Source organism: Lathyrus oleraceus, chromosome 4 (genome assembly GCF_024323335.1).
Source record: "Lathyrus oleraceus cultivar Zhongwan6 chromosome 4, CAAS_Psat_ZW6_1.0, whole genome shotgun sequence".
Taxonomy (NCBI): domain Eukaryota; kingdom Viridiplantae; phylum Streptophyta; class Magnoliopsida; order Fabales; family Fabaceae; genus Lathyrus; species Lathyrus oleraceus.
The window spans coordinates 435,234,361-435,306,449 of record NC_066582.1 but is presented as its reverse complement, the minus strand read 5'-3'; the positions used below and the strand labels follow the sequence as shown (position 1 = coordinate 435,306,449).

General features: G+C 39.2%; 1 long non-coding RNA gene and 1 pseudogene across 1 annotated transcript; both read left to right on the top strand.

Moving 5' to 3' along the window:
- Positions 1 to 20,258: 20,258 nt before the first annotated feature.
- LOC127137846 (uncharacterized) lies at positions 20,259 to 25,581 on the top strand (annotated as a pseudogene).
- Positions 25,582 to 33,036: 7,455 nt separating this feature from the next.
- On the top strand, positions 33,037 to 56,784 carry LOC127075922 (uncharacterized). Its single transcript, XR_007786702.1, has 3 exons — positions 33,037 to 33,186; positions 56,012 to 56,519; positions 56,637 to 56,784. It is a non-coding gene; the product is annotated as an uncharacterized LOC127075922 (long non-coding RNA).
- The last annotated feature ends 15,305 nt before the right edge of the window (positions 56,785 to 72,089 follow it).

The following is a 72,089-nucleotide window of genomic DNA, read 5'->3' as shown; positions in this document are numbered from 1 at the left end:
ATAAAACATTTAATTAAAACGTTCTGTATTTTAAAACGAAAAACAGAGTTGCTGTTGGGAGGCGTTAACCGGTTAACCTATACCGTTAACCGGTTAACGGACTGAATTTTTCAAAAAATAGAAAAAAAACAGCAGCTCCGTTAGGAAGAATCGGGAAAAAATATTTTCAAAATTTTTGCACAAAGTGTTAGCACTTATCAATACGCAACTTTCGATTTAAAAATATTTTAAAAAGGATAATATTTGGACATGCGAAAGTAAGAAAAACGGAAAACGGCGAAAAAGAAGTGCTAGCATGCATAACATAAAAATTGAAAGTAAGCACATTTTTAGCAACTATACCACATAACAAGTAATTTGAAGACAAGGTTAGATGTCACCTTCATTGAGAATACCGAGTTCTCGCCGAATTTTGAAGAATTGCTCTTTAGCCAATGGTTTTGTGAATATGTCAGCGAGTTGGTTATGTGTATCCACGAACGTAACATCTACATCTCCGTTAAGCACGTGATCTCGGAGGAAATGATGTCGGATATCTATGTGCTTCGTCCTTGAATGCATGACCGGGTTCTTTGTGATGTTGATGGCACTTGTGTTATCGCATCGAAGAGGAATGCAGCCGAGGTCTATACCAAAATCCAGAAGTTGTTGCTTGAGCCATAAAATTTGTGCACAACAACTGCCTGCTGCAATGTACTCTGCTTCGGCCGTGCTAAGTGCGACACATGCTTGCTGTAACACCCCGATAATAATAAAATAATTATTTAAAGTGAGTTAATAATATATTTATTAATTTAATTAAATAATTGGAAATTTTATTATTATTATTATTGAAAAATATATAAGTTGGAATAAGGAAAAAGGGTTTCAGGATTGGTAAAGAGTTTTCACGTGAAACAGAGAAGCGGCTGAAAGGTGAAAGGTGGAGAAAAGGCAAAGAGGAAGAGCTAGAGAGCAAAGGTTGAAGAACGGAAAAGCTTGAAGCTCAAAGAATTGTCGGATTATCTCAGGTAAGGGGGGGTTTATCGTCGTTTAATGGGTATTATAGATTAACATGTAATGGGTAGTGATAAACCGTGGAATTGACCCTAATTGGGATTTAGAATGCTGAGAAAATTGTGATGATTAAGTTGTATGAAAACTGAAATTGAATCGATAATTGTATGTGTCGTGATTTTCCGATAATGTAGCTTTTTACGGAATTGGAATCGGAGGTCCGGAAGTCCTCCAACGGCGGAAAATGCGGAGAATTCTGCATTCTGCCTTGTGTTAGCGCAGGGACTGCTGTTTTGCCTGCGTTAACCGGTTAACCCAGGGTGTTAACCGGTTAACACTGTTATATTTTGTAAAAAATGTGCTGTTTTGCCTGCGTTAACCGGTTAACCCGGGGCGTTAACCGGTTAACACTGTTGCAGAGTGGGAAAATTGATATTTTTAATGTTGTGAACATAATTGGTGAATTGCCTAGGTTGGTATGTGACATAGTAGGGATTGAGTTATGTTATGAAGTAATATTGTAGTAAATTTTGATGAGTGATTCTGTTGGGTTATGTTATGAAGTGTTGATATAAATATGTGGATAAGTTGTGTTAAAGTTGTTGAAAATACTGAGTTGTAGGCTTGATGAGCCAAAGTTGATTATAAGTTGATTATGTTGAAAACTTTGTTGTGTTGCTATTAAGATTATGTTGTCGAAAGTTTAAAGTCGTGTATGCCATGTACATTTCATATGCATTAAGTCGGAGCTTTGCTCACACCACGTTGGCCTGGATTGGCAAAAAGTCGGAGCTTTGCTCACACCACGTTGGCCTGGATTGGCAAAAATCGGAGCTTTGCTCACACCACGTTGGCCTGGATTGGCAAAATTTTAAGTTGAAAGTTGAAGGCTTATGCCTTGATGCCCACTAAAATGGCAATGATTTTAAGTTGGGAGTTTTACTCCGAATGGTACCACATGCATGAAGAGTCGAGTCTCATTTGAGTTGCATTTTATGTTGTTATTGAGTTGCATTGTTTGTCGTTATTGAGTTGCATTTTACGTTGTTATTGAGTATGATATTTGAGTTGATGTGCCGTTACTAAATGCATGATATGATTAGGGTGATTAACGTGTAAATTTACTTAACATAACATGATAAATTATAATGTTTGTTATATCGATTGAGGAACTCACCCTTACAACTATTTTTCAGGTAATGAGCAGTGAGTGAGTAGAAGCTAGTGCCTGGAGTCTAGTGTAGTCTACGTAGTGGGTCGTGCTCTGATAGATGTAACATCAGGACGGGATGTTTTAATTGTTTATTGTTGATTGTTGAACCTTTTTACCTGTAAAACGTTATATGTTTAAATGGTTGGTTGATTCTATCCGCTGCGAATTTTGCAAAAATGTTGTTTTGATTAAATAAAGAGCATGACAGTTATTATGGTGCGAAATGTTGTGTGACACCCTTGGTGCATGATTACTCTGATATATATATATTTGTTGTTGTTATTAAATATTTGGGGTATTTTAGAAGGGTGTTACATTAGTGGTATCAGAGCAGGTCGGTCTGTCCGGCCAGTTGTCGTGTCGTACTGTCTAACAATTGTGTAATTGTTACTAGTCTAACTTTTAAGTTGTGTTGTAGTGATAAGTTGAAATGGCTGGAAGGAATGACGCTGCAATGGCTGCCGCAATGCAAGCAATGGCACAAGCTGTGCAGAACTTGCCAAATGCTGGTGGAGATGCTGGATCACGTAGCTTGGCGACTTTTCAGAGAGAGAATCCGCCGGTGTTTAAAGGGAAGCATGGTCCAGATGCAGCCTTGGGATGGTTGAAAGAGATTGAGAGAATCTTCCGTGTTATGGATTGCACTCCAGCTCAGAAGGTTCGGTATGGTACTCACATGCTAGCAGTCGAAGCTGATGACTGGTGGCTAGAGACTCACGAGAGGTTGACCGTGGCAGGTGAAGCCATTACTTGGGATGTATTCCGTAGGGAATTCATGAGAAAGTATTATCCGGAAGATGTCCGTGGTAAGAAGGAAATTGAGTTCCTTGAGCTGAAGCAAGGAAGCATGTCTGTCACTGATTATGCTGCGAAATTTGTGGAGCTGTCCAAATTTTATCCTCATTACACTGGTGCTGATGCTGAATTTTCAAAGTGCATCAAGTTTGAAAACGGACTGCGCTCTGAAATTAAGAAGGCTGTTGGGTATCAGAAGATACGCATTTTTACTGAATTGGTTGATAGCTGCAGGATATTTGAAGAAGACAATAATGCTCATTACAAGATTGTCAGTGACCGCAGAGGCAAGCAACATCAAAATCGTGGCAAGCCGTATGATGCTCCAGCTGGAAAAGGGAAGCAAAGAGCTGCTCCGACTCAGAGGGCTAGTGGGGGAGGTGCTCCTGCTGGTATAGTTTGCTTCAAATGTGGTCAGGCTGGTCATAAGAGTAATGTATGCACTGCTGAAGTAAAGAGGTGTTTTCGCTGTGGTAAGATTGGTCATGCAATAGCTGATTGCAAGCACAAGGAAGTGATTTGTTTTAATTGTGGCGAAGAAGGGCATATTGGAAGTCAGTGTCAGAAGCCAAAGAAATCTCAGACGGGGAGGGTGTTCGCATTGACCGGAACTCAAACCTCCAGTGAGGACAGACTTATCCGAGGTACGTGTTATATTAATGGCTTTCCTCTTGTAGCTATTATTGACACAGGTGCGACTCATTCCTTTATATCTTTGGATTGTGCTGTGAAATTTAAGTTAGAGATATCTGAGATGCTTGGTAGTATGGTAATTGATACTCCTGCGAAGGGTTCAGTGACTACTACTTCGGTTTGTTTAAACTGTCCTTTGAGTATTTTTGGTAGAGACTTTGGGATGGACCTAGTGTGTCTTCCACTAGCGCAGATTGATGTTATTCTGGGTATGAACTGGTTGGTGTTTAACCGAGTTTCTATCAATTGTTTTGATAAGACTGTGGTCTTTCCTGAGAGTGAGGAAGGAAAGAGTTTGTTTCTATCAGCAAGGCAAGTGAATGAAGAAGTAGCTGATGGGGCAGAGTTGTTTATGCTGTTAGCGACTTTGGAGGCTAAAGATAAACTGGTGATTGGCGATCTAGCCGTGGTGTGTGATTTTCCTGATGTGTTTCCGGAAGAGGTGAATGAATTGCCGCCAGAGCGTGAAGTTGAGTTTTCGATTGATTTGGTACCTGGTACTAGACCGATATCGATGGCTCCGTACCGTATGTCTGCTGTTGAGTTAACTGAATTGAAGAGTCAGTTGGAAGATCTGTTGGATAAGAAATTTATTCGTCCGAGTGTGTCACCGTGGGGTGCACCAGTGCTATTGGTTAAGAAGAAAGAAGGTACTATGAGGTTGTGTGTGGACTACAGGCAACTGAATAAAGTGACGATCAAGAATCGGTATCCTCTGCCGAGGATTGATGATTTGATGGATCAGTTGGTTGGTGCAAGTGTGTTCAGCAAAATAGATTTGAGATCTGGGTATCATCAGATCCGTGTGAAAACCGAGGATATTCAGAAGACTGCTTTCAGAACAAGGTATGGACATTATGAGTATTCTGTAATGCCTTTTGGTGTGACTAATGCGCCTGGAGTATTTATGGAGTATATGAATAGGATTTTCCATCCGTACCTAGACAAGTTTGTGGTGGTGTTTATTGATGACATTTTGGTGTATTCGAAATCTGAAGAAGAGCATGCTGAGCAGTTGAGAGTGGTTTTAGAAGTTCTACGAGAAAAGAAGTTATTTGCTAAACTCTCTAAGTGTGAATTTTGGTTAGAGGAGGTTAGTTTTCTTGGTCATGTGATTTCAAAAGGTGGCGTTGCTGTTGATCCTTCTAAGATCGAAGCGGTGTCTAAGTGGGAAGCTCCGAAGTCTGTTGCTGAGATTCGAAGTTTCCTTGGATTGGCTGGTTATTATAGGAAGTTCATTGAGGGATTTTCTAAGTTGGCGTTACCGTTGACGATGTTGACTAGAAAGGGGCAAGCATTTGTTTGGGACTCAAAATGTGAAGAAGGTTTCCAAGAGTTAAAGAGAAGGTTGACTACTGCTCCTATTCTGATATTACCGAGTTCGTCAGAATCATTTGAAGTTTACTGTGATGCTTCATTGTTGGGTTTGGGTGGCGTGTTGATGCAGAATAAGCAGATTATAGCTTATGCTTCAAGACAGCTGAGGGTTCATGAGAGGAACTATCCGACGCATGATTTAGAGTTGGCAGCTGTGGTATTTGTTCTGAAGTTATGGAGGCATTACTTGTATGGGTCAAGATTTGAGGTTTTCAGTGACCATAAAAGTTTAAAGTATTTGTTTGATCAGAAAGAGCTGAATATGAGACAGAGAAGATGGTTAGAGTTTCTGAAGGATTATGACTTTGGTTTGAATTACCATCCGGGTAAAGCAAACGTAGTGGCTGATGCATTGAGTCGGAAATCATTACATGTGTCTATGCTAATGGTTAAGGAATTGGATTTAATTGAGCAGTTTAGAGACTTGAGTTTGGTGTGTGAGAGTACTCACAATAGTGTTAAATTGGGAATGTTGAAGTTGACAAGTGGTATTCTGGATGAGATCAGAGAGGGTCAGAAATCTGATATGCTTTTGGTTGATAAGTTGACTCTGGTGAATCAGGGTCGAAGTGGTGAGTTCAGAGTTGATGAAAATGGTATTTTGAAATTTGGTAGTCGGGTGTGTATTCCGGATGTTGCCGAACTTAAGAAGAGTATTCTTGAAGAAGGACATCGTAGTGGCCTGAGTATTCATCTTGGAGCTACTAAGATGTATCATGATTTGAAGAAGTTATTTTGGTGGCCGGGAATGAAGAGAGAAATTGCGAGTTTTGTTTATTCCTGTTTGACTTGTCAGAAGTCAAAGATTGAGCATCAGAAGCCGTCTGGGCTAATGCAACCGTTGGCTATTCCAGAGTGGAAGTGGGATAGTATCAGTATGGATTTTGTTTCTGGTTTGCCGAGGACAAATAAGAATTTTGAAGCCATTTGGGTGATTGTTGATAGATTGACGAAATCGGCTCATTTCATTCCGATCAGAATGGATTATCCGTTAGAGAGACTAGCCGAGTTGTATATTGAGAAGATTGTAAGTTTGCATGGTATTCCGTCGAGTATTGTTTCAGACAGAGATCCTAGATTTACATCGAAATTCTGGGAAGGTTTGCAGAAAGCTTTGGGAACTAAACTTAGATTGAGCTCTGCATATCACCCGCAGACTGATGGCCAGACTGAGAGGACGATTCAGTCATTGGAGGATCTTTTGAGAGCTTGCGTTTTGGAAAAGGGAGGTGCTTGGGATTGTTATTTACCTTTGATTGAGTTTACCTACAACAATAGTTTTCATTCGAGCATTGGTATGGCACCGTTTGAAGCTTTGTATGGTAGGAGATGTCGGACACCTTTGTGTTGGTATGAGTCCGGTGAGAGTGCTGTGGTTGGACCGGAGATTGTTCAACAGACTACAGAAAAGATTAAGATGATTCAGGAGAAGATGAGAATTGCTCAAAGTCGTCAGAAGAGTTATCATGATAGGAGGAGGAAATCACTTGAGTTCCGAGAGGGAGATCACGTGTTTCTTCGTGTTACTCCGATAACTGGGGTTGGTCGAGCTTTGAAGTCAAAGAAGTTGACACCTCGATTTATTGGTCCTTATCAGATTTTGGAGAGGATAGGAGAGGTAGCCTATCGTATCGCTTTACCGCCGTCACTTGCGAATTTGCATGAGGTTTTTCATGTGTCTCAGTTGAGGAGGTACATTCATGATCCGTCGCATGTGATCCAAGTAGATGATGTACAGGTGAGGGATAACCTGACTGTTGAAATATCGCCTATGAGGATCGAGGATCGAGAGTTGAAGCAGTTGCGGGGTAAAGAGATTGCCTTGGTGAAGGTAGCTTGGGGAGGACCAGCAGGTGGCAATGTGACTTGGGAACTGGAGAGTAAGATGAAGGAGTCTTATCCGGAGTTATTCGCTTGAGGTATGTTTTCGAGGATGAAAACTCTTTTAGTGGGGGAGAGTTGTAACACCCCGATAATAATAAAATAATTATTTAAAGTGAGTTAATAATATATTTATTAATTTAATTAAATAATTGGAAATTTTATTATTATTATTATTGAAAAATATATAAGTTGGAATAAGGAAAAAGGGTTTCAGGATTGGTAAAGAGTTTTCACGTGAAACAGAGAAGCGGCTGAAAGGTGAAAGGTGGAGAAAAGGCAAAGAGGAAGAGCTAGAGAGCAAAGGTTGAAGAACGGAAAAGCTTGAAGCTCAAAGAATTGTCGGATTATCTCAGGTAAGGGGGGGTTTATCGTCGTTTAATGGGTATTATAGATTAACATGTAATGGGTAGTGATAAACCGTGGAATTGACCCTAATTGGGATTTAGAATGCTGAGAAAATTGTGATGATTAAGTTGTATGAAAACTGAAATTGAATCGATAATTGTATGTGTCGTGATTTTCCGATAATGTAGCTTTTTACGGAATTGGAATCGGAGGTCCGGAAGTCCTCCAACGGCGGAAAATGCGGAGAATTCTGCATTCTGCCTTGTGTTAGCGCAGGGACTGCTGTTTTGCCTGCGTTAACCGGTTAACCCAGGGTGTTAACCGGTTAACACTGTTATATTTTGTAAAAAATGTGCTGTTTTGCCTGCGTTAACCGGTTAACCCGGGGCGTTAACCGGTTAACACTGTTGCAGAGTGGGAAAATTGATATTTTTAATGTTGTGAACATAATTGGTGAATTGCCTAGGTTGGTATGTGACATAGTAGGGATTGAGTTATGTTATGAAGTAATATTGTAGTAAATTTTGATGAGTGATTCTGTTGGGTTATGTTATGAAGTGTTGATATAAATATGTGGATAAGTTGTGTTAAAGTTGTTGAAAATACTGAGTTGTAGGCTTGATGAGCCAAAGTTGATTATAAGTTGATTATGTTGAAAACTTTGTTGTGTTGCTATTAAGATTATGTTGTCGAAAGTTTAAAGTCGTGTATGCCATGTACATTTCATATGCATTAAGTCGGAGCTTTGCTCACACCACGTTGGCCTGGATTGGCAAAAAGTCGGAGCTTTGCTCACACCACGTTGGCCTGGATTGGCAAAAATCGGAGCTTTGCTCACACCACGTTGGCCTGGATTGGCAAAATTTTAAGTTGAAAGTTGAAGGCTTATGCCTTGATGCCCACTAAAATGGCAATGATTTTAAGTTGGGAGTTTTACTCCGAATGGTACCACATGCATGAAGAGTCGAGTCTCATTTGAGTTGCATTTTATGTTGTTATTGAGTTGCATTGTTTGTCGTTATTGAGTTGCATTTTACGTTGTTATTGAGTATGATATTTGAGTTGATGTGCCGTTACTAAATGCATGATATGATTAGGGTGATTAACGTGTAAATTTACTTAACATAACATGATAAATTATAATGTTTGTTATATCAATTGAGGAACTCACCCTTACAACTATTTTTCAGGTAATGAGCAGTGAGTGAGTAGAAGCTAGTGCCTGGAGTCTAGTGTAGTCTACGTAGTGGGTCGTGCTCTGATAGATGTAACATCAGGACGGGATGTTTTAATTGTTTATTGTTGATTGTTGAACCTTTTTACCTGTAAAACGTTATATGTTTAAATGGTTGGTTGATTCTATCCGCTGCGAATTTTGCAAAAATGTTGTTTTGATTAAATAAAGAGCATGACAGTTATTATGGTGCGAAATGTTGTGTGACACCCTTGGTGCATGATTACTCTGATATATATATATTTGTTGTTGTTATTAAATATTTGGGGTATTTTAGAAGGGTGTTACACTTGCTTCTTGCATGCCCACGATACTAGTGCATTCCCGAGAATATGACAGGTACCACTTGTGCTTTTTCTATCGGTCTTACAGCCTGCATAGTCAGCATCAGAATAACCAATCAAGGAACATGTACTACCTTTTGGATACCATAGTCCGACGTTCGTTGATCCTTTGAGATATTTCATAATCCTCTTCATGGCGGTGAGATGCGATTCCTTCGGGTTTGCTTGAAAGCGTGCACACAAACATACACTAAACATAATGTCAGGACGGCTTGCCGTCAAATATAGTAATGAACCAATCATACCTCGATATTTTGTAATATCTATTGACATTCCGGATTCATCTTGATCGACGTACGTTCCGGATCCCATAGGAGTGGACATCACTTTGCAACTATCCATATCAAATCTTTTCAATAATTCCTTGCAATACTTGGATTGGTTGATGAAGATGCCATCCTTGGTTTGCTTGATTTGTAGTCCAAGAAAATAGTTCAATTTTCCCATCATGGACATCTCGAATTCTCCTTGCATCATGGTTGAAAATTCTTCGCAAAGATCTTTATTTGTTGAACCGAAGATGATGTCGTCGACATAGACTTGAGCCAATAAGGTGTTACCCTTGATCTTCTTTATGAACAAAGTCTTGTCAACCTTTCCTTTTACAAAACCCTTTTCACATAGAAAGTTGCTGAGGCGGTCATACCACGCTCTCGGTGCTTGCTTTAAACCATATAGTGCTTTCTTCAACTTGTAAACATGTGAGGGGTTCTTGAAGTCTTCAAAACCCGGAGGTTGTTTGACGTAGACTTCTTCATTGATATAGCCATTTAGGAAAGCGCTTTTGACATCCATCTGAAACAATTGAAAGTTCATAGAACAAGCAAAAGCAAGTAATAATCGAATTGCTTCTAACCTTGCTACCGGAGCGAACGTCTCATCAAAATCAATTCCTTCTTGTTGGTTGTATCCTTGTGCGACCAATCTTGCTTTGTTACGAACTATGATCCCATTCTCATCAAGTTTGTTCTTGAAGACCCATCTTGTTCCAATGATGTGCTTGTTGTCCGGTCTTGGTACAAGACTCCAAACTTGATTTCTTTCGAATTGGTTGAGTTCTTCTTGCATTGCCACTATCCATTGATCGTCGCCTAAGGCTTCATCGACTTTGGTTGGTTCTATTTGAGACACAAAAGCCATGTTGAGACAAGCATCTTTGAGATTTAGTCGTGTTGCAACGCCTTGGCTAATATCACCAATAACTTTATCGATTGGGTGATCTCTATGAGTTTTCCATTCTTTCGGTAGATCATGATGTTCTTCAATGATTGGTGAGCCATCTCCTTGTGGAATGGATTGAACATTTGAAAGTTCCTTTTGTGATACATCTGTTATATCATCATCGTCATCAACAACAAGGTTATCCTCTTTCGAGGGGTTAGTTTCATCAAAACATACATGCGTTGATTCTTCAATAGTAAGAGTTCTTTTATTGAAAATTCTAAAAGCCTTACTAGAAAGGGAGTAGCCAAGGAAGATACCTTCGTCGGATTTCTCATCAAACTTACCAAGATTGTCCTTTCCATTGTTGAGGACAAAACATTTGCACCCAAAGATGTGAAAGAAAGATATATTGGGCTTCCTTCCTTTGAAAAGCTCATACGGAGTCTTTTTGAGAATCGGCCGAATGTTGACACGGTTGCTAACAAAGCATGCTGTGCTAACTGCGTCCGCCCAAAAATATTTAGGAAGGTTGGAGTCGCTGAGCATCGTTCTTGCGAGTTCCACCAAGGATCTGTTCTTTCTCTCTACGACACCGTTTTGTTGTGGTGTTCGTGGTGCGGAGAAGTTGTGGGAAATTCCGTGCTTTTCGCAGAATTCTTCAAAAAATGTATTTTGAAATTCTCCCCCGTGGTCACTTCTAATGGAGATTATTGAAAGAGACTTCTCATTCTGAATTTGTTTTGCATATTTTTTGAAAGCCTTGAAAGCATCGCTTTTCTGCACAAGAAACAAAGTCCACGTATATCTAGAGAAATCATCAACAATTACCAACCCGTAAACATTACCTCCGAAACTTTTTGTTCTTGATGGACCGAAGAGATCCATGTGCAAGAGTTGAAGTGGCCTCGACGAAGACACAACATTTTTGGATTTGAAAGTCGTCTTGGTTTGCTTTCCCTTTTGGCATGCGTCACACATCTTATCCTTGATGAACTTAATCTTTGGAAGACCAATGACAAGATCATGCTTTATTAATTTGTTCATGTGCTCCATGTGTATATGAGCGAATCTTTTATGCCATAGCCAAGCCTCGTTGTTGTTTGTCATTAGGCATTTTACCTTTAAGGAAGAATCATCAAAAGAAGTCATAAAAATGTTATTAACCCTTTTACCTTTTAGCAAGATGTCATGGGTGACTTCATGCTCTATCACACATTCATCTTTTGTGAAATTGATTCGGAACCCTTTGTCACACAATTGACTTATACTTAGTAAATTGTGCTTTAGGCCTTCAACATAGAGGACATCTTCGATGATGGTAGCAGGAGGTGCTCCAATGGTTCCTACTCCAAGGATTTTCCCTTTGGTGTCATCACCGTATGTAACATATCCTTTGGCCTTTAAAGATAGATGTGAAAATTTGTCGATGTCGCCCGTCATATGCTTTGAACAACCGCTATCAAGATACCATTGATTAGAGGTTGTCTTCAAGCATACCTACAAAACAAAATCAAGTTTTGTTAGGTACCCAAATTGCTTTGGGTCCTTGGTAGTTAGTACCCTTTTTAACCCACACATAATGCCATGTTGGAACGCTAAAGTTTCGCACATAACACGCATTAGGTGTGTGCCCTTTGATTCCACAATAAAAGCAAGTTGGTTGAAAATTACTTCTATATCTAGGAACATAATTCTTCTTCTTAGTAATCATTTTCTTTTTATGACTTTGATGCATAATTTTATAATTGTTTACTTTCTCTTTTGCAACTTGTTCACTTGCTTTAACAAAAATGGTCTTATTTGTGCTTGGTTTAGAAAACTTAGAATATCCTAATCCACTTTTGTCATTAGAATACCTTTGGTGTTTAAGAATTTCTTCCAACCCAATTTGACCTTTTTCATATCTTTCTAAAACTCTTTTAAGTTGAACAATTTGAAAAGATAAAGATTCACAATTCTTACATGCAAGACTTTGTTTTTCATCCATCAACTTTTGTTTTCCACTTTCAATATATTTTTCCAAAGCAGAATTTTTTTCTTCTAAGGATGAAATTTGTTTCTTTTGGGATGAAATACTTTTATACAATGTCTTGCATTCTTTTAAGAGTTCATTTATAACATCTTGTGCGTCATTGTCATAAACTGAAAAATTGCTACTAACCTCATCGATTTCTTCATCGGAGTGATGTGAAGCCATAAGAGCCATGTTCGCACATTCATCGCTTTCCGATTCCGAAGATGAACTGATCTCATTATCGTCCCAAGCGACGTAAGCCCTTTTGTTTTTGAATTCCTTCTTGCCTTTGAATCCTCCTTTCTTTGCAAGTTTTGGGCAGTCCGGCTTTATGTGACCTTGCTGTCCACATTCATAACATGTAACGTCTTGCATTGATGTGGATGCTTCCTTTTTCCTGAAATGGTTATTCTTTTTAGGATAAGAGGAATTTTTATTTTTATTAAAAAACTTACCAAGCTTCTTTACAAGAAGCATAAAGTTCTCATCTTCGGATGTCTCATCATCTTTGTCCCTTTTTGAATCAACCTTCAGGGCAATTCCCTTGGACTTCTTTTCTTGACTTTCGTGCTTCTCGAGCCTTCCAAGTTCCAATTCGTGTTCTTGAAGTTTTCCAAATAGAGACGCGGATGTCATCGTTGAGAGACTCTTCTTTTCCGAAATAGCGGTCACTTTTGGTTGCCATTCTCTTGTCAAGGATCTTAGGACTTTCAGGTTGAGATCATCATTAGTGAAAGTTTTACCCAGAGCGATCAAGTGATTTGTTAGATGGACGAATCTCTTTTGTAAGGCAACTATAGATTCACCGGGCTGCATGCGGAACATTTCATATTCTTGACTTAGGGTGTTTAGCCTCGATCTCTTCACTTCGGTGGTTCCTTCATGTGTTTCAACCAAGGTGTCCCAAATCTCCTTTGCCGATTTACATTGAGATATACGGAAGAACTCGTCCATACTGAGAGCGCTTTGGAGTATGTTGATTGCCTTCTTCTCATTCAGAATCCTTTTCTTATCATCTTCGTCATAAGTGTTTTTCAACTTTGGGGTACCAACTCCATTCACCACATTCACCGGTTTGTGTGGACCTTCTTCAACTGCTTCCCATATACCTTCTCCTTGGGCCTCAAGATGTGCCTTCATTCTTATTTTCCAGAAATCGAAATATTCTCCGGAGAAGAGTGGGGGCTTGTTGCTACTTCCACCATCTTTGAAAACCGGATTTATGCTTGCGGAAGCCATGCTGGATCTCTAGGAACAAGTTACCTATAACTTGCTCTGATGCCAAATGTAAGTTGTAGATGCGCCTAAGAGGGGGGGTGAATTAGGTGGTAAAAAAATTCTTCGATCTAGATTCCGGTTTTTGGTTATTTTTGATTAAGTGCGGAAAATAAAAATGCGGAAAGTAAACGACACCGGAAATTATAGTGGTTCCCTTCACAATCCGAAGGTACATCCACTCCCCTTTCACACGAAAGAGAATTCACTATAGTTAGAAATGGTACAGCCTATTCACACAACCGGTGATGCCTACTATCTAACCTATAGACAAACAAGTGTATGAAGAACAATCCTCTTCAACACCGACCCTTGTGTCCAACAATCCTGGATCACAAGTCAATACAGAAATAATTCTATGAATAATTTTAACAAAGATGTAGTGTTATCAATCTTCTCTTGATTGATCTTCTCCTTAGATAAATAAGCCACTCAAAAGATAATATGCAAGTGTTCAACAAAAGAATGAGATGAAAATTTTATTAAGAACACTTTCAAAAATATTTGTGGAAAAATATGAGAGAGTGATTTATTTGAAGTTTGTATGAAAATTCTTGGAGGTGAAAATTCATTTTGAAAATTCAATAATTTATATTGCCAAAAATACCTTTTCAAAGAGGTATCATTTCCCTCATGAACATTGATGAAAAGATATAATTTTTCAAAGCCATTTTTGCTGTAACGAACAGTGTTAACCGATTAACCATATGGGTTAACCGGTTAACGCATGCAAACGTTAACAAAGAATTTGAAAATTGGGGCGGTTAACCGGTTAACCCATATGGTTAACCGGTTAACACTGTTGAAATGCAGAAAAATACTTGAAAATAAATGTGTCTTGCATTTCAAGGTGTTAACAAATGGTTATGTTGAAAGATGCAAATGCAGATCATAATTGTTGAACACTTGTATACTAATCTAAGAGTGAGTTAGATATACCTAAGAAGTGAATCAACAATCTTGCCAAATGGTGTCTTGAAAATGAAGCTTGATCAAAAATGCATATGCGGCTTTGGATACTTGATGCTTGAGATAACTTTGTAGCTCTTCTCTTTTTGCATTGATGCAAGTTGTCTTCATCAAAATACTTCTTGGATTGAAGCTTGCTTCTACATAATCAACTTTTTTCACTTATTCATAGTCCTCCATTTTGCAATTGTGAAAGTGGAAAAGAAAAATGCATTAACAAAAAGAAAGAAGGTGTACCACCACCAACAACGATCCTACGAATATTCACGATTTTCATTTTTTTCATTTCATCCGGTTACAGCAACAACCAAAAACACCGCTGAACTTCCAACATCACCGCTCATACATCCAACGGCCAACCTTCGCGATTGAACTGCCTTCACAGAAACTTCTTGAAGGTACGTGAAATTCTAACTTCTACCTATGACTTCTTTGCTTTATGTGTTTCAAAAGCAACACTGGAATTTTCGTTAGGATTCGTTCATATTTGTATAATCAACTTTTTTCACTTATTTATAGTTCTCCATTCTGCAATTGTGAAAGTGGAAAAGAAAAGTGCATTAACAAAAAGAAAGAAGGTTCAAAGTTTATGGTGTGAGATTTGTCATATTAGCACTTTTTCAAAAGTTATGATGTTCATATATTTAGGTACTCATGTTAATTATGATGTTTATAATTATGATGTTTTTAATAGTTCCTAATTTATAAACTCTATATTATATTAATTAAAAAGCATTAAGAAATTAGTACCACTTTGTATGTTCATATATTTAGGTACTCATGTACCAGTTATTTTTAATAACCACGTTTTACTAATTAGTACCTTCGGACAAATTATTTAAAATACCTTTCACATAATTATTTGGACGGGACAAACATATAGAAGTTATTTTAATAATAAATTAATAATTAAGAGAGACAAAATTTCATATGAGTACCTTCGGACAAAAGACCACATATATATTTAGGTAACGACCTAAACAAAATGCAACGGACAGAATCCACAACTGATTTAGCGGGGTGTGATGTTCACAACTTAAATTGATTTAATGGACTGACATACTATAATAATTTAATTATTAATTAATTATTAAAATAATTAGTTGAACGAAATTTTAATTAATAAATTGGTGGAAATTTTGGGTAACATAATATTTTATTGGTTAAAAGAAAACAATATTAACGTATTTTGGGTAACATACAAAGTGTAATGCTTATTTTAATATATTTTCATAATTTGAATAATAAAATCATCTTATTCACTGCAACACTTATTTTAACGTATTTTAGATAAAGTGTAATACAATAATATATTACATAATTATTACATAAGTGATATATTTAATGTATTTTAACTGGGTTAGATTAAGTAGAAATAATTTAATTAAGAAAATGATTTTGAATGCGCAAATTCAATATTATATGATGCAAAAACGGAAATGAAATCTCACTAAAAAATGTATCAACATTTATGTACGTCATGCAACATTTATGTAGGTTATTTGCGGAAATTGTAACACCCATTTTTCTACCCCAAAATATTTAACATATAATCAGAGTAAATAAGCACACATATAAACAAAAGGGCGTCACATCGACGTTTTCAAAAACTAAAAGCTTTCAAAAACCAACAATACACCTGGTCATTTAAAATAACACATCTCAATTATCATGAATATTCAAGCATATGCGTTCGCAGCGGAAAATAAAGAATACTCATGTATTTCATAAAATGATCTATGTCTCATACCATGATCATCTCAAGATAACATAACTCAAGTAATAACATACTGCATCTCCAATGAGATATGAGTTCGATACTACCAATCTACCCAGTGTTACATGACCAGAGCATTGACTCATTACCTAATCGTCAAACTAAAATACGGAAACTCTCCAGCTAATCTTGAGTGAGCTACCATCCTCTTACTTCAGTGATACTACTCTGGAGTATCTGCATGATACTCATGTAAAGGTAACATTCAAACAGAAAGGGTGAGAATTCAAATCATTATGAAATAGCATAATAAGGCACAATGATTAAATCAACAATTAAAGGAATTCATCACACCTTGGATAATCATGTCAATAATATTAACCAACATTTATTTCACACGTTTCAAACATACATTAACACTCAAGAAGTTAATACTAAAATTCAATGCAATATTCTCAAATATACACATAATCACAATTATCACATAATCATATATTTCACCAAGTTAAGTATCCAAACATCACCAAATTCAATTACCATATCTCATACATACATCACAATCACAACCATGCAAACATTCAACTATCACCTGACTCTAATGTGACTCAATGCAAGACATGTGACTCTATGCATGTGGTACCATCTACTACCTCGCCTATTTCCATTAAGGATCAACGAGTGCTCATCTACCTCGCCTATTTCCAATTAAGGATCAACGAGTGCTACATCTACCTCACCTGTTTCCAATTAGGATCAATGAATGCTACATCTACCTCACCTATTTCCAATTAAGGATCAATGAGTGCTCATGTGAACCCACAGTTTCACCACTTCCACAATGAAGTCGACCATGCTATGAATGAATGCACACATACCAACACATATGCAATTAAGACCATCTCTACCATCTTAACATTCCACATATCACCATAACTCAACTCTATGAATTATCCACCAATGGTACATATACACATTCATAACAACATATCATCCACAATTACATATACACATTCATAACAATATATCATTCACAATCCACCAATGGTACATATACACATTCATAACAATATATCATTCACAATCCACCAATGGTACATATACACATTCATAACAATATATCATTCACAATCCACCAATGATACATATACACATTCATAACAACATATCATCCACAAATCCACCAATGACATATATACACATTCATAACAATATATCATTCATAATTATGCATCACACCATTCATCATGCAATAACCAATTCACGTTACCACATGAATAATATCAACAAATAACAACAACTCATCAACATCTTAACATCATCGACATAACAACATAATTATCACGCAATCATATTACAACAATGCAACGATTCATCAACCAAACGTATAACCAAATATATTTATCAATATAGTAGGCATGTGAATATTATTAAAACATATTAACAATCAATACCATGTTTTAGGTATGAGCATTAGCTTTCTAACGCTTCAAACGCCACCAAAATCAGACTTACGAGTTAAAAGTTATGATCAAAACCATGCACGAAGGCATTACTAAAAGTTGTTGTTTATTAAATTTTCCAACATAATTTTCATCTTCTTCAACCCCCAGAACGTCCATGAAATGATCTCCAAAATTATTTTATTCCTGAAACAAAATTATAGGCATCTGTTTCAGCTATCCAACGCTTCGAACGACACTCGATTTGGACTTACGGATCAAAAGTTATGACCAAAACGATTTCGACAATAAAACATAAAAACAGGCCGCGAGTGTGACGGACAGCATGCAGAATTTTCCGCGGTTTTCATCGTTGGAGGACTTTCGGACCTCCGATTTCAATTCCATAAAAAACCAAACGTTCAGAAAATTATAACTCACACAATACTCCAAATATATAACGTTAATTTGCAGTTTTAACACAATCAATCACCACAATCAAGCATAATCATCAAAACCTAACAATCCTAAAATCATGCAAATTAGGGATTTTAACCTAAACATACATCTATCCATTGACCCAATCATACTAACCCATAATAATAAGGATTCCCCCCTTACCTCTTCAATTTGATGGAAACCCTAGCTTCTCTTTACTTTTCCTCTCCTCTTTCTCTATTGCCTTCAATGTTCAAATGAATTCTAATTCTCACTCTCCTCACCTCTTACTATTTATATTAGTATTCTAGTTGGGCTTAAATCATTATATCCATCTAATTTAATTGCTAGGCCCAATAAAACCTAATATTTAAATGTCTCTATTTAATTCAAATAAATTAAACTAACACCATATATCCACTAAGTTAATTAATTCAATTATTCATGATATCTCCTATCAACTAAATAATTAATTAATACACCAATTCAATTAATATAATCAATTATTATACTACCTTACAACCGATTAATTACTTAACACTCCAAATAATTAAATATAATATAATAATAATAATATACGAACTAATTACTAAAATTGGGCTGTTACCGAAATCAACAACATATTTAAATTTATAGTATACTTGAAATTATGTGGTGTTCTTATAAAAACCCTCAAAGTTTAATGCAGAAACATGAAAAAGATGCATGACTTAATTGAAGTTACTGAAATAATTTAAAGTTTCTAGAAAAGTAACCAAAAGAGATAAAAAGAAATTTAAAAATGTAAGGGAATAGAAAGTGTTAGAGAGAAGAAAAGTATCACTCCCGTTTTTTTTTCATTGCATTTTGACTTTGTTCTCTCTTATAGAATACCATTTTTTTTTAATTTTAATTTTGAGATAAATTATTTATCAAGTTAAATTAGTATATAGTATGAAAATATTTCAAGTTAAATTAGTATATAGTATGAAAATATATCAAGTGAATAATATATCAAGTTATTCATGCTTATTTTTTTAATTTTCATATAATTTTTATTAAGCATATAAGCATTTTTTATAAGCATAATATAATGATTATATCAGGTTATTTTCATATAAACATATATTATTCTATATACTATTTTTTACTGTGCCAATAGTATATAGAATACCATATCAAGTTATAAAAATAGTATATAGAATACCATATCAAGTTATGTTTATGTTTATTAATAATTTGATTATATGTTTATATAATTTTTTATAACATAATATAATGATATAACTTAATAAAATAGTATATAGAATAATATAATGATTATATGTTATTCATGCTTTTTTTTTTCATAATTTTTTTTATTTTTATTTTATGTTTTTGTAGAGGATTCGGTATAGTTTCCAGTTGACAATTACATTAATAAAATGGAAAATAATACCCGTCAAATATCAAGTCAACAACAGAGGTCAAGAAGGTCCGAAAATGAAAGGAAGAGGAGACAAAATATAAGCAACGAGCAGAGAGAAAACAATTTGTCGAGACGACGTGAAAATTATAGGCGGCGAAAAGAGCAAGAGAAACAAGCTCAAACATCTCGCCCTATAAACAGTCAGTCGAGAGTTTCATTTCAAAATTTTACAAATATGACTTTTCCAAGATCACACTTTCAAGGAACTCATGACAGTGAAGCCGGTCCGAGTAGAATTACACATGTTAATGATGTTGCACTTGGTTGGTGATTATCAATATATATATTATATATTACATTTCATAATTTTGTTCGCTTTCGTCATATCTTATTTTATGTATTTAAACCCGCAGATCGTAATTGCACATCACCTAATCAACGAAACAACACGAGTCAATCCGATACAGGTATAAGTGATATAGTTCTAAGTATGCGAGTATTAATTTTTACAAATGTATATATATATATATATATATATATATATATTAATTATTATTTTTGTATCAGATGATATGGATGTTGATGAAGCTTCGGAGGATGCAGTAATATCATATGTTAACATGGACGCCAGAGAAAATGGTGCATTATCACGTCTCCCTCAAGGTATGTTCGTAAAAATTTTGCTTCAAATAAATGTAGCATTTGCTCATGTGACATAAAATTTAAAATCATGCAATATTAAAATATAATAATTGAAGCATCTTGCATACATTTTTTATTTGTACTTTAGATTTTAGATAATATTTAGTAATCAATATCAAACTCCTGCCTGTAGAATCAGGACATGCTTTTCGAGCAAAGCACAATATTGCTCGAATTTCATCAATAATATGATTATGGCAAAATTCCGGTTGCCTCATCCATTTACCTGTAGACACTGCAATGCAAGATTGTTTCATCATGAATCACGTGACATGTGTTGTAATGGTGGAAAGGTATCATTCTCACGAGTTGATGCTCCTATAGAATTGCAACAATTATTTTTGGATGGTTCAGCTGAAGGAAAACATTTTAGGCAACATATTAGAAGTTATAACCATGTGCTTTCATTCACTTCAATTGGTGTTCATGTTGATGAGAATATTCTTGCATCTGGTCGTGGTATATACACATTTCGTGCTCAAGGTGCTTTTTACCATAAGATAGGAGGTTTCTATCCAATGAGGGTGTCAGGCCGCGTTTCTTACAACTATACATCTACGACACCGATAATGAGCTACATAATAGAATGCAGGAAAATCCACAGCTGCACCAAAATGTAGTTCACAAATTACAAAAAATGCTCCATCAGTTTAATCCTTTTGTAATTAGGTTCAAGCAACTTTCAATACTTCCAAATATCAGTGAATATAGCCTCATACTTAAGGAGCGTCCAAGTAATCACCATCAATACAATCTTCCAACTGCTGAACAAGTTGCGGCAATTATTGTTGGATGTGATGCATATTCTATGGATTATGGAAGGGATATTAATGTCATTCGTTGTGATGGAAATCTCAAGAAAGTTCAAGAGACAAAGGGATATTATGATCCTTTGCAATACCCTGTATTGTTTCCATTTGGGACGCATGGTTGGGACATCAACACAACAAATTGCAATGGACGAAGAGTGTCATGTCGAGCATATTACAGCTACATGCTTCAGGTAAATTTGGATTATTTTTAGTAGATAATCTACTTAGCTAAGTGTTGTTTAAAAAACTTTACATTCAACACCGACATTTTATTCAATCAACTGTAGATTCGCCCAAATGATCAATCAATGTTGTTAAATGCGGGTCGACTGTTGCAACAATATGTTGTAGACAATTATGTCAAGATTGAATCAGGGAGATTAAGGTGGATTAAAGAGCACCAAAGTGATATACATTCTGAATTGTACCAAGGTTTACATGATGCTTTGCATGTTGGTGAAACTAATGCAGGTACAAATTCATATAGCATAAATATACAGTTTTAGATTAATAATTAGTTGTACTTTTAATGCTAATAATTCATATATTCTAATACTAATGCATTTCATGAATCATCGTAGAGAACATTGGAAAAAGAACAATATTGCCATCATCATTTATTGGCGGTCGTCGAGACATGACACAACGTTATGAAGATGGCATGGCTATTGTTCTTAATGGCGGTAAACCAAATATTTTTCTAACAATGACATGCAATCCTTTTTGGAGTGAGATAACATCAGAACTTTTGCCTTTTCAAACACCACAAGATCGTCCAGATTTGCTAACAAGAATATTTCGTTCGAAATTTGAGAAATTGAAGGATGCTGTTATTAATAAAGGAGTCTTGGGTAAAGTTAAAAGCTACATGTATGTCACTGAATTTCAAAAACGAGGACTGCCGCATGTGCATATGTTGTTGGTCTTAGAAAGTAACGATAAGTTGCGTGACCCAAAAGATTATGATAGTATGGTAAGAGCAGAAATACCTAAATTAGAATGTGAACCACAGTTGCATGAGGCTGTTGTAAGACATATGATCAACGGACCTTGCGGCATACTCAACCGAAAGTCTCCATGTATGAAAGACGGACATTGTAAAAAAAGGTATCCCAAATAATTCTTGGATGAAACACGTCAAGGCACTGACTCATATCCCGAGTATAGGAGAAGGTTTGATGAGTATGTATCGTTAGGTAGAGATAGGTCTGTCGATAATATATGGGTGGTTCCTTATAACCCTTGGTTACTGTTAAAGTATGATTGTCACATCAATGTAGAGATTTGCAGTAGCATTAAAAGTATCAAGTATCTATATAAATATGTGTACAAGGGCCCTGATCGTGTGGCTATGGAGGTTCATAAAGGATCATACATGGATGAAGTTCAGCAATATGTTGATGCAAGATGGATTTGTGCTCCCGAGGCATTATGGAAAATATTTTGATTCACTCTTTACCGATTATATCCTTCGGTTGAAAGATTACATATCCACTTGCCGAATCGCCATCAAGTGCGCTTTTATGATCATCAGCAAATTGCAGATGTGTTAAATAATGAACGCAACTCCAAAATAATGCTCACACAATTCTTTGCATTGAATCGACAAGATCCACAAGCAAGAAACTATCTGTATAGAGAGACTCCAGAGCATTATTGTTGGAACAAGCGGGGTATGGAATGGCATCGTAGGCGATCAACAAGGAAAGTTATCGGGAGAATCTATACGGTATCACCTTCGGAGGGAGATAAGTTTTACTTGCGACTGTTGTTATCGCATGTCACAGGTCCAACCAGTTGGGAATATCTTCTTACAAATAACGGCATAACTTTCAGTACATTCAAAAAATCAGCCGAGGTTAGGGGATTTCTAGAGACTGATCATAGTATTCGTGATTGTTTGGTTGAGGCTACGAGTCTCCGAATGCCATATGCTTTACGAAGATTATTCGTGACGATTTTAATATTTTGTGAACCTACTGATGTTAGAGGCCTTTGGAATGAGTTTTTTACACATATGGTAGAGGATTATCAAACAGCTAACAATGTTGTGGAATCAGACTTAACTAATATGTTGTTGAAGGACTTGAATGAACTCTTAAACCTGCACGGTAAAAAGATTGATGATTATGATCTCCCATCTTTACCCCCTAATACAATAGACAGAGGTGCAATTCCAAGTATCATACAAGAGGAGTTAGCGATCGATATCCCCAATGAAGATATTGAATCTATTGCTAAGTTAAATAATGATCAAATGATTGCATTCAACACCATTATGAATGTAATTATTCAAAAACACAGTGGGGTATTTTTTGTTGATGGTCCAGGAGGAACAGGTAAAACATTCCTTTATAGAACATTAATGGCAAGTTTAAGAAGTAGAGGAGAAATTGTCTTAGCAACTGCATCATCTGGTATAGCTGCAACATTGTTACCCGGTGGTAGGACTGCACAGTCTCGATTTAAGATCCCTATTGATATTCAACCGAGTTCCATTTGTGGTATTGAAAAGCAAAAGGATCTTGCAAATCTCACTAGAGTTTCTGCCGCAATAATTTGGGATGAAGCACCAATGACAAACAAAAATTGTTTGGAAGCCTTAGATCGATCATTACAAGACATTTGTAGCAACAATGCTCCATTTGGTGGAAAAGTTCTGATCATGGGGGGGGGGGGGGGGGTTCGTCAAGTTCTTCCTGTTGTAAGAAAAGGTACTAAGGCACAAATGATTTCAGTGTGTATTGTTCAGTCTCATTTATGGAATCATACCAAGATTTTGCATTTGCGTCAAAATATGCGATCATTGCATGATCAAGAGTTTGCAGAATTTCTTATTCGCATTGGTGATGGTGTTGAACCTACCAAACCGGATGACATGGTGAGGTTACCTTTACATATTGCAATCCCATGGGAAGGTGAACATTCCATACAAGTACTTATCCAACATATTTTTCCTAATTTAGAATTTCATGGTTGGGATGCCCCATATATGGTACAAAGAGCTATTTTGACACCAACAAATGATGATGTCCAGAAATTGAATGATATGATTATCGATCAGTTTCTAGGAGAAGAACATAATTTGTTATCGTTTGACGAGGTTGAAGGAGATAATCATAATTTATACCAGCAAGAATTCTTAAACTCAATTGCATAAGGTAGTTTACCACCACATATTCTAAAGATAAAAAGGGTGCACCATTGATGTTGTTACGAAATCTAGATCCTAGATATGGATTGTGTAATGGGACCCGGTTATTATGTCGTGGTTTATTTATGAATATGTTGGATGTGGAAATCCTGACAGGAAGCAATGCAAGAAAACGTGCTTTTTTGCCTAGAATTAAAATAAAAACATCTGCAAGTCATGGTCTTCCTTTTGTCCTTAGTAGAAAGCAGTTTCATGCGCGGCTAAGTTTTGCAATTACAATAAATAAATCACAAGGACAAACCATTCCAAATGTTGGAATATATCTTCCACGACATGTTTTTAGTCATGGACAATTATATGTGGCTTTATCCAGGGGTGTTTCACAGACTACAACAAGAGTTTTAACCAGGGAAGGAAAATTGAAAGGAGAAGATGGTGACTACACAAAAAATGTAGTCTACAAACAAATTCTTTTATCGCACCCGCATGTATTTATTAAGTACATTAAAAAAATTGCTCACACGTTGATTCCCATTTTGGTTACACGACATACCATGCTTATATTGTATTATTTATATCATAGATAGATAATAACTAAATATAATTTTCTTTTGCTTTAATATACAGCCGAACTAGAACACGATGAAATCTTTCAATTATGTAAGGAGTTGAGACGAAAGAATGTTGAAAGTTGCTTCAACATGAAAGTAAGTTATACTTAATCATTTATTTTATGATTTTATGTTAGATATAAATGGGGTGATAGTTATTCTCACTATTCTTATGCAATAAATTTTAGATAACAGACTTTGAAGATAAATGGAACACATGGAAGGATGAACAAAGTATTTCATCCATCGGCAAACTCGACAATAAGGTGTATTTATCTTTTCTGTAATACGTATAAAAAAATTCTTGCACTTTCATCACTCTTTCAGTAACATTTTTATCATCCTCATTGAAACAGGTCAAACGTTTGAAAATTTACTCCATCGGTTGGAGCTCCACAGTGATAACTGATAAAACACAACTTTGGAAAATGGTGAAAAGAGAAATAATATCTCAAAGGATGGAGAGGTTTTTTATTTAATTCATTTAAGAATATATTTACTCTAGATTATTTTTGAATGCATGAATTTAACTGCTATTTGTGGTTTATGTAAATAAAACCATATATATTTACTAAGTCCATTGTTTTTCTTATTTACCAGAAATCCAGGTAATTCAGAAACAAGTCATAATTGTTGTTCTACCAAATCTAAACTAAAACAAAGTATCTCCATTCTCCAGGTATTATTTGTGTCGCAATAAACCATATTATATTCAAACGAGTCATATGTTCTGAATGTATTTCTTTTATAATATGACATTTCGTCATGTATTTGTAGTTTTTTAAATCTCAAGAGCGCATTGATAAAGGGATGTACGAAGAATTGATTCGAATCTTTATAAGGTAAGCAAAAGCTATATTACACAACTTACTATTAATTTTACTATCTTTTTCTCTAAAAAAATTCTAATTTAAGAGTCTTAAATTTTTTCTTTATTACGGAAAACAATTGCAGGGAAAAAGAAAATACTTCGAATAGAGATTTCATGTTCGGCATTTCTCTTAAAGAACGTCATTGATTACACAGTATCAATAGTATTTTGCATGCTTCGATATAATTTTGAATATCTTTGTTTACCATTTTCAAATTGTAATAATATTATTTTTAATACGACCTACAATAGAAACCTCATAAAAAGAAAAACTGACACTTATTTTTCTCTGCTGTGCGCATTAAAAAAAACGGGCAGACGGGCACGGGAGTGCCCGTCTGAACGCTAGTATATATATGTGTGTGTGTGTGTGTATATATATATATATATATATATATATATATATATATATATATATATATATATATATATATATATATATATATATATATATATATATATATATATATATATATATAAGCAAAAGCTATATTACACAACTTACTATTAATTTTACTATCTTTTTCTCTAAAAAAAATCTAATTTAAGAGTCTTAAATTTTTTCTTTATTACGGAAAACAATTGCAAGGAAAAAGAAAATACTTCGAATAGAGATTTCATGTTCGGCATTTCTCTTAAAGAACGTCATTGATTACACAGTATCAATAGTATTTTGCATGCTTCGATATAATTTTGAATATCTTTGTTTACCATTTTCAAATTGTAATAATATTATTTTTAATACGACCTACAATAGAAACCTCATAAAAAGAAAAACTGACACTTATATTTCTCTGCTAGTATATATATATATATATATATATATATATATATATATATATATATATATATATATATATATATATATATATATATATATATATATATATATATATATATATATATATATATATATATATGTGTGTGTGTGTGTGTGTGTGTGTGTGTGTAAATATGTGAATTCCTGAAGGTCGAGCATTTGCAAATCGAGTATATATATATATATATATATATATATATATATATATATATATATATGTGTGTGTGTGTGTGTGTGTGTGTGTGTGTGTGTGTGTGTGTGTGTGTGTGTGTGTGTGTGTGTGTGTGTGTGTGTGTGTGTGTGTGTGTGTGTGTGTGTGTGAATATGTGAATTCCTGAAGGTCGAGCATTTGCAAATCGAGTATAGGGAAGCGAGTAAGTCGGGCAAACATAAACTTTACACAGGTTGGAATCCGGTCAGGGATTCATATGATCGCAAAGCAAGCACATCGGAACTAGTCTGGTAATAAACTCTGACAGGAGAACAAGTCGGCCCCGATCTTATGATCGGTGTCAGGAAACCATATAAGCAGTCACAATGGATGGTTATGAAATGCTTCCTCAACAGAGTTGCCAGCTGAAGCTAGCGGAAATATACCCGAACGCATCGCATGTTCGAACATACAACAGAGTCGCCATCAAACTTTATTTATTTTCGAACGAAATGAAAAACATCGATAAAATCCGAGGGAAAGAGATAATTGGGTAAGGAAGTCAGATATGTTAGGGGAATGTATTAGCACCCCTTACATTCGTTGTATTCAACGAGAATCGTTTTGATTGTTCTTGCTCGGATGAGTGTGATATCTAAGGATTACTCGCTAAAAGAATAAAGGGAAAAGAAAGGAATAGATAAAGTGCCCAGTGAGGATTATGGCCTTCATGCCTACGTATCCTTATAGTGTAATAAGGAATTCAGAGCTCTGTAGTTCATAAAACTAATGGTGGGAGATGAAAGAAGAGTTATGGTCTGAACCAAATGATTATATTGTTTAACTCCAAAAAGGGGTGAGATCTGAACCCAATAGTAAAGGTGACATTAATCAATATGTAGTATAGCCTGAAGCATTAACCACTATATGGTATGGCCGAAAAACAAAGAGAATTAAGTATTCGGTATCAGGGAAAACATCTCTTGGTTCACAAGCAGATACTAGATTGAGCTCAAAGAAATAATGTGTATTTTGCTCAAAGAGAAAGGTATATCACATGAAGTGAATGAAGGTAGAAGATATTGAATGAATATGTTTGAATGTTGAATCATGGAGATGAATGGAGTGATAGAAAAAGAATAAATAAATATGTTCGCGGAGGATTCGAACCCTCGTGTCTACGTATTCTCATCGTGCAATGAGAAGGTCAGAGCTCTATAGTTCGTGGAACTAATGTGGAACAAGGAAAGATAGAGATTGGATTGTCAAGAGGCAAAGCAAATTGCTTAAAAAGTAAGTGTATGGCATTAACCAATGATCTTAATCAACCACAATGAATTTGTGAAAGCATGGCCTTAACCAAAGATGCTACTAGAGTTTGAGACTCTATAAGGTAGAAAAAGATATTTTCCAAGGTTTGCAACCCCACAAGGAAGAATGAGATAATCAGAGTTTGTAACTCCATAGGGAAAAATATATGAATGCCATAGTCCGTAACTCTACAAGGGAAAAAAGCAGATTGCCAGAGTCTATAACTCTACAAGGGCAAGGTGTATAGGTGTGCCATAGTCTGTAACTATACAAGGTAGAAGGAATTGAATGCTAGAGTCTGTAACTCAATAAGGGAAAAGGAAAATGATGCCAAAGTTTGTAACCGTGTAGGCAAGATGGAAATAGGTCAAAGTCTATAACTTACAGGAAAATGCTTGTTTGTCAAAGTCTGTAACTGTGTAGGCTGTCATACCACAAAATTCACCATATAGGTCACTAACTCTAACCATTTGCATCCTTATGGTCATTCATTTCACTTGCATAACCAAGGTCCAATACAAAAGGACAGGTATCATGGATTCCAAGCTTTATGCTTGCACCTAATGAGAACCAGGGTTTCTCTTCAACTTGAGGTGGCTTAACAATCAAACCCTTATTGGAGGTAGTTCTTTATGGTTTTTTATGTGCTTATCATTGATGATTCAACTTTGGCTTCTTGATGAAACAAAACCCTAATTTGGGATCCTCACTTGATCATGGTGCCCATAAACCCTAATTATGTCCAACGCCCTTGTGTCGACCCATAACCCTAGTTTCATCTGATTCTTCATCATCCATTATGCTCGATGCATTTGCTTGGTTAAGATTCATCACATGGTCTCTTGTTCATTGACATTCATGTTGTTGTCTTGGGTATGATTTCATAACCTCACATGTGCATCTTGTGTTTGCTTGGACCATTGATTTAAGTCTAAGTACATGACTCCACAACTTTCATCTGCTTCCATTCATCCATGGCATTTCATCTGATCATTTCTTGATACCCAGTCCAAGTTCATGTCTTGCTTAGCCTACTTCATATGGTTATTTCAAGTGCCTAGTCCATGTCTTGCTTGGTTTCATATGGTCAATGTTACTCAAGTCCATTTCATGACATTTTCAATGCTTATCATTTGTCCATCAAAGTTTGCTAAAGCCTAGTATGATTCAATCCAAGTTTGGGTCATGTCCATTGGTTCATGATTAGTGGTTCATTCAAGTCATATCCTTGTTCATCAGGCATGTTCAATTCATGTTCAAGTCATGGTGTTAGTCTTGTTCATATGACATTCATTCTAGTTCATCAAATCATCCATGTCTATCCAATTAATGTCCATAGTTCATTTATAATCCATGTTCATATTAATTCATTCAAGTTCATAGCAAATTCATTCATTTCAAGCATCAAGTCATACAAGATCATTCAAAGTGTCAATTTCATTAGTATAAATCTAATTCCATTCATCATAAACCATCAAATTATAAAGAAACGATCATTTTCTACATAAGTTGACTTTTGGACAACTGTTGATTTTTTGGTCAACCAGATGACCAAAGTCAACTCACCCATTTTCACATCCCAAACCCTAATCCCTATTTCCGTTCCTCCATAATCCATCTTTGGTTCATTATGATTCATATTGAAACCATAATTCCATGTTTCTTTTTTCTTTTAACCATGCCCATTTTAACCAACTTTAACCCTGAACCATTCTCCATTTTTTAAACCATTGGCCATTTTTAAACCTTGATTCAACATCCACTTTCCAAATTCATGAACTATTTCTATGAGAAAACTAAATGAATTTACATACACTTTGTAAGCCATGCCATACAATTTTAATTACAATTACACCATTCAAAATCACAATCACTAATTCAATATATCATTCATTCAATTTCCAAATACATTTACATGTCACATATCATTCATTTTCAAATACATCACATTTCAAGTACCATTCTTACTACATTTCACAATATTTTCATAAATAGGCAAATTTTATTCATTCAAAACCATAATTTATTCACATTTCCATCATTCAATTCCAATTACATCCAATTATAACCATAAACCCTACATAGTCTACTTCAAATTACAACATGAGCAATGCATTCCAAAACATGACAAGTCCAAATACATTTTCAATCCTAGTAAGCCATGAGAAATACATTCAGAAAAAAATCCAATAAGTCTATAGCAAACCCAAGTTAGCTCAAAACAGTCCCAAAACAGTCCAAGCTTCATAGCTCCAATTCAATGGTCCATAGCTTCAAAAGCACATCCTAGAAATGGCATTAACCTGCAAAATAGAATGGTTGAGTGTTCTCCAAAGAATGACTTAATCAATTAAAACTCATCACTAACATTTGACTAACCATTGACTAACTTCTTAATTAGTGTTGTTTTATTTTCAAATCATTTACTTTATGCAATTTAAATTTCAGTACCTTTATCATCCATTGTCATTTACATTTCATGCAACTTGTTTATGTTTCAAATCTTTTTCACTTTGCTCATTTGAGTCATATCTTGTGATTGTATATATAGTTAGTTTGTCTTTGTTTTTATTTGTGGTCTTAGGACCTTAAAACACCTAATAACAACAAAAACCCTAAAAAAATATGGTTGGAATGTTGGGACTAAATATGGATTATTGGACTTATAACTAGGCAACATTTCCTGTGCTAAAGGACTTGGACAATACCAACATCTGAGATTGAGTTATCTCTGTTTGTGCCTTCATCTGATGCAAGACCTTGGATCCCTTTGATTCATCTGCTACTATGTCTCTAGGCTTAATCGTTGATGTTAATACTATTTATGTCTAATGATTGTTTTGAGTTGGTCAAGGAATATTTCATCTGCTACATTGGAAGATGTGGAAGTCTGCTAGCTATTGGAATGCTTACTTGGATATTATGGCTATCTTTATTTGACGTCTTGGTATTCATATGATGCTTGGATATTGCTCATTTATTATTGCTTGTTGATTGTCAAAGTCCAAAGTAAAATGAGTTTCTATATGACATTCTTGTCTATTGGATTGCATCCCATTGGTCAGATGTTCTCAACTCTTAACTATTAACTTTTGTCTAAGGTAGTCTCTTCATCTCCTCCCACTTCTTAAATTTCAAAATCTCTCCCTCTTTACAAAAACTTTCTTTTCTTGTGATTTCAAACTTAGCCATGTTTTAATGATTAGAAACTTTGGCCTTATGCCATTGAATTTTTAAAACATTTTCTTAAATCAAACTTGTAAATGAACTTAACCATATTGATTTTAATTTCAAAATGACAAAAAGAACTAACAACCCCATTAAAATATTTGGCCATTTTTGTGCCTTTCTATGTTAACTTTTTGTTAAAATCAATTCACCAACTTCTTTGAAAATTTTACCACGAACTACGGGGTTTTGATCCCTCATTTTTATGTTGGTACTGTCGCTACGCAAAAAATACAGAGTCGCCATCGGTTTTTATTCATTCCAAAGGAAAGGGAAAATATCGAGAAAACCCCAAAGTATGGTCGTCGCAACCACGAACAGGTTCGGAAGTCGGTTATGCAAGGGGAAGGTATTAACACCCCTCACATCCATGGTACTCCATGGGAACCATCTAGGATGTTTGCGCTTACGTGTGTCTTATTTATCGAATGCTTGCTTGTTAAGGTTTGCAGAGTGGAGGTAGATTTTAAATTAGTGTGCTCGCCAAGGATTGGGTCCTCGTGCTTACGTATGCCCACTTGTTGAAGTGAGAAATCAGAACCTTCGTAGTTCGTGGGTTTGAAATTGTTTGGTTTGTTTTGTTGATTTTATTACCTTGAAGAAGGGTTTTCGATTGTGTCGCCCTAAGGCTTCAAACAAAAGGTTTGAATGAGTTGAGTTGTTTTTTAGGTTTTGAAGAAAGTGTTATTGATCTCGAATCGCACTAAAGACTATGGATAAAGGTGAATACCCCAAACGATCAAGCCAAACGTCTTGTGTTCGAAGCATTCAAAATGAGTGTAGGAAAGCTCCAGTCTCATCCCTTCTTTATTGCTTAAGGCTCGTGACATACGATCCTAATCGCCATTTGTTGTGGTTTTGAGTTTGATTTGGAAAAGACTGCTTGGCGTTGGATCAAGGGTTTGTTTATTGTTTTTGATTTGAAAAAGAGACCGCTTGACGTTGGATCAAGGGTTTGATTATCGATTTTGAATGGGTGAACGTTTCTAATGCCTAAGGAGTAGCTAACAAGCAATAAAAGAAAACAAGTAAATGCGTACATCGGAAAGGAGAGGGGGGTACATGTAAAGTACAATGGAGTGCAGGAAATAAAAGGTCACATTGTCAGGTAGCCCAAGAGAAAGCCATGTGTGTGCAATTGTATCCTAAACTAGAAAGCACATAAAAGATTACAATTTGTCTTGAATCTTGAATGCTCCTTCCATGTTCGGGTCATATTTGTCCAATGTCCTTTGCAAAGGTCCTAACAACAATCTCTAAGTCCATTCCCATGTCCATTACATGTTTGAGAATTATCCTTTTTTTTATTTTTAAAGTCTTATCCATTTTTAGTCATTTTTTTTAGATGAGATGAATGAAGAATGTACAATGATGTAGCAAAAATAAAATTGCATAAGGTAAATGGCAAAAATTAAATGTTAGGAGCGGAAATTAAAAGTTAGAAGTTAGAATGCGGAAATTAAAAGTTAGAAGTTAATTGTTAGATGTTAGATCAAAGTAGAAAATATTCAAGAAACCAATTATTAAAATATCAAGTCTCTAAACCAATCAATTCTAAAATCAACATTAAATGAAAATTATAAAATTCAAAACAATTACTAAATGAAATTTTGAAATTAAAATAATTATCAAATTCTAAAATATTAACAAATTATATTCTAAAAAATTCAACAATTAACAAAATTAACATTTTAAAATATTAACAAACAATTCTAAAATCATTCTAACATATTAAAATTCTAACACTAGACAATTATCAAATTAATACATCAATTAAACTATTATACCAAAATTAATCTAATGAATTACTTAAACCTAAGAGTAAACCAAATGACTAATTAAACCTAACTAATTAACTACTTAAAACTTTCCAGATTGGGCCTAAATTGGAATGAGAGGGGAAATTCCAAACAAAAAGGGGGTGCATCCCATAGAGGGAGTGTGAAAATACTGAAGGATCGGGCCTATGGCCCAACCTAACCAAAGCTGCCTCAACGGGATGTATATCCCTTACCTTATATTTCTGTGAACAAAACCTCTTCGATGGAAATGCTAGCGCGTACCTAATGACTTCGTCGCGCCGGAGCTCATCGCCAGCGACGACGGAGCTCTCAATCACCTTGCACTCACCTCGCTATTACCGTCTCAAACTCTCAATTCCCAATTTTATACAAGCTCACACGAATCGAATCAAAACCTCTCACGAATATTAAGGAAAAGATTAGATCTCCATACAGAGGAGGTTACGATATCAGAACCGATATGATAGAAACAAGCTTGATTGAAGGATTCTTACTTACCTTCGAAGGCAACGATGCATAAATGAAGGAGATGATGAGCGTGAACTCGAGCATGAAACTTATTCTGAATCTCTTTGTTCTCCTCTTCCTACTTTTGGCTCTACTGTTATGTTTTCGTTGCTTCCATTGAATTCTCCGTCGGGTTTGCAGGTTAGTTGGAAGCGCTGCACTTCAATACGGACTACAGCGAGAGATTTAGTTATGTCATGATTGTTGCGGAACGATTGGGGCGGTGCGACGATTCGTTCATGGATTGAATCACGGTGGAAACGGTGGTTGGTTGAAGGTCTTGATCGTGGAGGTTTAGCAGGTTGAAGAAGAAGGAGGCGGAAGAGTTCGTTATTGGCGGCAGTTTGGGAGGAGAGTTGTTACGGTTATGGTGGTTCTCGGAGAAGGAGAAGCAGAAGATTCTTGAGAGAAAAAAAACTCCTTTCGATCGATGTGAACCACGTATTTATACTCTTTCTTTTTTTTGTGTTTCCAATTTCTATTTCGTTGCCGTTCAGGATTTTGGTTGCCGTTTATGTTGGTTGCATCTCACTTTCTCTTGTTGTCGTTTGCCTTCAGTTTTCGTTTGGATGGTGTAAAGCTTAAGTTGCAGCTCGCATACAAACAATGCAGTCGTTTTCGTTGGCTCGGCGTAGCAACTCATTGTCGCAACCTGAAAAATGGAATGCGAAAAAAAACAACCGGCGAAGAAAGACAGGAGAGTCGCCACCGTGTGTTATTTATCCCAAAGGAGGGAAAGGAAACGCTCGAAGTAAACCTGGAAAAAGGAAAGGACAAGACAGAGTCTCGCAACCAAATCTTGGGTTCGGGAGTCGATTATGCGAAGGGAAGGTATTAGCACCCCTACGCATCCGTAGTACTCTACAGGATCCACTTTTGTAGTTCTTGTCTAGAGGGTGTGGGTTTATCTAATGTGTTATTTACTAAAAAAAGGGGGTCAAAAGAAAATGACTCGCACGGATGTCGCATCCACTGCATACGTATCTCATTTGAATATGAGAATCAGAGTCTTCGTAGCTCGGCTACCTAGGGGTTAAGGGTAATTGTGCTCGCTAAGACATCGCGTCTTATGCCTACGTATCTCATCTGGAATGAGAATCAGAGCAAGCCGTAGTTCGGCTAACTACGGGGTTATGGATTGGGTTTTGGACGAACGACGTTACTACGCAATCTACCGGATGCTCGACCTTTGGAGCCTTACTCGCCTGTAGTAGAAGGAGTTAACGTGTTCTTAGGAGAAGAAAAATCAATGAGTTGGTAGGGTTAGGGATGCTCATGCAAAAAGGCAGTCCTTGACGAAGGAACCTGTAAAAAAATAAACACACAAAAACATTGCCTCCTATCGAGGTCTTCCAGCTAGAAAAGCAGTAAAATGCGGGAAAAATGTAAAAGTACCACGCGGATAAAGATCCGAAGTAACAACAATTAACGGAACAAGGAAACCCTGAGATCCTCCCAAGCTAACACCATCAAAGAAAGTGAGTCAGTACATGTAATCGGAATGAAACCTCCAGGTGGTATCCCACAAATAAAGTGGAACACCAGGCAAGTTATCCCTGCAAAAGTCATCTAAGCCTTCACAAAAACTCAACAAAAGGGTTAGTGAAACATGATAAGCATTTTTTTCATGGATAACAGTATGGTTTCAGAAACCTCAAACCCTGTGGCATACACTTCATCCATCATACCTCAAACATTCAGAGTATTCAACTTCAAAGCACAAAGGTAATGGGAATAAGGGCAAACTTGATTGGAGAGCTTGATTGAAATTGAGTTGCACCCGTGAGGTTTACAAAACAATCTTTAGGGTTTATGTGAGGCAGAGGTGATTCTGTGCAGTTGAGTTCCCTTCAGGGTTTGGAGGCTGCTCTGAGTTCTCTGTCAGGTTTCTCTCCAGGTTTTGTCCAGGGTTTTGTTCCAAGGAAACCTCAGAGTGTTTTGCTTCTCTTCCTTTTTCTGTCTGTTCTCCCTCTTTTATAACCTGATTTTCATGGCTTTGTGGGCTCAAATGAGAGAGGTCCAAGTCCAAGATTTTTCTATTATATTTTATTTATTTAATTAATTTTATTTTTTTTCGTTTTTTTTCTTCGTTTTTTTTTTTTTTTTTTTTTTATTTTAAAATAAAGTTTCTTGGATCTGATTCTGATTGACATGATGAAATGTAATGTATCTAATGTTAAATGACCTAAAAAAATGAATGCGTGAATAAGGAGGGCAAATTTTGGGGTGTTACACTCATTTGCGTGAGTTTGCCGTTGTGGCTTCGTTTTGGACTGTTGTACTAGCTTACTGCAGTTGCGTTTTCGTGTTTTGGATTGTGTTTGCATCTTTTGGAGCTATGTAGCAGGTTATACCGTTGGTTCACGTTTGTACTCGAGATTAATTCGCGTTTCGCAGGTGATTAGCCGCTTACGGACTTGGCTTCACCTGCCTTGCGCTCATGAGGCTTGTTATAGTGGTTGTGTTGGCTTGTGGCGTGTGGACTCTTGCAGATTGAAAATATCTCGCGTGCTTGGAGGTTTGTTTGGCATGCAACTTGGAGTTTGGCTTAAGTTTTCGTGTTGTAGCTTAAGTAGCGCTTCTGTTTATGCTTATGTAGCTTACACGCGTACGACAACTTGGCTTGTGCCCATAGCAGCTAGGAGTGTTGCCTTTTATTTTGTTGCAATATCTTTCTTATTCTGCAATTTGGACTCACACTGGGCCATGGATATATTCTTTATTAAAATGGATTGGATATTAACAATGGATTTAACTCAAAATGGATAATGACTAGATGGTTAAAATGGATTTTGGATAATTGGATTTTAATTGGTGAATGGATATCGAAAATGGATATTCAAATTGGATTATGGTTTTGGTTAATGAATGGATTGTTATTTTGGATTTGAATTTGGATATTTGGTTAATCGATTTGAACTTGAAAAAAAGATTAATGATTCCTGGAGTTAATCAAAACTCAAGAAAATTAATTCTAACCTCAAGAATCAATTTTGAATTAAAATCAATTTGGAAAAGGGGTACGACACCATGATAAAATGATGAATGTATATGCAACGGCTAGATAAATCCAACTGACGCGGCTTGTAAATCGGGTTGAACCATGGTTGAATGAAATGACTAAACAAAATGCACCAGTGCACCAAGAAACTCATGAATTCAAGTCACATGTCGCCTTGTGTCAAACCATGCTTATTCAGATGAAATGAATGGATGCAAATGTTTATGGTTAGTGACCTATATGATTATGTGAAGGGTAAGGCGAATTTTGGGGTATGACAGATGCCCTTATTTAATCTTCTCGGACCTGAATGTATGGATACCAACGACTTCCAAACAATCAAGGTAGGAGATGATTAAATACTTGAATAATAGGAAATTTTCCCGCCCTGAACAAATGGAAAGCAGTGTGAAGATAGGCCACAAGGAGGTCTTCTTCACTGGGATATATGGGAGAACAAACATGTCTTTGCGTAGGGCAGCTGTTGGGAATAGGAATGTCATTTGGTGAATGGATATGTGAGGGGTTATATATGCATGAAGTATGCAGTATGCTAATGCAATATGATTGATTATTTTTTTATTTTATCTCTACTAACAAGTTTTTTGTTTTGAAGGCACCGAGACATAATTTTCCGTTGGGGGATATCTCCTTGGTAATTGTAACTTTTTTTGGAATGGTTTGCCAGGCGAATCCTAGGATTTGGGTTGGCGGATGACCTTACTGAGACGACAGTAGGTAAATTGGGAAGTAAGTAGTGGGTTGTCAGCTCTGAGGTTGGGGACAGAAGCAAAAGCAACACTGATTGTTGGGGATCGAAACATTCTGATCTCAATACTGCGACTAGGGTAAAGCTGGACCTTCTCAACTCTATGGTTGGAAACCAATTGTGATTAACATCGATTCTGAGACTGGAGAAAGGATAGGCGTCAACCCCGAGGTTGATTATATTGGGATTGACATCGACCCTAAGGTCAGGAATAAAGGTAGTAGGCCTCAACTCGGAGGTTGGGTTTGCAGTTATCAACTCTGAGGTTGGAGAATAAGAAAATGATACAACAACTCGAAAGTTGGGGAAAAGGTGGCCATTCCGCTCTGAGACTGGGGATAAAAGGTAGCCGTCAACTCTAAGGTTGGAAAAAGGCAGTCGCTCAACTCTGAGGCTGAAGAAAGATAACTATTCAGCTATGAGGTCGGGGAATAAAGAGACATACAACTCTGAGGTTGGGGGTAACACGATACATTCACTCTGAAGTGTAAAAAAGGTAGATACTCAACTCTGAGGCCGAAAAAGAATGGTAATCGTCAACTCTAAGGTTAGAAAAAGTGGGGTCTAAGCTCTGAGGCTAGAAAGAGATACACCAACTCCGAAGTTGGAAAGATGTAGTTGCTAAACTCTGAGGCTGGGAGCGAAAAATGGTAAACGTTAATTTCGAGGTTGGAAACAAGTAGATGCTCAACTCCGAGGTTGGGAGAATAACTGGTAAACAAAAAATCTGATAACAACTCTGAGGCTGGAAAAGGAATAACAACTCTGAGGTCAGGATAAGGAAAGGCAACATACAACTTTGAGGTTAGTGTAATACGATAAGCAACGACAACTCTGAGGTTGAAAAGGGGGCTACAACACTGCGGTCGGAAAAGGGGTAGCAACACTACGATTGGAAAAGGGGCTACAACACTGCGGTTGGAAAAAGGTACTGCAACACTGCGGTTGGGAAAAGGGACGACAACACTGTGGTTGGAAAAGGAGACTACAACACTGCGGTTGGAAAAGGGGCGACAACACTGCGGCTGCAAATAAGAAAGGTTACCATCAACTATGGGGCTGGGATAAGGAGAGGTGAATATAAAACTCTGAGGTTCGTTAATGAGAAAAGTAACAACAACTCTGAGGCTGGAAAAGGGATAACAACACTGAGGCTGGAAAAGGGGGACAACACTGAGGTTAGACATGAAAGGGATAGACGATAACTCTGAGGTTGGGAATAAGAGAAATAGACAACAACTCTGAGGCTGGAAAGAAGGAAGAAGCAACAACTCTGAGGTTGGAGTAGGAACTGACATCAACTCTGAGATTGGGTATAAGATAGTCTCTCAACTCTGGGGTTAGAGGTAATAGCATCTAAAACTGAGTAAAGGGTGATTATCTGCAGCTTTGCGGTTGGGGAAGAGGTATCAACACCGACGGGTATCAAAAAAAGTGAGACACTGACGATTACTGCTTGATTGGTCTTTCAAATTTGAGAGATAGGGGTTTTGCCAATGAGAATTGGACTTTGCAAGATGTTTGCCAAACAAGGTCTGGGCTTTGGCATGCTATGTCAATTGGGCACTTTGCTGTAGATACGAAAACCTCAGGGGGTCCCACAGGCACAACGACGGGGATGAAGTTTTTGAAATATGGCTGCCCTTCCAGGGACTCACCAAACCTATATTGGGTATTTTGAAACAAGTCAAAATGCAAAGTCTTGACAGAGATAACCCTTCTCGGGCGAAAGGCGACAAGGGGGAGACGTGATTTCGTGCACCAAGCAACGAAATAAACTCACGAAAGGAGAGTTATCTCAATGAAATCATCTCCATGAAGGAGGCAACAGGCTTACGACAGGTAAGCAAAAAGGGAATGACTTCGAACAATCCTGTCGGGGTTGCCGACTAGGAGGTTTACAAAGGTAAAAAAGGTCATTTATTTGCTATTGTGTAATGCCAACAGGGTGGATTATGGAAAGATGCCAATAAAAATGGGAAGCTGAATAGTGCCAAGAGAGCTTTAGGCTTGATTCTTCCTTGTTAGAGAGATTTGTGATATGCTGGATGATATGTATGAATGAAATGATATGAATTATGCATGACAAATTGATGCAATGATATAAGGATCTACGGATGCCCCAATCTTGGGTAAAATGCAATGAATGTTGCAGAAGTTTTTGCTTGGGTTGCAAGGCTTTTGGTTTATGGAAGGTGGGTTCCGTCTCGCATGACTTCCCGACATCTGACCTCTACTGTTGCTGGAGAATGAATCTAACGTAGACCTGCGGATGCCCCGGGCTGGATCCGGAAATGCCTTCCCAGGTAGGGAGGGAACCTTCATATCTTAGGACCGTCTTGCCCCGATCTGTTGGGTATCTGCAAGGATTGCCCTAATCGCAGGTTAAGAAGCAACTTCGTCGTGGATTATCTCATTCGGGTCTGCCCAAGTGTCTTGGAACTACATTCCTCTGATTAACCATTTCAGGGAGATTGACTTCTTGTGCTTGTCATACGGTGAACTAACTTAGGGTGTTTTGCTTTTTATCGCAATGTCGCGGATAGCAAGAGTCGCCACCGACTTTTCTTTTATCCAATAAGGAAAGGTGGAAAAGAACAGGAAAGACCTCAATAGATTTTGGGTTCGGGAGGTACATTATACAAAGGGAGGGTATTAGCACCCTTTGTATCCATGGTTATCCATGGGCTCTTAATTGCTGGATCACTTATATTTTGTCTGAAAAAGTGTTCGTGAATTGTTAAAAAATGTTTCGAAAAGAGAGTTTAACTTTGTAATGATTCTCGTATGAATGTATACAAAGTATTTATCTCGCTTGATTTTGAAAACGGTTTAGAAAAATGTAACTTGGTAATGATTCTAGTATGAACGTATACCAAGTGGTGATTTTCTAGGATTTGCAAAGTGTGAGGGGTGGAAAATGTTTTAGGTTATGATCCAGCAATTGAGAGTTATACCTTCCTAAGGTCGTTATGAACGTTTCCTATCCTTATGAGGGTAAAACTGTCCTTACTATTGAGAAGTAAGTAATTTTACCCTCTGGATGTTTAAGGGTCATCGTAGGGTCATCGATAGGTCATTGAAGGCAACAGTTGTGAGGATACCGTAGCATTCGGAGGGACGATCATCATTTAACCGTAGGCTACACCGAAGGGTCATCGAGGGACGAAATCATATATTCGAGGGCAACATCCGAGGGACTATGATTTATTTTATGATGATTTAATCGAAGGGCCATTGCTAAGTTTATCCCCACATTCGCGGGACATGACCGGGGTACCGTAATATCGTAAGGCAAAAGAGAGGTCCGAGATCACTTATTTAAAGGCAAAGTTTTACAATTAATTAAATAGCCGTAATCAGTTAGGTAATTAGGTCCACATTAAATCGATGAAAACAATACATTAAAAATCAAGCTTGGTAGCTCAAGATGAATCTCCACATTAAAATTAAGTCATTCAAAAGCCATCTCCGTAAGGGGTATCCCACACCTAAAGCGGCAGGCCTAGCCGGCTGTTTCTTCGGAAGTATGCTAGCCTTTACACCATTCAACACACGGGTTAGAGCATTGAGATAAAGTATGATTTGACACTTGCACCATAAAATAAACATAACTGTCATGAACTCAGGCCAAGTGATGCAGAACTATAATAAATCATGATCAGATAAACATAAAGTAGAACAGCAAAGAGACAAAGCAACCACTGTCCCGTTCGCCTCTGCTTCGCCTAGCGAAGGCTCAGCGAATGCTCGCTACAGGCTCGCTTAGCGATGTGCTAGCGAGCGGCCACGGGTTTGGAGTTTGACAGCAGCATGACTTCCGAAAACCTGGACTTTTATGGCATTTGATTACAGGCATAGCATAGACAATTATACAGGATATTCAGGCATACTTATATGAAATCATATTACACATCCGGAAATTTAATCATGATGCCTTGCATGTGCGAAGATGATCGATTAAAAGCATAAAGCATTAGTGATACGCAAACCTGTTAATAACTGAACTTGGTATCGGATGGAGTTGGGCGGCGATAACTTTGGTGCGGAAGAGCGGCCTTCAGGGTTTCTCTACTCGAAATCCTCTAAGTTGAGCTCCAGGGTTTCTGTGCCAGGCTTTCCGTCTGTCTTCCTCTGTGTGTTCCTCTCTGTTTTTCCTCCCGTTTTTGCCCTCCTTTCGTGACTGAAGGCTTGGCTATTTATAGTGCTCTTGTTGTGACCTAATGGGCTCAAAATGAGGTCCAAAACTTCTGATATTCGCAAGCTTCGCTAGGCGAAGGAATTGCTCGCCTAGCGAGCAAGCTAGTTTGGGCTTTTTCTGGATCTGATGCTTCGCTGGGCGAGTGTCATGATGAAGTGTTCGCTAGGCGAAGGAATTGCTCGCCTAGCGAGCAGACCAATTTGGGCCTTTTCTGGATTGGGCCACTCGTGAGCTGGGCTTTTGTCCCTTTAAGGTTAATGCCTTGAAAAACAAATTGGAGTGCCTTGAAAAGTGCCTTGTAATATCAACGGGCAAATTTTGGGGTATGACAGATGCCCCTGTTCAATATTCTTGAACCGAGAGAGTAGAATGGTATGTGCACCATTCGTGGTCTGGAGGTGGAAGATTATTGAACACTAGAATGCCCCGAAAATTTGCGCTTGTCAATTAGTCTTGATGGAGATGGGCTTAAAGATGCCATCCAGGAAGTTTGATGATGGGAGCTTCAGATTATGTCGTACGTTAGACGATATCTGAAGACATGGATGTCATACCGGGTCATACGCTAGACTATACGGTGAGTTATCCATTAGGCTGTTGACTTCACTGGGGAGTCAGGGTGTGCTATACGCTGCTGGGGATAAGGGATCAGAATGGATCATACACTGGACCGTATCTGATTACCAGAGTGATTCGTTCATTAGGCGGATGACTTCGCTGAGGGTGAAAAATCAGAACGGATCGTACGTTAGATCGTCTCTGAATTGAAGATCCAAATGGGTTTTATGCCAGACTGTATTGGAGTTGTAGGATGAGCCGTCCGTTAGGCTGTGTCTGATGATGAAAGGGGGTAGTCGTACGCTAGACTACACTTCAGAAATGTACCGTACACTAGGTAGCATCTGAGTAACAGAATGAGCCGTCCGTTAGGCTGAATCTGCTGAAAAGGGAGTAGTCGTATACTGGACTACAATTCAGAAATGTACCTGTCACTAGGTAGCATCTGAGTAACAGAATGGGCCGTCCGTTAGGCTGAATCTGCTGAAAAGGGAGTAGTCGTATACTAGACTACAATTCAGAAATGTACCTGTCACTAGGTAGCATCTGAGGAGATGAAGGTCTAACTTGGTCGTACATTAAACCATATCTGAGCAGAATGAGCCGTCCATTAGGCTGAATCTGCTGAAAAGGGAGTAGTCGTATACTAGACTACAATTCAGAAATGTACCTGTCACTAGGTAGCATCTGAGTAGATGAAGGTCTAACTGGGTCGTACATTAGACCGTACTTGAGTTGTTGAAGATCAGAGTGGATCGTATGCTAGATCGTATCTGAGTTGTTGAAGGTCAGAATGAATCGTACGCTAGATCGTATCTGAGTTGTTGAAGGTCAGAATGGATCATACGTTAGATCGTATCTGAGTTGTTGAAGGTCAGAATGGATCATACGTTAGATCGTATCTGAGTGGACGGAGTCATATGTTGGGCTGAATCAGAATGAACCGTACGTTAGGCCGAATCTGATAGTATTTGTGTAGGCTGTATTTGCGATAAATGTATGGGATGAGCTTAGAGATGTTATCGTTAGGAGGATGTCAGAATGAATGTTGATGTGGAGTATATCTGAAAGATGTATCTGAAGAAGAAAGTAGCCGTACGCTAGACTACACCTCGGAATATACCGTACGCTAGGCAGTATCTAAGGAATATAGTTGAATCTTGAATGTAATTGATATAGATGTCCGTCTGAATGGACCTTTGTGTTGATTGTATCAAGAGGATAATTAACCTGAAAAATAAAGTTAGCTTCATGCCATGTCATGATGCATGAGATGCAAATGTTGTATGCATGCGTGTGCTGTGAAGTGATGTGATGAGTGAATTATGCGTCTGGAATAAATGAGAGCATTGTATGCATGTATATGTTATGAAATGATGTAATGTATATGATGCGGAATGAAAATTGTATGTAGGTATGTGATGTGAAATGATGTAATGAATGCACTATGTGTCTGAAACGTTCTTCCAGGGGACTCTATTGGGGAAATGGATCTAGTCTTCTGGTCGGAGATATTTGTATTGATGATCCTTTCTTAGCTGGGGGATACCTGATTTCTGTCTGACGATGAAAACACTCAACAGAGCCTGGCTGGGGATGGAAGAGATGACCTGTTTGTCTGGTGGTGCCGACCTCTTCTGGGGAATAATTGGCGTTACCGGGGAATCGAATTAGCAACGGATTCATTGGGAAGCATGGTTAGACCTTCTCCTTGGTCCTGAAGTCTTGTAGTAATCGCTATTTCTATTTTAGGCATGTATTTTGGTAAACATTGATCATATTCAAATGCATATATCAATTCAAATTAAATCAATGGACGTTTATGCAAACAAAACAGAAAAAGTGAAAACAAAAGCATCTTTTTTGGAGATAAAATTGTATTGATTTTGAAAGAGGGCCTATAAACAGGCAATTTGTGTACAAGGAGACAAAAATCCTAGTAAGAGGAAATTGTCAAGAAAACAAAGAGAAAGCTATGCCGAAAACGTCCTATTGACTTTAATTCCACTACTGCCATTATGTCCTCAAGCCTCTCATCTCCTGCTGTCGGATAGAAGTGATTGGCTTGTTCGGTCCCTTGAAACTTGGGTGAAGCTAACGGAGAACGGGACATAGTTATACGCTTTAATCTCTAATTTTTGCCTGGACCGCCTTTTCAGGTTTTCAGCCCACCAGGATGCCCTTTTTTGCCCAAGCCGCCTTTTCAGGTTTTCGGCTTGCCGGGTGCACATTTTTTATGTTTATCCCTAATTTTTGCCCGAACCTTTTTGGTTCGCCGGGATGCCCTTACTTTTGCCTAGGTACGTCGACCTAGCAGGTCTCTTTTATGCGTAGTATTTTTTGACTATGTTTGTGTTCACGGGATGTGGGAAGTCTTCGCCATCCATCGTAGCGAGTATCATGGCTCCACCAGAGAATACCTTCTTAACCACAAATGGCCCTTCGTATGTGGGAGTCCATTTGCCTCTGGGATCACCTTGTGGTATAATGATACGCTTGATCACCAAGTTGCCAATTGACTCTTTTGTTAAATGCCTGGGTCATGCGTTTCTGATATATCTGCCCATGACAAACAGCCGCAAGTCTCTTCTCATCAATCAAATTTATCTGATCGAGTCGAGTCTGAATCCATTCGTCTTCATCTAAGCCCGCCTCTTTCATGATTCTCAGAGAGGGAATCTGAACTTCCATTGGTAAAACGGCTTCCATTCCATAGACTAAAGAGAAAGGGGTTGCCCCTGTCGAGGTGCGCGCTGAAGTGTGATAACCATGAAGAGCAAACGGTAACATCTCATGTCAGTCTTTGTATGTTATGTCGTTTTTTGTATGATCTTCTTGATATTCTTATTAGCAGTTTCCACGGCGCCGTTCGTCTTTGGCCGGTACGGAGAAGAGTCATGGTGCTTTATTTTGAACTGCGTGTAGAGTTCAGTTTAGTACCATTATCAGTGATAACTCTCTCAGGAGACAGCAGGTTTCTCAAATAGATATTTGATAGAATCCCTCTTAGAAGTCAATAAAGTGGTATGATTCAACATATACTGTCTTAGTCGGCGAGCAACCCAGGCCAAAGCACAGCAAGCTTTCTCGAGCTGTGAGTATCTTGTTTCACAGTCGGTACCTTTTGCTAAGGCAGTATATGGCATGCTCTTTTCGACCAGACTCGCCATGTTGCCCCAGCAAACCCTATTGAATTTTTCTAACACGGTCAAATACATGATTAGAGGTCTTCTTTCAACTGGTAGCATCAGAATTGGAGGTTCTTGGAGATACTTCTTGATTTTGTCGTTCATCATTCCGTACCATCTCTTGATTTTTTCTCAGTAATTTGAAGATGGGCTTGCAGGTAGCAGTCAAGTGTGGAATGAATTGGGCAATGTAATTCAAGTGTCCCAAGAAACATCTGACTTCTTTCTTGTCTATTTCAGTACCCAGATTTGTAATTTCAATTGATTCCTCTTGCGGCTGTATGGTCTTTTCCTTTTGTAGTACCAGTCTGGCAAGTTCACCAGGGACTTCACAATCTTCCTCACTTCCATCCTCGGCTTGGTAGATCGGATTTTCAAAGTCATAATGAACAGTAGCAGAACTATTATCAACAGGATCCAGAGTGGATATGGATCGGAAAACTGTTACGTGCGTGTGTGCAAGAAAACATAGCTTGTTTGAAAAATGACAGGAAAGATAAAGAGCGCAATATTTGAATGCAAAAAGTCCATCGATTTATTGAATGTAAATATGCTTATGAAAATGACAAAACCCTTGAAAAATTAGCTATTGTGCCCCGGGTATAGACACAATGCTTTGAAACACAAAAATAGCAATAATAATTACTCCTGACTAAAGGAAATCGGGATAGTGTCTTCAGCCTTCCAATTATTGAGTCCGTCATCAATTATTGGGAAAATCCAGCTATCCAAGTCATAATCGTTATCAGTATCTTCCACAGCATTGACAGTCTCGTCATGATTAGGCAGAGGGGCAGTGATGCCATTAGGAGTCTCCGGAGGATCAAAGGTAGTCGCCTGTATCTTCCCACTTCGAATGCCACTTTCAACATGTTCACCTGTTAATATAAGTTCAGTGAAACCCAATGAGGAACTCCTCAATAGATGGCTGTAGAATGGGCCAGTCAGTGTGCTCATGAACATGTCCACCAATTCTCGATCGGTCATAGGGGGTTTGACTCTGCCAGCCAAATCTCTCCATTTTTGAGCATATTCTTTGAAACTTTCTTTAGATCCCATAGTCATATTCTGCAACTGTAGCCGAGTAGGCGCTAGTTCAGAATTATACCGGTAGTGCTTGTAGAAAGCTGTCGCTAAATCAGTCCATGTGTGGATGTTAGAGCTCTCGAGCTGATAATACCACTCCAACTGTGTGCCAGACAAACTCTCTTGGAAGAAATGGATCCATAGATTCCTATCAGTGGTGTGCGGCTGAATCTTTCTCACATAAGCTCTCAGATGCATCTGAGGACAAGACGCACCATCGTACTTAGTGAAAATGGGGATTTTGAATTTGCGAGGAATGGTCACATCGGAGACCAGACCCAAACTTTCGAAATCCAGACCAGGCGCCTTCTGACCCTCCATAGCTAGCATGCGTTCTTCCAGCAACTTGTATTTGTCATCTCTGGGAGAGTACTGTTCATTTTCATAATTCTCATCGTCATCCTCAGGGTTGGAGAAATCAGCATTCTCTTCCTCTGAATCATCCTCCGCCCCTTGTTCTGGACCATTCGGGATTCCAAACTTGACTCCTGCGGTCTGTCCTTTACGCCTTCTTCCCGGGTTAATGAAACTCACAGCTTTCTTGTCTTTCTTCTTGTCGACCAAAAGAGCCTTCAGTTCCTCCTGCCCCTTGGATAAGCTTAGCATCATCTCCTTGAATTGAGCATTCTGAGTCTGGAGATCTTTGACAGTTTGTTCGAGATCCATTTTTCTGTTTGGAGGAAAACCGTGAGAACACTGATCCCTTTAGAGTACCTGTTATGCTATGTTATGCTATGTAATGCATGAAATGTTTTCAAGGCCTTTTGGAATTTAACTTTGCATAAACTACCAAAAAGGGAAACTTTTTTTTATTTTGTTTTTTTTTGTTTTTTTTTTGTTTTTTTTTGTTTTTTTTTAGTTTTTTTTTTTAGTTTTTTTTTTATACAAAACAGAGCAAAGTTAAATCCCTAAGTCCTTGAAATGGTTAGTACAATGTTATGATGTCATGATGTTATGATGTTAAGATGTTATGAGGTTAAATAAATAACAAGCACAAGCAAGTCACACAACCATCATTCCTAGGTTTTAAGGCTTGCATGAGTTCCATAGGTAAGTACCCTCCCCACTGAAGTTTGGTTGGTTCAACCTGTCCTAGAATAGTAACCGGGCTCTAGAAGGATCTCAAATCATCGATCTTCCCTTAAGTCCACTTCAGTGCAACACCAAGTGGTTGACCAAAGCTTCCCTAAAGTCCAATCTCAAAGAGTGTAGTATCGAGTATCAACCAACCCCAGTCGGAACCAAAGTCAGTTATCTCACTACTTTCTAATGGCTAGGATGAGTCAATTAGGGTTCTAAAGGTCTGGTTAATGCTTTGATGACACCACGCGAATGCCAAATTTTTCCTCAAGTAAACATGAGGAACATCAGGACATCCAAAGTGTCACATTAACCGTAGCCATCATTTTAACCATTCCAGTATACGCCGGATGGTCACGATGATCTATTGCTACTTACCTAAGGTACACTAGATCCGGGTGTAGGATCTTTCACTCAAGAATACTCAAGCAATCCCTTAAAAGTAAATCGGACAATTTTAAATAAGTGATCTTGTTTTTAAGGTAACCTCTCTTTTTAAAGTATCCCCAGCAGAGTCGCCAGTTCTGTCATACGGTGAACTGACTTGGGGTATTTTGCTTTTTATCGCAATGTCGCGGATAGCAAGAGTCGCCACCGACTTTTCTTTTATCCAATAAGGAAAGGTGGAAAAGAACAGGAAAGACCTCAATAGATTTTGGGTTCGGGAGGTACATTATACAAAGGGAAGGTATTAGCACCCTTTGTATCCATGGTTATCCATGGGCTCTTAATTGCTGGATCACTTATATTTTGTCTGAAAAAGTGTTCGTGAATTGTTAAAAAATGTTTCGAAAAGAGAGTTTAACTTTGTAATGATTCTCGTATGAATGTATACAAAGTATTTATCTCGCTTGATTTTGAAAACGGTTTAGAAAAATGTAACCTGGTAATGATTCTAGTATGAACGTATACCAAGTGGTGATTTTCTAGGATTTGCAAAGTGTGAGGGGTGGAAAATGTTTTAGGTTATGATCCAGCAATTGAGAGTTATACCTTCCTAAGGTCGTTATGAACGTTTCCTATCCTTATGAGGGTAAAACTGTCCTTACTATTGAGAAGTAAGTAATTTTACCCTCTGGATGTTTAAGGGTCATCGTAGGGTCATCGATAGGTCATTGAAGGCAACAGTTGTGAGGATACCGTAGCATTCGGAGGGACGACCATCATTTAACCGTAGGCTACACCGAAGGGTCATCGAGGGACGAAATCATATATTCGAGGGCAACATCCGAGGGACTATGATTTATTTTATGATGATTTAATCGAAGGGCCATTGCTAAGTTTATCCCCACATTCGCGGGACATGACCGGGGTACCGTAATATCGTAAGGCAAAAGAGAGGTCCGAGATCACTTATTTAAAGGCAAAGTTTTACAATTAATTAAATAGCCGTAATCAGTTAGGTAATTAGGTCCACATTAAATCGATGAAAACAATACATTAAAAATCAAGCTTGGTAGCTCAAGATGAATCTCCACATTAAAATTAAGTCATTCAAAAGCCATCTCCGTAAGGGGTATCCCACACCTAAAGCGGCAGGCCTAGCCGGCTGTTTCTTCGGAAGTATGCTAGCCTTTACACCATTCAACACACGGGTTAGAGCATTGAGATAAAGTATGATTTGACACTTGCACCATAAAATAAACATAACCGTCATGAACTCAGGCCAAGTGATGCAGAACTATAATAAATCATGATCAGATAAACATAAAGTAGAACAGCAAAGAGACAAAGCAACCACTGTCCCGTTCGCCTCTGCTTCGCCTAGCGAAGGCTCAGCGAATGCTCGCTACAGGCTCGCTTAGCGATGTGCTAGCGAGCGGCCACGGGTTTGGAGTTTGACAGCAGCATGACTTCCGAAAACCTGGACTTTTATGGCATTTGATTACAGGCATAGCATAGACAATTATACAGGATATTCAGGCATACTTATATGAAATCATATTACACATCCGGAAATTTAATCATGATGCCTTGCATGTGCGAAGATGATCGATTAAAAGCATAAAGCATTAGTGATACGCAAACCTGTTAATAACTGAACTTGGTATCGGATGGAGTTGGGCGGCGATAACTTTGGTGCGGAAGAGCGGCCTTCAGGGTTTCTCTACTCGAAATCCTCTAAGTTGAGCTCCAGGGTTTCTGTGCCAGGCTTTCCGTCTGTCTTCCTCTGTGTGTTCCTCTCTGTTTTTCCTCCCGTTTTTGCCCTCCTTTCGTGACTGAAGGCTTGGCTATTTATAGTGCTCTTGTTGTGACCTAATGGGCTCAAAATGAGGTCCAAAACTTCTGATATTCGCAAGCTTCGCTAGGCGAAGGAATTGCTCGCCTAGCGAGCAAGCTAGTTTGGGCTTTTTCTGGATCTGATGCTTCGCTGGGCGAGTGTCATGATGAAGTGTTCGCTAGGCGAAGGAATTGCTCGCCTAGCGAGCAGACCAATTTGGGCCTTTTCTGGATTGGGCCACTCGTGAGCTGGGCTTTTGTCCCTTTAAGGCTAATGCCTTGAAAAACAAATTGGAGTGCCTTGAAAAGTGTCTTGTAATATCAACGGGCAAATTTTGGGGTATGACAGTGCTCTTAGGGTGGCTTACCCCAGTACGAGCCTTGAAGTAACTTTGCCTCTGGCTGGCTGATTTTTGAGGGAATGTCCCTGATTCACTAATCTTCAGAGAGATTGATTGAATCTCGCCTTGACTACTTCAGATTGACTGAATCTTATAGAGATTTCTCGACGTGACTGCCTCTAATCAATGATATCTCGAAGCGGTTTGTCTTTCTGCTCGACAGAGTCTTCAGACCTTCTGATTGATGTGATCAAAAGAGAAGTGGCTTGCCTATGCTCAACGGAGGTCTCAGGCGTTTGAAACCATCAAGTTCTTTCATTGTGGCAGATCTCTTGATGTCAGGTGCTCACTCACGAGTAAGACAAGTTCATTTTTGGAAATGATAATGCAATGTCATTTTTATGCAGTTTTGAAATCCAAACATGCTCACTAAAATTCTAACATTTAATGAATGCATCATTGATAACGAATGTCACATATCAATATCAACACATATGAGTAAATTGATGAGGAGTCAGTTTTAACACGATCGTTCTGACTATAGTACGCCTTCGAAATAAACCTTTGCTTCAATTAGGTCTTTTAAGGGTTGTAACATGGTCTGGTTCCCGGTTTCAGAAAGAAAGGATACAAGGCTCGAACCTATCCTAACCCACCCGTTCTTCGTGATGTTTTCCAGTCCTATGTTCAACTAGTTTGAGACAAGCACTCTTCTTCTAAAATGGATTTTGAAGCGATGGTTAATGAACCCAAGAGGTTTTTGGTGTGGCAGTCATGCACCTTCTATTTGGTTTGGTAGCCACACGATTTTGTTCTTGTTGAGGATTTTCTTTTGATTCCTCGTTTGCAGATTTGTTTTTTTTTTCAATTTCCTTACTTTTGCTGGATTGGTTCAGATTTACAATCCGCAAGGATGCCCTAATTTTTGCCTAAGTCACTTGTTTTCGAGTTTTCGACTTAGCGGGCTTTCTTTCTTTTTTGTTTTTGTTTTCTTTCTTTATTTCTTTTTGCTGAAACAAATCGTGTGACGTTTGTCCATTGATTTGAATGGGTTGTGACCACCTCGTGCCTCTATGGGTAAGGGACAACCATTTGGAATTTGGTGGTTTCCGACCTCTTATAAGGGATAAGATATGGTTGGTCCTCAGATGGGACACTCCTCTTTTGAAGTTTGAATGCTAGGTCAAACTGACTGACGACTACCCTTCCCCGGTTTAAGATTAAGGGTTTTATTTTTAAGAAAGAAACTCCTACTCCTTGGCTCGAAGGGGTTAACTAGGGATTATCTTCCTTATATCTCCGGTGTTTGGGATTTGAAATAATGCCTTACATCATCAGCACAGTTTTATTCCAAAGCGTACGAGCAGTGAATTTGTGTCGTGTTTTTAATTTCATCCTCCTCCTCCAAAAACCAACATTTGAATATTGATAAGATAAAGTATGAGTGGACACGAATGGATTTATTCAAAACATGCATATTCATTTCAATGTCATTATTATTCAAAAACAAACGAGTTTATTACAAATGATGGTTACAAATGACAAACAAGAAAATCACACATGAATGATTGAACCAAAGATTGCTTGAATGAACCGCTTTATCCTCCCACTGCTTGGGGTCTTGGTTCTGGAAAAAGCTGACGAGACAGTTCCACAGATACAAATCTTTTAGATCCACTGCTGTTCTGACTATAGCGCTGCAGATGTACTTTCCTGCACGGGTTTTTTTGGAATAATTGGCTTGAACGATATTGCTTTTAAGTCAATCAAGTCTTGTACTTTATGCTTGAAGACATTGCAATTCTCGATCGAGTGCCCCCGCGTCCCAGAGTGATACTCGCAGCTGACGTTCATGTCATACCCGGGAGGAAAAGGTACAAGAAGAGCCTTAGTTTCTCTCAGCTGGACCTGCGAATCCTTGAGCAAGTGAGCTAGCAGAATCCCATACGGCATGGGAATTGGATCAAACCTTCTGGGAGGCCTCCTTGGTCCTTGTCTACCCTGCTGATAGTAGTTCTGTTGTTGTGGAGAAACATGTTGCTGAGGAGCATAGGGTTGCTGATATTGCACCGCTGGAGGACCAGTTGGAATGACATATGCTGGCTGCGGATACGTGTTAGGTGTTACTGCTGCCACCGGATAGTATGGCATTTGATAACCTCCATCTCCCCCTTGAGCGATAACATTGGTCTCTCCTTCCTTCTTCTTTGAGAATCCGGAATGAGGCTTCTTCGCTCCACTAGCCGCAGTTGTCGTGTCTTGTATCTTGCCGATCTTCAAGCCATTCTCAAATCGCTCACCGACAATGACCAAGTCCGAGAATCCTGAGGTGGTACTCCCAATCATTTTTTCAAAATACGGCCCTTGAAGGGTATCCACGAACATGTTTATCAGCTCTCTTTCGAGAAGAGGGGGCTGAACCCTGGCAGCCAGGTCTCTCCATCATTGAGCGTACTCTTTGAACAACTCATCCGGCTTCTGAGAAAGGCTTTGGAGCCGAGTCTGATTGGGAGCCATATCTAAGTTATACTGATAATGCTTCAAGAAGGCTTCAGCAAGTTCCCTTCAGGTTCGTATATGCGTGCGCTCGAGCTGCATATACCATTCTAGAGAAGCTCCACTAAGACTATCCTGGAAAAAGTGCATTAAGAGTTTCTCGTCATTAGAATGAGCGGCCATCTTTCTGCAGAAAGCTCGGATGTAGGTCTTTGGACAAGTGACCCCTTGATACTTTTCAAAGCTCGGGACTTTGAACTTGGAAGGGATTTTCACGTCTGGCACCAGGCACATGTAGGCAGCATCCAACCCAAAGGTATCAGGACCTTGCATCGCCTTGAATCTCTCCTCCATCATTTGAAATCTCCTTTCGATGTCAGCAGGAGAAGGACCAAAAGCTTCATAAACTGAGTCAACCTTCATAGTGAAGAAAGCGTCATGTTGTTCGTCAATCTCAGGTTGGAATCTCCAATTGGCGGGGATATTGAACGTCTGATTAGCATTTTGATACACCGGACCTCTTTCGGGAGGTGGATGAGCTACATCAGGCGTACCAGCTCCTCCTGGTGGATTCATCGGTATAGTCACAACAACAGGGTTGGCAGTAGAGGCTCTCAGATTAGCCTGACGCATTTCCTCTTGTCCCCTAGCCAGAGCTTGTAGGGCTTCAACAAGTTGACCCATCTGAGCCTTCACAGTGGTCATATCCTCCCTCATAGCAGCTTGGTTCTACTCCAACTGATCCATAAGCAATTTCTAATTATTGCGCATGTAGTATGAATGTCGGGAAGCCAACTTGACTGTGGCTGATTCTGGATAGAAGGGTAGAATGGTAAGTTTTCTGGCTTTTGTTTGATGACATGCAGAATGATGCATGAATATTGTATTTGAATATTTTTTTATGATGCATGAGTGAGTGAATGAATGATATACAAGCATGGTTCCCACAAGTCGAACACACAAGTTGGCATGGTATCACATGTTCGAGATACAGATGGAGGATAACTCTGATTGCTTACTTATAATGGGATCTGACCGTTCATAGTCTAGGGTTAGATAGTGACCCCAGAGTCATCGATTCATTTGGCTGTTTTCCGCTTATGGCAAAAGCTTGTCGGTCGTCAACTCCATCAAATGAGCCTCTTCTGGGTGAGATCTTCGTACCGACCCACACGAGAAAAGCTTCTCGGGGGCCCGCACTATGTGACCATCGACATCGGGTTCTAGACAAGGGTCTCAAAGTCATGAACCTCCTTGACTGTTTGCCGCTTACGGCAAAAGCTTGTCGGTCGTCAACTCCATCAAGAAGATCTACTTTGAGTGAGATCTTCGTACCGATCCACACGAGAAAAGCTTCACGGGGACCCGTACTACGCGACCATCAACCTTAATGGGCCATAGGTTTAATGTTCTACAAAGGTCCTTAGAGTCATGGATCCTAATGAAGACATTGATCGCTTACGCCAAAAGCTTGACGGTCGTCAACGTCTCCAAAAGAATCTACTCTAAGTCAGGTTCTGGTATCGATCCTTACGAGAAAAGCTTCTTGGTGGCCCATACTACTCAACCTCTCCTATCTCAAGTTCGCACTCTAGACTCGGGTAGAGAGTCTTTCCCACAAGGTTACATGCAATCAAAGTAGTATCCATCACTACCATTGAATAGTGGAACCGCATAATAGATTAAAATTTAAAGCAAAGGCAATAAATAAGGCAAACAATCAAAAGGATAAGCATCCACACACGCGAGGAAGCAACCTAGTTTAGGCTTGACTTGCTTAGGGAGAGAGTCGCCAGCTGTCGCTACGCGAAAAATACAGAGTTGCCATCGGTTTTTATTCATTCCAAAGGAAAGGGAAAATATCGAGAAAACCCCAAAGTATGATCGTCGCAACCACGAACAGGTTCGGAAGTCGGTTATGCAAGGGGAATGTATTAGCACCCCTCACATCCATGGTACTCCATGGGAACCATCTAGGATGTTTGCGCTTACGTGTGTCTTGTTTATCGAATGCTTGCTTGCCAAGGTTTGCGGAGTGGAGGTAGATTTTAAATTAGTGTGCTCTCCAAGGATTGGGTCCTCGTGCCTACGTATGCCCACTTGTTGAAGTGAGAAATCAGAGCCTTCGTAGTTCGTGGGTTTGAAATTGTTTGGTTTGTTTTGTTGATTTTATTACCTTGAAGAAGGGTTTTCGATTGTGTCGCCCTAAGGCTTCAAACAAAAGGTTTGAATGAGTTGAGTTGTTTTTTAGGTTTTGAAGAAAGTGTTATTGATCTCGAATCGCACTAAAGACTATGGATAAAGGTGAATACCCCAAACGATAAAGCCAAATGTCTTGTGTTGGAAGCATTCAGAATGAGTGTAGGAAAGCTCCAGTCTCATCCCTTCTTTATCGCTTAAGGCTCGTGACGTACGATCCTAATCGCCATTTGTTGTGGTTTTGAGTTTGATTTGGAAAAGACCGCTTGACGTTGGATCAAGGGTTTGTTTATTGTTTTTGATTTGAAAAAGAGACCACTTGACGTTGGATCAAGGGTTTGATTATATATTTTGAGTGGGTGAATGTTCCTAATGCCTAAGGAGTAACTAACAAGCAATAAAAGAAAACAAGTAAATGCGTACATCGGAAAGGGGAGGGGGTACATGTAAAGTACAAGGAAGTGCAGGAAATAAAAGGTCTCATTGTCAGGTAGCCCAAGAGAAAGCCATGTGTGTGCAATTATGTCATAAACTAGAAAGCACATAAAAGATTACAATTTGTCTTGAATCTTGAATGCTCCTTCCATGTTCGGGTCATATTTGTCCAATGTCCTTTGCAAAGGTCCTAACAACAATCTCTAAGTCCATTCCCATGTCCATTACATGTTTGAGAATTATCCTTTTTTTATTTTTAAAGTCTTATCCATTTTTAGTAATTTTTTTAGATGAGATGAATGAAGAATGTACAATAATGTAGCAAAAATAAAATTGCATAAGGTAAATGGCAAAAATTAAATGTTAGGAGCGAAAATTAAAAGTTAGAAGTTAGAATGCGGAAATTAAAAGTTAGAAGTTAATTGTTAGATGTTAGATCAAAGTAGAAAATATTCAAGAAAGCAATTATTAAAATATCAAGTCTCTAAACCAATCAATTCTAAAATCAACATTAAATGAAAATTCTAAAATTCAAAACAATTACTAAATGAAATTCTGAATATAAAACAATTATCAAATTCTAAAATATTCACAAATTATATTCTAAAAAATTCAACAATTAACAAAATTAACATTTTAAAATATTAACAAACAATTCTAAAATCATTCTAACATATTAAAATTCTAACACTAGACAATTATCAAATTAATACATCAATTAAACCATTATACCAAAATTAATCTAATGAATTACTTAAACCTAAGAGTAAACCAAATGACTAATTAAACCTAACTAATTAACTACTTAAAACTTTTCAGATTGGGCCTAAAATGGAACGAGAGGGAAAAGTCCAAACAAAAAGGGGGTGCATCCCATAGAGGGAGTGTGAAAATACTGAAGGATCGGGCCTAAGGCCCAACCTAACCAAAGCTGCCTCAACGGGATGTATATCCCTTACCTTATATTTCTGTGAACAAAACCTCTTCGATGGAAATGCCAGCGCGTACCTAATGACTCCGTCGCGCCGGAGCTCATCGCCAGCGACGACGGAGCTCTCAATCACCTTGCACTCACCTCGCTATTACCGTCTCAAACTCTCAATTCCCAATTCTATACAAGCTCACACGAATCGAATCAAAACCTCTCACGAATCTTAAGAAAAAGATTAGATCTCTATACGGAGGTTACGATATCAGAACCGATATGATAGAAACAAGCTTGATCGAAGGATTCTTACCTACCTTCTAAGGCAACGATGCATAGATGAAGGAGATGATGAGCGTGAACTCGAGCATGAAGCTTCTTCTGAATCTCTTTGTTCTCCTCTTCCTACTTTTGGCTCTACTGTTATGTTTTCGTTGCTTCCATTGAATTCTCCGTCGGGTTTTCAAGTTAGTTGGAAGCGCTGCACTTCAATGCAGACTACATCGAGAGATTTAGTTATGTCGTGATTGTTGCGGAACGATTGGGGCGGTGCGATGATTCGTTCGTGGATTGAATCACGGTGGAAACGGTGGTTGGTTGAAGGTCTTGATTGTGGAGGTTTAGCAGGTTGAAGAAGAAGGAGGCGGAAGAGTTCGTTATTCGCAGCAGTTTGGGAGGAGAGTTGTTACGGTTGTGGTGGTTCTCAGAGAAGGAGAAGCAGGAGATTCTTGAGAGAAAAAAAACTCCTTTCAATCGATGTGAACCACGTATTTATACTCTCTCTTTCTTTAGCGTTTCCAATTTCTATTTCGTTGCCGTTCAGGATTTTGGTTTCCGTTTATGTTGGTTGCATCTCACTTGCTCTTATTGTCGTTTGCCTTCAGTTTTCGTTTGGATGGTGTAAAGCTTAAGTTGCAGCTCGCATACAAACAATGCGGTCGTTTTCGTTGGCTCGGCGTATCAGCTCGTTTGCGTGAGTTTACCGTTGTGGCTTCATTTTGGATTGTTGTACTAGCTTACTGCAGTTGCGTTTCCATGTTTTGGATTGTGTTTGCGTCTTTTGGAGCTATGTAGCAGGTTATACCGCTGGTTCGCGTTTGTACTCGAGATTAAGCCGCGTTTCGCAGGTGATTAGTGTCGCATCCGCGAAAAACAACCGGCGGGCAAAACAAAACAAACAGAGCCGCCACCGGGCGTTATTTATCCCAAAGAGGGAAAGGAAACGCTCGAAGTAAACCTGGAAAGGAAATGGTCTTACGACCGGAGATTGCAAGGATCGGGAGTCGGTTACGCAAGGGGAAGGTATTAGCACCCCTCACGTCCGTCGTACTCGACGGGATCCACGCTCAGGAAGATAGGATAAGGTTGCTAAATAATTGCTCAAAACATGCACACACACTGGAATAACAAGACAGGAGGAAGAAGACGGAAGAAGAAAACTCGGCAGGATGTCGCATCCTGGTCCTACGTAGTTTGTCAGAAACAAACATCAGAGTGAACGTAGTTCGGGGAAACGGGAAACGTGCTCGCTAGGATATCGCATCCTATGCCTACGTATCTCATCTGGAATGAGAATCAGAGCTACCGTAGTTCGGCTAACGCACGCCGAAACAAAACACACACACAAGAAACCGACTGCCAATCGCTGGGCTTACGTCAGACTCCACACAAACAGGCAAACATGGAAACCGAATGCCAATCGCTGGACTTACATCAGACTCCGAACCAACAAACACACACTGGAAACCAACTGCCAATCGCTGGACTTACGTCAGACTCCACACAAACAAACACTAATAGGATACGGAATACCAATCACTGGTCTTACATCCATCTCCTAACACACACAAGAAGGTTAACAAACAAACAAGTTAGTAGGGAGTCTGATACTCGAGCCTAATAACTGTCAAGCAAACACACTCAAAAAGAAAAAGGGTGCCCGGAGAGATCTCGTACGATCTCCTGCCTACGTACCTCATCTGGTATGAGGATCAGGGCAACGTAGTTCCCCTTAACAGGGGAGAAACTTTCTCCTAACCAGAGACTAGGAAATGACAAACTAAAAGAGAGACTGACTCGAGCCTAATAGTTATCATGCAATCCACAATGGTCCTAGGTTGAGGTTTCTATCTAACTTGCACAGGCAACAAGCTATCCTAAACAGCACAAGCAAATTCATACAAGCTCAAAAAGCAAGCACACACACTATATGCAAACAAATGGGCTCATACAAGGTTAGGCTGTGAAACACAAGCCAACTGGAATCGGGTGTAGTTAGCTCTTAACCCTAACATTGAGAGTTAGGGTGAAGCAGATGAAATGGGAAGTGAGGGTAAGACCTCACAGCTCTTATCCTTGTCCTGGGAGAGTTTCAGACAAATGAAAGTGTGGGAGTTCAGAAAGTTGGAACTCTTCTCCACATATGACTGACACAACAAAGATCTTGGGTTAATATCCAAAATGCATCAACACATGGTGTGAGCAAAGTGGATGACACACTGAATAGCAGGAGATGTATTACACATCTCTTTTATCTGCCAATTGCCTCATTAGAGGACTTTTCCTGCTTGGCACAAAAATAAACAAACACAAGCATTGCCTCTTAAGGAGGGCTTCAGACAGGTGCCTGCCCACATAACAGGACAGGTCTTCCAGACTACATGAAGTCAGAGAGTTATACCTCAGTGGTTAAGCAACCAAGCAAAGCAAAGTTCACAATGAACTTAAAGCAACTAATGTACCTGTGGAAACATCAGACAAATCAGTACAAAGTTCAGACAATCAAACAACAGTCAATCACACAATCAGACAGATAAGGCATTAAGCAACAATGTGCAAGCCACAAGCCAATGGGCACAACACAAATAACTTGGCATCAACCTACAAAACAACTTAATATTAGCCAACATCAACCAACTAATCCACTCAAATGAGTGAGCAACTCCATCATGGTAATGTGCTTAACCTGAAATCCACAATCCAAACAGTGAGTCCAAACCACTAGGTCAAAGCCTAGGGTCAAAAGAGGGTCAAACATTCAAAACATAACATGAAATTTAACATGGATCAACTTCATTCAATCAAGAACACAATCCAAAAGGTCCAATATCCAAATCATTAACCAAAAGCATTTCATGAATCAAACATGGCAAGGTATGCAAATTGTGACCACATTGTGACATCAGAAGAAATAAATGCACATTAAATCAAAAATGATTCAAATAATCTTGGAAAAATTCATGAGTAAACAGGACATACAACATGATCATCACACAAAAAATTAGAGGCATTGGACATCCTTAGGCATGGCAATCACATAGCATAAGTCAAGACAAGCACAACAAGCTCATGTGTGACACAAATTGTCACACCAAGTTAGCATAGGCATAAAACAGAAATGGTAATTGGTAAAAACCTCAAACCAAAGCCAAAATAACACTCAACATGTCTAGAAATAGTGTGCAAAATTTCACATTCATTGGATAAGGAACAAGCATTTCATGATCAAATGAAGTTCAAGACAATCTTAAAACTCAAAAGTGATCAAAAAAATCCAAAAAAATCCAAGAAAATTCATGAGAAATCACAACATTCATATCAAGCATCACACAAAAAATCGAGACATTTGGAGATCATTTGGCATGGCAAACATATCACATAAGTTGAACAGCCAAAGGTGTGACACAAATTGTCACACCAAGTTAGAAAAATCATAAAACAGAAATGACAATTGATAAAAATACCAAATCAACACCAAAATGTCAAGCAATGAGTCTAGTTTCAACATGCAAAACTTCAGAATCATTGGATCAAAAACCAGCATTTCACAAATGTATAAGCATGGCACGGTCAAAGAAGCATACATGTTCAAACATTCTAGCACAAAAAATTATCCAGCCAAGCACAATTTTTAAAATCATGATGATAAAAAAATAGACAAATCAAGGATCACAATGCAAAAAACCTGGTAATTTTTGGATCAATATTCAATTTGTTTTGATTTTTTAAAGATTGAAAATGAAATGAAATAAAATGTGACAAATAAAATGAAAGGAAATGAAATATTAATTAATATATTTGAATAAATTGGCGCCAGCATGAAACGCCGTGTTTCATTTAAACGCTGGCTTTCAACGTGCATGGTCAACAGAAACTGGCCAATGGGAGCGCTGCATGGAGTTTGAAATCAACCAATCATGTTGCAACCCTAAGTAAACACATGAGCAACGCTTTTCTGTGGTAAAAGGAATCCAGAACCGTGGCCTTAGACCTGCATTTCATCTTCTTCATCGTGCAACAGAGGAACAGTGTATTGTTCATACACTCAAGAACAAATTCTCCAGATTTCACAATTAATCACATCAACATGCAGCATATTCATCATAGGTCACAAATCCATGCATGGCTAAGCATAAAACATCATGTACAAGTGGAATCGAGCAAAGCAAATTTCAACCATGGAACTTTAATCTACCATAACTAACTCAATTTTGCATGGAATTTCATGGTTTAAAGCTCAGAGTAACCAGCATCACAAGATCTACAACTATAACACAAGAATTTTAAGAATTAGAGAGATCGAATTGGAACCTCTTTGGAGAGCAGAACTGGATTTTGTGTTGTCCAAGCCTTGCAATGCTCAAAAAACTCCTCTATGATGCTTGTGAAGTTGATTGGATGAAAGCTTGAGGTTCAATTGCTCGTGATTCAACCAGAATTTGGATTCACCATGGATGAGTTCAAGCTTCAATATGCTTCAAACAGGCGCGGATTCTCTTGGTTCCAAGTCCAATATTGCTCAATGATGCTTCAAAATCGTGAATTGATCAAGAGAAGTGGATTGTGTTTGAAGACTTTGAAAGAAAAATTGAGAGAAAAAATTTGATGAATTGAGATCTAGATCTGAAATTATGAGAAGCTAACTGAAAAACAGTTAGAGATTAGGCTTATATATGTTCTACTAATCATGCCTTAATCAAATTTAAGCCAATGCAAATGGAATTAACAAATATGAGGTGTAAATGCAAATTGGGACTTTCACCCTTATGCATGAAAATGCATGTGAACAGTATACGAATTGTGATTCATTTTCACTCAAAAATCTGTTTTGGAGCTAAAGGCAATGGCACAATGTTCAAACAATGCACAAATTTTAAATTCCATATTTTCCCTCCAAAAATCAAGTGAATTTCCAAATATTCATGTGATGATAATGCATGTCATGTAATGCAAGATTTGGAAACTAGAGATCAAAATAAGAACAATACAAAAAGAGCCATCCAATTTGGAGTTTTGGTTAAGAAGTTATGCCCATTTGAAGCTCCATGTACACTTTGTCAAGATTTGATCATATCTCCTTAACCACACATGAGAAATTGATGATCTTGGACTTTTTGGAAATGGGAGAGAAAGATATACAACTTTCATGTTCAACAAAATTTCATTTGAAGCTTTCTTGATGATGTAATCTTGAGTTGAGAACCTTTCCATTTTTGGCAAGTTTGAATTACAGGTCACTTTCTATTTTTGGCAAGTTTTGACCTGGCTTTAAATTCTTCAATGTGAGTGTTTGAAATGTCAAATGAGACTTGTTTGAACATGAATGAAGTATTTCTAATCACTTCCCACCTCCAAATCCAACAGTTGACCTGACAGTTGACTTTTATGGTTGACAGATGACTTGAACATACATAGATGATTTTGAGCCTCAACCACTTGATGAAATAACTCCAACATGAAACCCTAGCTTATACAAGCCCAATAAAATCATATGATGATCTCCACCTCAATAAAGACCCCATCTCCCTGAAAATCCCTGATTGGTATAATGCAACTGATTAGGGTTGACCAGAGGTCAAAACCCTAACCTCAAGGAACCTGATCAGAAATAATGAACCATGATGATGATGTACCATTTCAACCAAGATAATACTCCACCTCCTTGAGGAACCAAGAAACCCTAATTGAAGCACAACCTCAGATGATTAGTGATCAATTCATGAAACCCTCCAGCTTGAATCTTTTAACCTCTCCATCTTTTGAGAAAGACTTAGGAGGATGACTTACTTATTTCACATGATATGCAAAGATGTAATGCCTAATGTCCTAAAAAAATGAGATGCAATATGCTAAGCTAGTCCCAAGAGAGGAGGGCAAATTTTGAGGTGTTACAGCTGCCCCTATTCAATCCACTTTGAACCTGTCGATATGAATAGCCTCGACTTTCAGATGATCAGGGTGAAGAGGGATTGAATACTAAGAACAAACGAATAATTTGCGCTCTGATGGGAAATAATTAACAATGCCTGTCAGAATCGGCAAAGAAGTGATCTCAAAAGAAGAATCTGTCTGGCACAGAAAAAGTCGGCCTGAATACCGAACAGAAATTTGACCTGTATACCAAAATAAATGGTAACACAGGGATAACCATGGCCTGAACGCCGCTCATCAGTCTGAATACTGAGCATCGGAACATGAGAGTATTGATGTCGGTCTGAATACCGGGAGATTGGCCTGAATGCCCAACAACTGGCCTGAATGCCGTATCGGTCTGAATACCGGAAAGCTGGCCTGAGTGCCGCAAGCTGCATCGATCTGAACTTCGGAAGCTTCTTCGATCTGAAAATCGGAAACTGGCCTGAGTGCCACAAGTGCTTCGACCTGAACGTCGGAAACTTCTTCGATCTGAATATCGGAAAAACTGGCCTGAGTGCCACAAGCTACATCGATCTGAACTTCGGAAGCTTCTTCGATCTGAAAATCGGAAACTGGCCTGAGTGCCACAAGTTCTTCGACCTGATCGTCGGAAACTTCTTCGATCTGAAAATCAGAAACTGGCCTGAATACCACAAGTGCTTCGACCTGAACGTCGGAAGCTTCTTCGATCTGAAAATCGGAAACTGGCCTGAGTGCCACAAGTTCTTCGACCTGATCGTCGGAAACTTCTTCGATCTGAAAATCGGAAACTGGCCTGAGTGCCACAAGTTCTTCGACCTGATCGTCGGAAACTTCTTCGATCTGAAAATCGGAAACTGGCCTGAATGCCACAAGTGCTTCCACCTGATCGTCGGAAACTTCTTCGATCTGAAAATCGGAAACTGGCCTGAATACCCGAAAAACTCGTCATGCTTGTCAGCATCGACAGAAATAATGAATAGTGATAAAAGAGGCGGCACGCGTGCCAACGACCCAAGCTGGGGATAACAAGCCATGAGCCTGCGATCCTCTATTCAACCCTAGCCAACAAACACTTTGCGCTTAGCTGGAGATTATCTCTTTCTCTTTACTTTTTCTTTTTGTTATTTTCTTGGACCCCGAAACTTCTTGGATTATCACTTCCATCTCCGCCCGATAGAAATCCTTCCTCCAATATCGCACTACTGGGGAATACTGTTGATTGAAATCACGATGCCAAACTCCTCAGAGCAACATCTTCACCTTCTGGCGAAACCACCTCTCAAACAATAACCACGGCTTGAGACTAGCTTATGCTTGCAATGCTTATGCATGATGATTTTTAGCGTAATGCTCCATAATCATGGAAATGCTACGCAATTAGCTATGCAATATGCTATGCTTATCTACATGATGAATGCATAAAAAGTATCCCCCTCAAGGGACTCTTCTGGGGAGCTCAAGGCACTCTGCTGAGGAACCCGACAACACTCCAACCTCCACCCTGCTGGGGAATAGCACTGCTGCTGGGAAGAGGACCACCCTTATCGGGGATGACCTCCACTGAACCTGATCCACTTCGGGACTTCGCTGGGGAAGAAACCACCAACGCACTCTGTGGGGGAAACAACGGTCTTTGACTTGCTGGGGAAAAAGCCAGCAACGGACGCCTCCGCTAGGGAAATAGCAACCCTCAGGCCTGGCTGCTGAGGAAACACCGATCTCAAACCTGCTGGGGAGATAACCATCCTGACCCTGCTAGGGAAGTCACATACCTTGAATCTGCTGGGGAGGTAACAATCCCAACCCTGCTTGGGGAAACAAGGAAAGTCTGGCGCAGAACACCCGTCGACTCGTCGAACCTTGGTATTCAACATCCAAATCCAGTGTCAGCTTTCCACTTTTGAGAGCTCCCAGACTCGTCTGGACTTTTCTGATTCATCACCTTGTATTCCCGACTTCTCCGTACTCCACGGATTCATACAAACTTCCCAGTCCTCAGACTTTGAAGAGTCTTCTTGATTAATATTCAAGGATCGTCGTACGTCTTCCGCCGTCTTTCTACCATTCTTTAATCTCTTATCCCTGATTGGACTCCACGAGGATCTTTTGTCAAAAGCTCCACATCACAACCTGCAAGTGAGTGAAAATATCTAACAGCACCTGCAACATGCCCCAGGTATGCCAAAATTTCAACACTTGGGTCACTCAACCTTCCGAATAAGATTTCAAGTTTCAATCTTATAAACATGCATTGGAAGGGACCTGTGTGTCTTAAAATGCAAGATTCTTTATCACAAACAATTGGATGTTTTTGCAATCAAAGCGAAAATGAAAACAAAAACAAAATTATTTGACTGAATATGCATTTTATTGATTGAAAAAGGTGTGGCTCATAAATGAGCAATACAAAGGAAGCAATTCCTGAAAAGAGGTAATTGCGCACAAAAGGAAAAATCTATCCTAATGACAATGTGAAACTGTGATCTCATCGAGTTTCAACTCGGTTACACCCCATATGTCCTCAGACTCTCCGTGCTTTCTGCCTCCTGAACAAGACGCTTCCGACCGATCCCTGTCGGGGATTATCCATGTCATATCCAAAGCGCAAACAATCATGCCAGACGCAGCTGTTCGTTTCATCCCTTTTTTGCCTGGACCGCCCTTTCGGATTTTCAGTCCACCGGGATACCCTTTTTGCCCAAGCCGCCTTTTCAGGTTTTCGACTTGCCGGGTGTACAATTTTTCTTTTTATCCCTAATTTTTGCCCGAACCTTTTTTTTTTTTTGGTTCGCCGGGATGCCCATATTTGCCTGGACTATTTTATTCTTTTCGTCCAACGGGTCTCTTATACGAAGTATTTTTTTAACTGCGTCCGCATTCACAGGGGATGGAAAATCCTCGCCATCCATGGTCGTTAACAACAAGGCTCCGCCAGAGAAAACCTTCTTGACCACGAATGGACCTTCATAATTGGGTGTCCACTTGCCCCTACGATCGTTTTGAGGAGGAAGGATCCTTTTCAGCACCATATCACCTACGTGATACACACGAGGTCGCACCTTTCGGTCAAAAGCACGCTTCATCCTTTGCTGGTACAACTGCCCATGACAAATGGCCGCCAACCTCTTTTCCTCAATCAGGCTCAACTCTTCATACCGAGTCCTTACCCATTCAGCCTCTTGCAATTTCATGTCCATCAGGACTCTCAGAGAGGGAATTTGAACCTCAACCGGTAACACGACTTCCATTCCATATACCAAAGAGAAAGGTGATGCCCCAGTAGATGTACGCACCGAAGTTCGATACCCATGCAGTGCAAATGACAACATCTCATGCAAATCTTTATAGGTCACGACCATTTTCTGCACAATCTTCTTTATATTCTTATTGGCTGCCTCAACCGCCCCATTCATCTTCGGACGATAAGGAGAAGAATTGTGATGCTCGATCTTGAATTCCCTACACAGCTCTGCCATCATCTTATTGTTCAAATTAGAACCATTATCAGTAATGATTCTTTCGGGAACCCCATATCGGCAAATGATGTCTCTCTTTAGGAATCTGGCAACGACCTGTTTCGTCACGTTTGCATAAGAGGTTGCTTCCACCCACTTGGTGAAGTAATCAATAGCCACTAATATGAACCGGTGCCCATTCGAAGTCGTAGGCTCAATCTTCCCAATCATATCGATGCCCCACATAGCAAACGGCCACGGAGATGACATCAAACTCAATGAATTCGGAGGCACGTGCACCTTGTCAGCATAAATCTGGCATTTATGACACTTCCGCACGAAATTGAAACATTGGGCCTCCATTGTCATCCAGTAATAACCTTCCCTCAGCAGCTTCTTCACCATTGCATTCCCACTGGCATGGGTACCGAACGACCCTTCATGAACCTCTTTCATCAATTGGCTTGCTTCTTTATCATCAACACATCTGAGCAAAACCCAATCGAAATTTCTTTTGTACAAAACCCCATCCTTATTCAAGTAGAACACCATGGCCAACCTCCGCAGAGTCTTTCGGTCCTTCTTGGATGCTCCCTCAGGATACTCTTGGGTCTCTAGATAGCGCTTGATATCGTAATACCACGGCTTCTCATCGTCAGGCGTTGTGTCAACAGCAAACACATAAGCCGGTCTATCCAGACGTCCCACCTCAACACTGGGGAACTGATTCCACCACTGCACCTTAATCAAGGCAGCCAGAGTAGCCAAAGCATCCGCCAACGGATTCTCTTCTCTAGGCACATGATGCAATACCACCTTGGTGAAAAACGTCAACAATCTCCTCGTATAATCCCGATATGGAACTAAATGAGACTGATGCGTATACCATTTTCCGTTAACCTGGTTCACAACCAAAGCTGAATCTCCATATATGACAAGGTTCTTGATCCTCAAATCAATCGCCTCTTCAATCCCCAGGATACAAGCTTCGTATTCAGCCACGTTGTTGGTGCACTCAAATGTTAGCCGGGCAGCAAAAGGAATATGGGATCCTTTCGGCGTAACCAAAATAGCACCAACTCCGCTACCATTCACGTTAACGGCCCCATCAAACATCAGAATCCATTCGGATTCAGGGTCAGGCCCCTCCTCCGGGATTGGTTCCTCGCAATCTTTCGATTTGAGAAACATGATGTCCTCATCAGGGAACTCAAACTTCATCGGTTGATAATCCTCAATTGGTTGCTGGGCGAGATAATCAGACAATACACTCCCCTTGATTGCTTTCTGAGAGGTATACTGTATATCATATTCGGTCAAAATCATTTGCCATCTCGCAACCCGTCCGGTCAATGCTGGCTTTTCAAAAATGTACTTGATTGGATCCATCTTGGAAATCAATAAAGTGGTATGAACCAGCATATACTGCCTCAGCCGGCGAGCAGCCCAGACCAAAGCACAACAAGTTTTCTCGAGCAGTGAATATCTTGTTTCACAGTCGGTAAACTTTTTGCTAAGGTAGTATATGGCATGCTCTTTTCGACCAGACTCGTCATGCTGCCCCAATACACACCCCATAGACCCCTCGAGGACCGTCAAGTACAGAATTAACGGGTGTCCCTCCACAGGAGGCATCAGAATCGGAGGCTCCTGCAAATACTCTTTTATCTTTTCAAATGCCGCTCGGCAATCATTATTCCACCCGACCGTTTGATCTTTTCTTAACAACTTGAATATAGGTTCACACGTGGCTGTTAAATGAGATATGAACCGCGAAATGTAGTTCAATCTACCTAAGAAACCACGAACCTCCTTCTCTGTTCTCGGTTCAGGCATTTCCCTTATTGCTTTTACTTTAGCAGGATCAACCTCGATTCCTTTTTCACTTACAATGAACCCCAGCAGTTTACCGGACCGCACTCCGAAAGTGCACTTATTCGGATTCAACCTCAGTCTGAACTGTCTCAATCGGTCAAACAACTTGGGCAGATCTACCAAATTCCCCTCTTCTGTTTGGGACTTTGCTATCATGTCATCAACATAACATTCGATTTCATGATGAATCATATCATGAAACAAAGTCACCATAGCCCTCTGATAAGTAGCACCGGCGTTCTTGAGACCAAATGGCATCACCTTATAACAAAAAGTGCCCCATGGTGTGATGAACGTTGTTTTCTCCATATCATCTGGCGACATTTTGATCTGATTATAGCCAGAAAAGCCATCCATGAAGGAAAACACCGAGAACTGAGCTGTATTATCTACCAACACATCAATGTGAGGTAATGAGAAATCATCCTTCGGGCTAGCTCTGTTCAAATCCCGGTAGTCCACAAACATTCTCACCTTCCCATCCTTCTTCGGGACCGGCACAATGTTTGCGACCCAAGGTGGATAATTAGTGACAGCTAGGAAACCAGCATCCCACTGCTTCTGAACCTCCTCTTTAATCTTCATTGCCATCTCAGGTCGAGTTCTGCGCAACTTCTGCTTCACTGGAGGACAATCTGCTCTCAACGGTAACTTGTGCACAACGTTATCGGTATCCAACCCTGGCATATCTTGATAAGACCAGGCGAAGATATCGACATACTCTTTCAACAAGGCTACCATTCTGCTCTTAACATTTTCCTCCAAAGCAGCCCCGATCTTCACTTCCCTTCTGACCTCGTCGGTACCCAGATTCACAACCTCTACCTGCTCCTCGTGCGACTGAATCACCTTCTCCTCTTGTTTCAACAACCTGGCTAATTCCTCCGGCAGTTCACAATCTTCTTCGCCTTCTTCTTCGGCATGATAGATCGGATTGTCGAAGTCATATGAGGGTGTAACAGGATTGTTATCAATGAGATCCGGAGAATGATCGCATCTGCATGAATGTTGATTCATGCATTGCTTTAGAACCGGAGCGAGACAAATTGAAAAAGAAAAATGAAATCATTGCCATTTTTATTGTTTTTATTAAACTGCAAAATAAATGAAAAATAGGGAACACCGCTTTTAATTGAAAAACATCCTTTTATTTATGATGCAAAAAATTGCAAAATGAAACATGAGGTGGCCCTTACAATGAACCTATACGTTTCGGGCAAAACGCATGGCTTTCATGCAGACAAAATTGAAAAACAGGAAATATTACTCTTCACGTAGAGTGATGATCTTTTCAGCCTTCCAGTTCTGGACTTCCATTCTTGGTACGCACGGCTTTATCCATTGATCTATCTCGCAATCACTGTCAACTTCTTCACTCACCATACAGATGTGATCTGGATCCAACATTCCAGCACTGGTGAATGTGAATGACGGACGACGTCCCCTACCTTGTCCAGACGAGCCTCGGCCCGGCTGATAACCCACTCCGAATCTATCCTTCTTGGCGGCGATGTCCATCATCTTTCCCCAACCAGGAGCTTCCCCACTTTTCACCACCTCAGCAGCCTGTTTGTACAAAGAAATGGACGGCTTCTCCTCTTCTTTGGCAAAAAGAGCATTCTCCACCTTAACGGTTTCGAATGCTTGACTTGGCGTTTCCCATATCTCACCGTCCATTTCCACGTACTTGAACGATGATAAGTGGCTGACGAAGATGTCTTCCTCTCCGCAAACTGTGACGACCTGCCCGTCCCAGATGTACTTCAATTTTTGGTGCAAATTCGAAGTCACTGCCCCTGCAGCATGAATCCATGGTCTACCCAACAGGCAACTGTATGCCGGCTGAATATCCATGACATAAAATACCGACTTGAACACCTCAGGCCCGATCTTTACCGGGAGCTCCACTTCCCCAAACACTGCCCTTTTCGAACCGTCGAAAGCTCTCACTATCAGGTCAATGGGCGTCAAAATCAACCCTTCATAGTCCAGCTTTGCCAGGGCCTTCTTTGGCAACACATTTAAAGAGGAGCCGGTATCAACCAACACGTGCGAAAGCACGGCTCCTTTACACTCCATAGCAATGTGTAAAGCCCGATTATGATTCCTCCCATCCACAGTTAGATCCAAATTAGTGAAACCCAACCCATGACTGACATTGACATTTGACACCACCGTCTCTAACTGATTAATTGTTATCTCCTGGGAAACATAGGCTCTCTTCAGAATTTTCAATAAAGCCTCTCTATGCCCCTCGGAGCTCAACAATAAGGACAAGATCGAGATCTTGGATGGAGTCTGCTGCAAATGGTCAACAAGCTTGTACTCTGACTTCTTGATGATTCTCAGAAATTCTTCAGCTTCATCATCAAGTTCTTTCTCCGACCCACCAGGCGTCGGCGTCACCACAGGAGTACCTTCATTTATCACTTGTTTCCCTCTTGCCCTGGCTAAAGCCTCGACCTTTTCTTTCTTTTCTCTCTCTCCTTCTCCACTCCTTAAAGCGTCCGGTGCGAACAACCTTCCACTGCGAGTGAAACCACTGGGTCCAGCATTATCCACCTTTGAAATGGTGGTTTCACCTGCAGTCTGATCCTCCAACTTCTCCCCATTATAATATACTTCTCCGCCATAATGCCACGGCATGGCATCATCTTTGTCATAAGGAATTGGCCCAGGTACCGTGATAGTGACTGGAGCCGCGTCTGCCAGCGTTGACAAATCAACCGGGTCGAAGTAGATGGTTATGGTGGAGACATCTTCTCTCACCAAATCAACTCTCTCAAACCTGAGGCTTCCCCCATCCATCAGCCTCTGGACAGCCTCCCTCAAGAGTACACACCCATCGGGAACATCAATGCACGCAGCACAACAGTCATCACAACCCGGAAAGACCCCATTCTTCAACAGCAACCTCTTGACCTCAGCCAAGGGAGTCTTCAACTGATCCACACTCATCAACCCGATTCTTCTACCATCCTCAGAAATTGCATTCACCACCATTTGACCATGCGCAGGCATGGGATTAGCATTCACATTTGGAGATGGAGCAAAGTTGATTGCCTTGGAATCCACTAAGTCCTGGACCACATGCTTAAAAGCTTTGCAATTTTCTACGTTGTGTCCAGGGGCACCTGAGTGAAATTCACATTTGGCGTTCTCATCAAAACTGGGAGGCCTCTGATCAGGTCTCAACGGAGCCAACGTCCTCAATTGGACCAACCCCAAGTCTTTCAGCTTCTTCAACAAGAATGAATAAGTCACAGGTGGTCTATCGAATTGACGATCATTCATTCGCCCTCGCACCTGATACCCGGCCCTCTGCGGTCTCTGTTGAAATGGCTGTCGTTGTTGTTGCGGTTGTTGATGCTGCTGTGGTGCAGGCTGATTATCAACAGGAATGGTTACCGCAGCAGTGTGGTGGTAGTAACGATCCCTACTCTGTCCTCTTTGGGTATACACGACACTAGTATCACCCTCCTTCTTCCTCTGACCATTTCCAAAGGGCTTCTTCGATCCAGATGACGAAGCATTACCCTGTATCTTCCCCAGCTTCAACCAACTTTCAATTCTTTCTCCAGCCACCACAATATCAGCAAAGTTAGTAACCGGGCATCCAACCATCCTTTCTGCAAATGTCCCCTGAAGGGTACCCATAAACAGATCTGACATTTCCCTGTCTACCAACGGAGGTTGAACTCTGGCAGCCAGCTCCCTCCACCTCTGTGCATATTCTTTAAACCCCTCATTAGGCTTCTGAGACATACCCTGCAGCTGGGTACGGCTAGGAGCCATATCAGCGTTGAACTGGTACTGTTTAAAGAATGCATCTCCGAGATCTTGCCAACTTTTAATGTCAGAAGACTTCAGCTTGGTGTACCATTCCAAGGATCCTCCAGACAGACTGTCCTGGAAAAAGTACATCCACAACTTCTGATCCATTGTATAAGCAGAGATCTTATGGACAAAAGCCTGAAGATGAGTCTCCGGGCAAGAACTCCCATTGTATTTGTCAAATGCAGGCGCTTTGAACTTTTGTGGGATCACAATCCCCTCAACCAGCCCCATATTAGACATATTAACAAACCCTGGAGTAGCATGGCTTTCCAAGGCCCTTATCTTTTCCGCCAGCACCTGAATCTCTTTGTTTGGCGGTTGAACACCATATTGGCCAAATTGTTCATTCAACATGGAGAATTGATCTGCTTCTCTTTCCTCATCTCTATCCTCCTCAGCCCCAAAGAAAGGAGGAAACAGACTGTCCTTCAGATTATTACCCATCGGACCTGGTCTACCGCTTGTGGCAGCACCAAAACCACCCCCATTGTTGATCACCACGCCAGCAGTTGTCTTCTTTCCGAGATCTCCTCCATCCCTGGAACCACCAAGGCCATGGTTAGAGACACCTTCTAAATTGACACCACTGTTAGCAGCTGAAGCCCGCTCGAGCTTCTCCACTTTATCAGCAAGTGCTTTCTGCCCGACGGCAAACCCTTGCATGACGTTAATTAGTTCGTTCATTTTCTCCTTCAGCTCAAGAAAATCTGCGTTGGGTAGATCCATCAGCCTTGGTGTGTTGCGTCTGGTAAAGTATCTGTACGGACGTGTTGTGTGCAAGGGAATGACTCTACGCGCACGAGCAATGATTCCTGAAACAACCAAGCACGTTAGAAACTGACACCTGCAAAATAGAAGACAAGTTATTATGATTCATGCATGAATGCAATGTCTATCCATATGAGGAACACTCTGTCTTTCGATCCTGGTTTCATCGAGACAGATAATAATCCGGCAGCAATATTCTGGCATCCATCATTTGATTTCATCATA